Source organism: Microcebus murinus, chromosome X, assembly GCF_040939455.1.
Source record: "Microcebus murinus isolate Inina chromosome X, M.murinus_Inina_mat1.0, whole genome shotgun sequence".
Taxonomy (NCBI): domain Eukaryota; kingdom Metazoa; phylum Chordata; class Mammalia; order Primates; family Cheirogaleidae; genus Microcebus; species Microcebus murinus.
This window is the reverse complement of record NC_134136.1, coordinates 25,035,707-25,107,795: the sequence shown is the minus strand read 5'-3', so window position 1 is coordinate 25,107,795 and position 72,089 is coordinate 25,035,707. Positions and strand designations below refer to the sequence as shown.

Below are 72,089 nucleotides of genomic sequence, written 5' to 3'. Positions count from 1 at the left end.
CCATTGTGTTTCTTTGTCACCTTTGTTGATGATCAATTTACCATCAAGTATATTTTTAAAATGTCACTTTCCCCTAATTTTGTTATAGATTCCACATATTCCTAATAAAAATCTTAGCAAGCTTTTTAATGTAGATATTGATAAACTGATTCTAAAATTTATCTAAGAATTCAAAGGTACTATGGTAGTAAAGTTATTGTGAAAAATAAGAAAAAAGTTAGATTAGTCACTCCTTATCCAATTTTAAGGCTTACTATGAAGCTACAGTATTATAAAACTTTTATAGGAAAACATAAGAGAAAATCTCTATGACCTTTTATTTGGCAATAAGTCTTTAGACAGAACATCAAAAGCCTGATCCAAGAAGGAAAAAAATTGACACATTGGACTTCATCAAACCTAAAATCTTTTGGTTTGCAAAATATATTGTTATAAGAATGACCAGACAAGCCATAGACTAGGAGAAGATATTTTCAAATCACATATCTGATAAAAGCCAACAAAATTATAACCAGAATATATAAGGAACACTTAAAACTCAACAAAGGTGACATTCATTGGGTGTCAGGCAGGTGGGAAGTGGGAGGAGAGAATGGGTAAACTCATACCTAATGGGTGTCATGTGCACTCTCTGGGGGATGGACATGCTTGTAGCTCTGACTTGGGCAGTGCAAAGACAATATATGTAACCAAAGTGTCTATAGCCCCATAATATTCCTAAATTAAAAAAGATATACACTTCTAAATAACTATGTCTCAATAAAGAAATCAACTGAAAGCAAACAAACAAATAAATAAAACTCAACAATGAGGGGAAAAATTAAAGGAAACAATGAATAAAAGACCTAAATAAATACTTCAGCAAAAATACATTGATGGCATATAAGCATGTGAAAAGATGCTCAGTATCATGTATCATTAGGGAAATGCAAATTAAAAAATCAAACTGATAACACCAAATAGTTGCAAGTTTGTGAATTAACAGGAATTGTCATTCATGGATGGGAATGAAAACTGATACAGTCCCTTTAAAGACAGTTTGGTAGTTACTTATGAAGTAAAGAAAATATAGAACTATCAAAGGACCTATCAATCACACCTCTAGGCATTTACTCAAGTTAAGTGAAAACTTATATTCACATAAAAACCTGTGTGAGAATGTTTATAACACTTTTGTTTATGATCACCCCAAATTGGAAGCAATCAAGATGTTCTTCAATATGTAAATAGAAAACAAACTGCGATATAGCCATACAAGGGCATATTACTTAGTAGTTTAAAAGAATCAAGCATAATTCTTGCAACAACATGAATAAAACTTGAATGCATTTTGCTAAGTGAAAAAAATTAGGTCAAAATGACTCCATATTAAATGACTACATTCATATAACATTCTAGAAAAGGCAAAACATGTAGGGACAAAAACCAAATGTGGTTCTCCCCTTTCGGGGGTGTTGACGACAAAGGGATGCACACTGTAATGGTTAGGGTAATGTAACTATTCTATGTGACACTGGAGTGGTAAATATAATACATAATACTATGCATTTGTCAAAACACAGAACTGTACATCACAAAGAGTGAGCTTCAATGTATGCAAACTTAAGACAATCAACCAGTAGGATGGAACGCAGAAGGCAACTATATTACAGCAGTATGACCTCAATGAAGGGGTTGGAGGAAAAATTGTGATTTGACTGCAAACTTTAAGGCTAAAATAACCTGTCCAAAACACTGTTCGTTGGTAAAGGTGTTTTTTGCAGAGGTACAGGTTAGCATTTCTGTTACTGTTTTACATGAATACTTAGGTTGAACTAATAAATAAATGGAAAATAGATGATGGGAGCTGGGTTTCTCATGGCTGAAGACAGAAGTTCCAGATAAGAAAGGGGGAAGTTGAGAATAAACCATATGAAGCTGTAATGGAGGTAGAGATAATAGTATAAACACAGATACAGATACAAAGAGATCTAGAAATGAGTACAGATATGTGTGTGTACATAAATCAGTATACATACATATTTCGCTAATATGTGTCAAATGAGAAGAGTTGGAACCAATGGTTCCAGTAGCATTGATTACTCCAGTATCCATATCTAGGCTTCTAGGTATCATACGCAAATAAGAATAATCAAAAATCTTAGAAGAAATGGTTGATATTAGAGCTGGGGTCGAAAATATGCAAGATAAGTCTGAAACATCTTGCAGCATCAAAAAATAAGGTAGTTCTCAGAAAATAAAGAGGATATAGGCAAGTCAAAGGGGCGCAAGAGGCAATCTTGTGATTCTCCCAATAACCAAATTTGGAACGATTTGTGCAACACAGTAACTAATATTATAATGGATTATAACTCAAAGAATAAATGTTCATGAGTTCATATTGATACAGATACATGAAGGAATAAATAAATTAATGTGGAAGAATAGACAAAACTTCCTTACAGTAAAATTATAAATTTATGAAATAAATCCTTGTCCCGGAGGTGTGAATTAATCTCCCTCTTCCTATTGCATGTGGACTTGCTTCCAATGGATAGAGCATGAAAAGGGGGAAAATAACTTTTTAGTAGAGAAACCTGAAGAATAATACATGGGCTAGGGGATCGTGGTTAACATCATTAGTGATAAGTCATGTTGATATCATGTATCCCTGATATAATTTGATAAGAAGAGCACTGTACTTCTGTGGTATTCTTCCCAAAAATACATTGAAAAAAACATGAAAAACTCAAATTGAGGGACTTGTTATAAAAGAAATGATATACCCTATAACTGTCACAGTCATCAAAAACAAGGAAATTCTGAGAAACTCTCACAGCCAAAGAGAAGCCTAAGGAGACATGATGACCAAATGTAATGTGGTGTCCTGGATAAAATCTTGGAACAGAAAAAACATATTATATAAAAATTAAGGGCATCTGTACAAAGTATGGGCTTTGTATAATAATAGTTTATCAACAATGGTTCACTAGTTGTGACAAATCTACCATACTTATGTAAGATGCTAGCAATAGGAAAAATTGGGTCTGAGTTTTCACAAACCATCTGTAATATCTTCACAACTTTTCTGTACATCTAAAATTACTCATACATATTATTTTTGTATTTTGTATTTTGTATACAAAATATATCGAAAATTCTAGACTTCTGGTTTTTAGGCTAGCACGTAAGGAGCTTAGAAGTTGCCACTTCATCCTAACAAGAAGTAGAGAGCTGAACAAATTAAAACAAACAAACAAACAAAACACCTCTTCATAGATCTGTCAGAGAAGTGAGGTCACAGGGAAAACCACTGTCCCTAAAAATGGAGAGAAAATAAAGAGCGGAGGATACTGAGAATCATAACTTACTGGGGCAGAAACCCAGGGGCAGAAACCTCCAGGGAACCAGTGCTGGGGTAGGAATGTCTGAACAGTAATTGATGAATTTCTGGAAGTTCAGCATGAACATCTCTGAGTTAAAAACTCTATGGAGACCCAGTCAGGCAGGGAGTGTGTTACACTTTTTATGTGAATAGTACCTGCAGCAGCTCTACCAAGTCCTCACAGTGAATATCAGAGAAAAATCCCTTCGTGCTTCCAGCAGGAGAAGGACAAAATGAACCATTTTGAAATATGCCAGAGCATTCTGGTCTTAACAAATCCTGCCTGCCTTCAGGAAAATGTATTTTACTAGAGCCTGACCTGTTGTAGTTTTATCATAGCCTAACCAATATGAGGAAACAGAAATACTCAATTCCAACCAGCTCTAGCCTTCCACTTGAAGGAAGAAAATACACAACTCCAGTCCCCTCCAGCCATACAGTCCCCTGTAAGTGTGGGGACATGGGTGAAGTTCACACTTCAGGACAACAGGCCCACTCAAAGACTGAGACCTAACCCTTGGCATATAGCATGCATCCACTCCGCCTACACTTTACCATTGCATTACTAAAAGCTATTTATCACAGTTCCTTTTACCCAGTGTATCAGGTCTTGCTTTTAACAAAATATTACAAGGCATACTAAAGGGGGGGTGGGTTGAAGAGACTGAATAAGACTCATAGTAGTCAGATATTGTAGGAATGTTGGAATTATCAGATCAGGAATTTTTCTAAAAAGTATGATTAATATTCTAAGGGCTTTAACAGAAAAAGTAGAAAACATACAAGAAAAGATAGACAAAGAAAGCAAAGGTATAGAAATTTTAAGAAAGAATCAAAAAGATATGGTAGATATTAAAAAAAAGACCACTAACAGAAATGAAGAGTGCCTTTGATGGGTTCATTAGCAGACTGGACATGGCTAAAGAAAGAATATCTGAGTGTGCAGATATGAGGACACAAACTTCTAAAACCAAAAAGCTAAGAAAAAAATAGAACAGAATATCCAGGAATGGTGGAGCAATTACAAAAGATGTAACATAAACATAATGGAAATGCCAGAAGGATAAGAAGGAGAGAAAGGAAAAGAAGCCATATTAGAAGCAATCATAATTGAGAATTTCCCCAAATTAATGTGAGTTAACAAATTGAAGATCCAGGGAGATCAGAAAACACCAGTCAGCATAAATGCCCAAAACAAATACACCTAGGCAGAAAATCAAAAATAAAGAAAAAAGTTGGAATAAGCCAGAGGGAAAATAAACACCTTACTTATAGATGAGCAAAGATAAGAATTAAATCTGACTTCTCAGAAACAATGCAATAAGAAGAGAGTGGAGTGAAATATTTAGTCAGGAGAAAATAAGTGTTGAGAGAGGGAAAAACCCATCAACCTAGAATCTGTGTTCTGCAAAATTATCATTCGAAAGTAAATGAGAAATAAAGATATTTTTAGACAAAGAACACCTTAGGAAATTTATTGCCCGTGGACTTACTAGAAATTGTAAAAGAAGTTCTTCAGAGAGAAAGAAAATGATATAGGTCAGAAACTTAGATCTACTTAAAGAAAGGAAGAACATTGCAGAATACATAAATGATGTAAAATACTTTTAGTTTTCTTATTCTTAATTGATCTAACAGAGAGCAGTTTGTTCAAAATAATAACTACAATGTATTCAAATACATATGCATAGTTATATGTATTCTTTTATATATATACAGAAGCATATATATGTGCTTATTTATGCATATGTATAAATGAAATGAATGATGATAGTATTATAAGAAATGCAAGGGAAGATTAGGAATATTTTATTATAGAATACTTAAGCTACTCATGAAATTGTATAGGATTATTTAAAAATAGACTTAGATTAATTGTAAATGTATATTGCAGACTTTATGGTAAAGACAAAAAAAGTAAAAAAAAGAAGTTAATTGATATGCTAAGAAATGATAAAAAAATTGAATCATATACAATGCTCACTTAAAATTACAAAAGACAAAAAAGTGTGAAAGACAAAAATAGGAACAAAGAAAAAGAGTAACAAATATGGTACATAATAATCCAATTATAGCAATAATCACCTAAAATTTAATAATCTAATTGACTAATTAAAAGACAAATATTCTCAGAATGAATTAAAAAATAAGACCCAACTATATCTTGTCTACAAGAAACCCATTTTAAATAAAAAGACACATATAGATTAAAAAGTAAGGCATGGAAAAAGATATATCATGCTAACACTAATCAAAAGAAAGCTGGAATAGCTATATTAATTTCAGACAGAGCAGACTTAGAGGAAAGAAAGTTATAGAGGATAAAGGGGCATTAAATAATGATAAAAGAGTCAATTCTCCAATGAGACATAACAATTTTTAATGTCTATGCACTTAACAACATGTATTGTGATACATGAAGCAAAAACTGATAGAACTGCAAGAAGAAACAGAAGAGTCCACTATTATAGTTGGAAATTTTAACACTCCTCTAACAGAAATGGATGTATCTAATAGGCAGAAAATCAATAAGGACAAAGTTGAACTCAATGGCAGCATCAATCACCTGGATATAATTGCAATCTATAGACCACTTCATCTAAAACCAATAGATTAAATGTTTTACTCAAGCTCACATTGAATATTCATAAGGTAGACATAATCTGGGAGCATAAAACACACTTTTCACCAATTTAAAATAATAGAAATCATACAATGTCTATTCTCAGACTATAATGGGCTTAAACTAGATATCAATAACAGAAAGATAGCTGGAAAATCCCCAAATACTTAGAGATTAACAACACACTTCTAAGTAACACAGAGGTCAAAGAAGAAATCTTAAAAGAAATGAAAAAGCATTTTGAATTAAATGAAAATACATCTTATCAAAATTTATGGCATGCAGCAAAAACAGTGCTTGGAGGAAAATGTATAGCATTTAATGCATATATTAGAAAAGAATAAATATGTAAAGTCAATCCTTTAAGCTTCTACCCTAGAAAATTAGAAAAAGAAGATCAAATTAAATTCTAAGTAAGCAGCAAAAGGAAATAATAAATATTAGAGCAGAAAGCAATGAAATTGAAAATAGGAAATCAACTAAAAAAATTAAACCCCGAAGAAATTTCTTTGAAGAGATGTATGGAATTGATAAGCCACTAGCCAGGCTAACTAAGAAAAAAAGACGGAAACACAAATTATTAATATAAAAAATGAAAAAGGGGACATCGCTTATGATTCCATGCATGTTAAAAGGATAATCAAAAAACATTACAACCATCTCTGTGCCCGATGATATGACACTCTCAATAAAATGGACAATTTCCTAAAAGACACAATCTGCCACAGTTCCTACAAAAAGAAATAGACAACTGAATAGGCTTATGTCTATTAAATAAATTGAATCAATAATTATCAACCTTCCAAAACATTAGGCACTAAGCTAGATGGGTCCATTGGTGAATTCTACCAAACATTTAAGAAAGAAATTATACCAAATACTCTATAATCTCTTTCAGAAGGTAGAAGCAAAGATAATACTTCTTAACTCATTCTATGAGGTCAGCATTACCTTAATACTAAAAGTAGACAAATATATGATAAGAAAAAGAAAAACATAGACCAACATCTCTCATAAGCATAGATGCAAAAACCTCAACAAAATATTAGCAAATAGATATTGATTCCAACAATGTCTAAGAAGGATCACACATCACAACCAAGTGAAATTTATCTCAGATATGCAAGGCTGGTTCAAAATTCAAAAGTCAATTGAAGTAATTCATCAATTGACATGCTAAAGAAGAAAAATCACATGATCATATCAATAGAGCCAGTAAAAACACTGGACAAAATCTAATGCTCATTCATGATAAAAAAAAAATAAATCTCAGTAAACTAGAAATAGAAGAGGAGCTTCTTCAACTTGATAAAGGACATGTACAAAAAATCCACAGCTAGCAGCATACCTAATGGTGAAAAACTTGAAGCTTTCCTGCTAAGTTCAGCAACAAGACAAGAATGCCCCCTTTTGCCACACTTTTCAACACCATACTGGAAGACCTAGCTAATGTAATAAAACAAATAAACAAAAAATGAAATCATTTCCTCAATTTCACAATATATAATATATAATTAGAATAAACATACTTATCAACTGGCAGAATCCCCATGTTGGTTCCCTGATCTTTGGTGTGAGGACTAGTATGATGAGAATGGCCAAGTGGAAACTGTTAGAAATGCCTCTCCTTAGGAAAATAGAAAACAAAAGCAATGCCATATTCCTGGAGGGATTTCAGAGATTGTTAGTACCATTAAAATCTTGAAGGATGCAGCGGTGGTGATTCACACCACATCCCCATTCAATGTGCCTATTTGATCTGTGCAGAAAACAGATGGATCTTGGAGAAAGACGGTGGATTGTTCCTTAACTAGATGGTGACTCCACTTTCAGCTGCTATTCTCAATGTGATTTCATAGCTTGAAAACATTAACACATCCTGTGGCACCTACTATGCAGCTATTGATATGGAAAATGCTTTTGTCTTGACATCTGTTAATAAAGAACATGAGAAGCAGTTTGCTTTCAGCTTTCAAGGCCAGCAATACACCACCTCTTTCCTATCTCTGGAGTGTATCAACTCTCTAGCCCACGTAATAACTTAATCTGCAGAGACCTTGGTCACCTTTCCTTTTCATAAGACATCACACTAGTCCATTATATTGATGACATTGTGCTAATTGAACTTAATCAACAAGAAATAACAATATTCTAGCTTATTGTTAAAACATTTGGATGTCAGAAGGTGGGAAATGAATCTGACAAAAATTAAGAGGCCTTCCACTTTCGCGGAATTTCTAGTGTTCCAATGATGTGGAGCATGTCAATATAGCCCTACTAAGATTAAGGATGTGTTGTTGCATCTGGACCCTCCTAAAACTATTAATAAAAAAGAGACACAACATGTAATTGGCCTCTTTGGATTTTGAGGTAACATATTCCTAATTTGGGTATGTTATTCTAGTCCATTTACTAAGTGATCTGAAAACTGCTAGTTTTGAGTGGGTTCCAGAACAAGAGAAGGCTCTGCAACAGGTTCAAGCTTCCATGTAAATTGCTCTGCCACTTGGGACATATGATTGAACATATCCAGTAGCAATTGAGGTATCAATGGCAAATAGAGATGACACTTGAACCCTATGTCAGGTTTCCACAAGTGAATCACAGTGCAGAAGCTTAGGACTTTGAAGGAAAGCTTTGCCTACCATCCTCTGTGGATGACTACTTTACTGTTTAAGAACAGCCTTTGGCTTGCCCTTAAGCCTTAGTAGAGGCTGAATTCTTAACCATGAGTCACCAAGTTACCATGTGAACTAAATTGCCTATAAAGAACTGGGTAATTTTTGACTTGCTAAGCTATAAAGTTGAATGTGCATAACAACACTCAAATCATCAAATGGAAGTAGAATATGTGAGATCAGGTTTAAGCAGGACCTGAAAGTTCAAGGAAATTACATGAGGAAGTGACCCATATGTCCCTGGCTCTAACTCCTGCTATATTGCCATCTCTCCCCAAGCTCACACTTATGGCTTCATGGGGAATTTCCTATGAACAGTTGATGAAGAGAAAATTTGAGCCTGGTTTAAAGATCAGCATAATAAGACAGTACCATGCAAAAGTGGACAGCTGTAGCACTATAGCCCCTGTCTAGGACAACCCTGAAGGACAGTGGTGAAGGAAGTCTTCCCAGAGGGCAGAACTTCAGGCAGTGTACTTGGTTCATTTTTCTTGGAAGAAGAAATGACAAGAGATGTGGTTATATACTGATTCATGGATTGCAACCAATGCTTTTCTTGGATTATTAGGGAATAGGAAGGGACATAATTGGAAAACTGGTGGCAAGGAAGTATGGGGAAGGGTCTATGAATTGATCTCCCTGAATAGGGAAAAAAGGGTAAATATAAATTTGTCCAATGTGAATGCTTACCAAAGAGTGACCTCTGCAGAAGAAGGTTTTGATAATCAAGTGGATATCTCAATGACCACAGATACACTCTGTGAATAAGTCAGCCTCTTTTCCCAGCCACTCCTATAATTGTCCAATGGGCTCATGAACAAAGTGGCTGTGATGAGAGGTATGGAGGTTATGCATGGGCTCAGCAACATGGACTCCCACCCACCAAGGTTGACCTGGCTAAGGCCACTGCTGGATGCCCAATATGCCAGCAATAGAGATCAATACTGAGCCCCCAATATGGTACTTTTCCTGGGGGTGATCAGCCAGCTACATAGTGGCAAGTTAATTTCATTGAAACACTTTCATCACAGAAAACGCAGTATTTTGTCTTTACTGGAATAGACATTTATTTGAATATGGATTTGCCTTACCTGAATGCAATGCTTCTGCCAAAACTGCAGAAAAATTGTGAACTTACAGAATGCTTTATCCACCATAATGGCATTCCACAGAGCATTACTTCTGATTAAGGAACTCACTTCACTGAAAATGATGTTCAGTAATGGGCCCACGCTCATGGAATTCACTAGTTTTACCATTTCTGAAGCAGCTGGCTTGTAGAATGGTGGGATGTCCTTTCAAAGACTCAGTTATAGTGCCAGCTAGGTGGCAATACCATGCAGAGCTGGGGAAATGTTCTCCAGGAAGCCGTTCATGTTCTAAATCAACATCCTATAGGTGGTTCTGTTTCTCCTATAGTTAGGGTTTGCAGGTCCAAGAATCAAAGAATAGAAATGACAATGGCACCACTATTACCCTTAGTGATCTACTGTCAATTTTTTTATCAATACATTTTTTATTTCAAGGCTTATTCAAAAGGAAAAGATTTGGGAATGAAAGATATACATTTTGAGAGATAGTATTGGGAAATTTGCAAGTACAACTGTGATAAAGTGAGTGATAACTTATTTTTACATCAACATGTGTTAAGGGAGTACACACCCTCACATAGAGAGACACGAAAACTTCTGTTAACCCTAAAAATGGGAGTTGATATGGATTTCTCCATCTCTTTTTTGGTCCATTCCATTCCATTCTACATATAGTTGTTAAAATTATCTTGGAAGATATAACTTGGTCATGTCACTTTTCTGCTTAAAATCTTTCAATGACTTTATTGAGATAAATACCAAAGTCCCTTATGTGGTTTACAGAATTCTGCATGGTCTATCCCTTGCCTCCCTCTCCAGCTCCATTTCATGCTACCTTCGTCTTCACCCACAAAGCATCTTCCATGAGGGCATATTTACAGTTACTCCTGTTCACTCATTTAACAGATATTTCAGTGAGCTCCTATTCTGTATTGAGGCTATGGAAATGTGTAAAACAGATGAAAACTAATGAAGCTTACATTCTAGTGAGGGAATATAACAACTAAAATATATCATTTTATAATTAAATGTACATATATGCCATATGGATAAAATAAAGAAAAATGAAGTAGGAAAGGGAGAAAGCTAGAGGGGTTGCAAATTTGTTTTAAAGGTGACAAGTGACAATATCACTTATAAGAAAACATTTGAGCAGATACTTGAAGGATGCAAAGGAGCAAGTTATGGGAATATTTGGGGAAATAGAATTCTATCTATAGAGAACTCACAGTATAAAAATACCAAGGCTGGAGAATGTTTGGAACAGAGAGGGCAATAAAGAAAAATTCAGTTATATAATAAGGGTCCAGATTATATAGCTAGGACCTTGTGGGCCATTGAAATGACTGTGGCTTTGAATCTGAATGAGATGAGAAGACATTTGCAAATTCTGAGCAGAGCAGTAACATGGTCTCTCTTAATGATCACTCTGTTGAGAATTAAGGGCAGGAGCAGGGAGAGTAGTCAGTAAATGGTTGTACTAGTTCAATTTTTGTCTTCTGTCCCCATGATCTCATATTTTTCTGGCTTAGAAGTCTTAGATATAAAGGGAGAAATAATTCCACCAGGAAACACAACAATGATTTCATTGGAATGGAAGTTAAGACTGATACCCAGCCACTTTGGGCTCTTAATGCTTCTGAATCAACAAGCAAATAAGGGAGTTACTGTGTAGGCTGCAGTAGAACCTGATCACCAGGGAAAATTGGACTGCTACTACACAATAATAGTAAGTAAGAATATGTCTCGAATGCAGGTGATCCCTTACAGCTGAGGTCCCCAATTTTTTTGGCACCAGGGACTGGTTTCATGAAAGGCAATGTTTCCATGGGATGGGAAGAGGGGGCACAGAGCTCTAGTAGTGATGCAAGTGATGGGGAGCGGCTGTATTTACGCTTGCCTGTTGCTCACACCATCTGCTCTGTGCTCCCCCCACCCCCCGCACCAGCATCATTTCCTAAGTTTCATGGAAGATAATATTTCCATGGATGGAGGTGGGGGTTGCATAACTCTGCACTCTGGTCCCTAACAGGCCATGGACTGATACCTGTATGCAGCCTGCAGCCTGGGTTTTGGAGATTGCAGACTTAGAGAATGTCTTAGTACTACCATGCCCTGTGATTAAAGTTGATGGAAAACTGAAACAACCCAATCCAGGCAAGACTACTAATTGTTCAGACCCTTCAGGAATGGAGGTTTGTGGCACCCCACCATACAAAGAGCTATAACCAGCTGAGGTGGTTGATGAGGGAAAAGGGAATATGGAATAGGTAGTGAAAGAGAAGGTAGTTATAAATACCAACTATAATCACATGACCATTTGCAGAAATGAGTACTGTAATTGTTATGAGTATTTATTTTTTGTTTTGTTATTGATGATATTTCTCTGCAAATATCTCTGCCACCTCTTACCCCCCTTATCATATAACATAAGGTATATTAACAATATTTAGCTTTACATCGTAGTATTTAACTTACATGTAAGAAGAAGAATGACCATCATTCAAAGGCTTTGCATCCTTTTTTAGGTAGAGGGTTAGTGCCTCTTCTGTTGTACAGAGGATTATTGTATCAGGGTAGAGGGTAGTATGACTTTGTTATTGTATTTTTTGGAGATTATGTATTGTTTAGGGATATACATATAAATGCCAAACTGATAAGGAATAGTCCTGATGGTTAACATTCTGTGTCAACTTGGTTAGGCTAGCAGGGGTCCTCAAACTTTTTAAACAGGTGGCCAGTTCACTGTCCCTCAGACCTTTGGAGAGTGTGCACTGTGGGCCCAGGACAAGTTGGCTGCTAAGCAGGACAGGCAGCAGCGGCAAAAACACCCGGCAGGCTGGATAAATGTCCTCAGCGGGAAGCATGTGGCCCTCGGGCCGTAGTTTGAGGATGCCTGGGCTAGAATATCCAGTTATTTAATCAAACACTATTCTAGGTGTTGCCATGAAGGTATTTGGTAGATATAGTGAACATTCACAATCAGTTGACTTTAAGTAAATCAAAGTACTCTTAATAATTTGGGTGAGCCTCCTCCAATCACTTGAAGGCCTTAAGAACAAAAACTGAGGTTTCCTGGAGAAGAAGAAATTCTGCCTTAAGACTACTGTATCAACTTCTGGCTAAGTTCTGTTGGTTCCTAATGGTTGCTATTAGTTCTGTTTCCCTGGAGAACTGGAGAACCTTGACAGAGATTGAGACAGTATACAGACTGAGATAGTATGCTTCTATGACTAAGGAAATGAGAGCACTGACAACTCCAAAAGGCCATGTTTTCTGTTTGATCCAGAAATTGCTTCTAACATAAGAAGAAGGCAATGCAATTGTAAGAAACATTAATAGCAAAGGTACGCTATTGTATCCTTTTGTACTCACATTATTTCTCTGTATTAGACAACTGCTCTGAAGATAGTAACATAGAAGGAAAGGGAAAGATAGGGAAATTCATAGTTTCTTTTCCTTTTTGCTATCCTTACTCATCAATATGTCACAGGTAGGGTGTTTAGGGAAAGTGTGCATGACAATATATGAAATACACAAACAGTTGAATCTGTTTTGTGTAGCATTTCCTCTGTTCTAGTAAGAACAAAATACATACGCATGCACATGCTATGAAATATGAATTGTTTTAATTCAGTGATGTTGCAAATCATTTATAAACTCTTCAATTTGCATTTAAAATTGATATTGACCAATATAAAGATGAATAGTAAAATTTATGCTAATAATTTACCTTTTTCCGTTATTTATATATTTTTTCAGAATATTAAGGGGGTACAAATATTTAATTCTCAACTATAAATTTCCCTCTACACACTGCTTCAGATGCGTCTCATAAATTTTGGTATACAATGTTTTCATTTTTGTTCTTCCCAAGATATTTTCCAAATTCTTTTGTGTTTTTTTTTTCTTTGACTCATTGGACATTTAGGAGTATATTGTTTAAATTCCACCTATTTATGGCTTTTTCAAATTTTTCTCTGTAATTGATTTCAGTTCTTTTAAATTCATTGAGGCATGTTTTCTGACCTAACATATGGTCATTTGTACTTTAGAAGAATGCATATTCTGCTGTTGTTAGGTGCAGTGTTCTATAGATATTTTTCAGACCTAGTTGGTTTATAGTGTCATTCCAGTCTTCTATTTCCTTACTGACCTTCCACTTAATTGTTTTATACATTATTGAAAGTTAGGAAATAAAGTCGTCGACAATTATTGATACATTGCTTATTTCTCCCATTAATTCTGTTCATTTTTACTTCATCTATTTTGAGGCTGTGTTGTTAGGTAAAATATATGTTTATGGTTCTTATATTTTGTGGATGGATTGATCCTTTAATCATTATGAAATGTTCTCTTCATCTCTAGTATTAATTTTTTGTCATAAAGTCGATATTGTCTGATATTAGTATAATCTTTCTAGTTCTCTTATATTTGCTGTTTGCATGAAATATATTTTTTTACACTTTCAAAGTATTTGTATCTCGAAATCTAAAATATGTCTCCTCTAGATAATATATAGTTGCATATTGCCTTTTTATTTAATCCAATCTGATAATCTCTGCCTTTTGAATGGATTATTGTTATGTAAATGAACCAAAGATACTCTCTGTGTATTGGCACCCTACCTAGGTTGTTTATTTTTTTCTCTGCTGGCTGAGAGACATGTTAACTAAAAAGCCTGTCAGCACCAAACAAATTTTTACACATCCAAGTATTTTAAACATGGCCCAAATAAGCACATTTTTAGCACTTAGGAGCCTATCTACCTTGTGTAGCCCACAAAATTACACCTAGCATCTGCTAACAGAAGATAAAATAAGCCCTGGGACATAAAGACTCCAAAGAGGTTGCTGCTTTTCGGAACTCTCTGACACAGAGACTCTTACTATGCCATTGAGTTACCTCATCTAAATGCCTAAGTGCATCTTTGATCCCCTCTCCTCCAGGGAGTTCTTTGATTTTCTCCCCTTCTTAGTAGCTATCTCCACATTATAGCTTCTCAGAAGACTTATGCTATGAGTGACTTCCCCAACATAAAAACCTGGCAAAGCATTGCTCAGTAAAGCTTGCTGTGCTACTGCAACCTCCCAGTCATATCTTTTTCCATGATCAGTCCCCAAGTCCCTTGAATTTCCTACAATTATTTAATCCATTCACATTTAATGTTATTATTAATATAATTGGATTAATATCTATCATTTACCTCTATATATCCTCTTTTTAATCTTCTGTTCCTTCTTTACTAACTTTGTTGATATTAAGTATATTTTTTACTATAACATTTTATTTTAAAATTATTTCCTTTTTTTGTTGTTATTTTAAAATTATTTCCTACTGTCTAGAACTTACAATGTACACATTAACTAATCAAAGTCTACTTCAGATTAATGCTACTTAATTCTAGTGAAATAATAAAACTTTAACAGGATATAGTTCTATTCACTGCCCTTTTTGTGTTGCTATTGTTATATAGATATAATTATATATGTTACAAACCCCAAAATACCTTTTTATTATAACTTTACATAATTTCTTTATATGTCTTTTTAATAAGATTAGTGAAAAAAGGAGAACAAGTATATATATATATATATGTATATATATATATATATTTTATTATAGTAACCTTCTTAGTTAGCCTTCCTTATTCTCTTCGGTTCTTCTTGTGGATTGGAGTTACTGTCTTCTGTCATTTTCTCACTCCAATACAACTTTACTGTCACCTGCCTATTTTGTTATTTTATTGTCAAATATATTTCATTTCTATATATTTTCAGCTATTCAATAAAATTGAGTGCATATTATTATGCAATTATTTTTAAATAAGTTAAGATGGAAATAAATATGCAATTATTAATATAATATCTCATTTAATTACCTACATAATTATTTTTTGCTGGTGCTTTTAGTTTTTTCTTTGGATTTGAATAAATGGCTGGTGTCACTTGCATTAAACCTAAAAAAACTTCCCTTAGTATTGCTTTTAAGCTAGGTTTGCTGGCTACTAACTCTCTCATTTTTGTTTATCTGGGAATGTCTTTATTTGCTTTTGTTAATATTTTGGAAAGATAAATTTGCTGGATATATTATAATATTCTTGGTTGATAGTTATTTTTTTTCAGCACTTTTGAATATGTCATCCCACTGTCTCTGGTCTCTATTGTTTTTGAGGAGAGGCCAGCTTTTCGTCTTTTCAGGTAACTTTGCACATAATTAGTCATTTTGATCTTGTTCCTTTCATGGTTCTTTCTTTGTCTTTGATTTTCAAAATTTTGAGAATGATGTCTTTTCATTTTTATTCATTCTGGGTTTTTTTCTATTTTTGGATCTCAATTGATCTATTGAGGTCATTGATTCTTTCTTCCGTTTGCTTATATCTGCTGTTGCATCTCCCTGGTGAATTTTCCATTTCAGTTTTTCCACTGCACAGTTTCTATTTGATTGTTTTACATCATCTCTGTCTATTTATATTCTCTATTTTCTGAGAAATTGTTGTCATACTTCACTTCTTTAGATATTGTTTCCTGTAGTTTATTGAAACTATGTATGACAGCTGATAGCTGTCTTTGTCTGTTAAGCCCAACACCTAGTCCTCCTCAGGGGTAATTTCTATTAACTCCTTTTGTTCCTTGTGTATGGGCCATACTTTCCTGTTTCTTTTTTATGCCTAGTAATTTTTTTGTTGAATCCTGGATATTTTAGTTAACATATAGTAGCAACTTGAATACTTATCCCTCCTACCCCCAACTGAGGGCGATGTAATAATATTGTTTGGACATTTATTTATTTGTTTCATGACTTGGCTGAACTAATTTTGAGAAGTCTGTTTTCCTTACAATGTTTATCCTCTGACAATTATGTCCAAAATTTTTTTCTGTTTTCTTTTTCAGCCTAGCTACTTAAGGGTCACCCCTGTATCACCTTAAGTCACTTATGGGTCAAAAGTTTTGCTTAAGTTGCCTTAGCTGGTTATATTTTTGCCCTTACCATTGGATCTCTGAGTGGTTTGGGGACTTCTATTCAGGGAGTTTCTGTTTTCTTACTCCATGTTTAGTCATAGCCCAGTTATATTAATATTTTCCTGAAAGTGTGCAGCCTTGGGCATGTACACAGTTTTCCAAACAGCCAGATATGTATCTGATTTTATGTTTATATTTGGCTTTGTTGGGGTTGCTCCCGTATTCATGCAGCTTATCATTCAGGCAGTGTTTGATCAAAGTTGTGGGTTAAGACCCTAGAGCCAGCAAGGTTTTCAAGATTTGTTGGTTGATCTATATATGACTTGGGAAATATTTTCAAGTCTGCTCCACATACTTCTTTTATTGGTCTTGAGTGGCTGCAGCTTAGCTAAAACTTGTGCACAGCCTTCCCGACTCTCAGGCTTGACTGTGGTCCCTGGAAGTCTCTTCTTGGCTGTCTCTTTCCATGATTCTCTTTTTTACACATCTAGTTGATCTGATATTTGGCTTGTTGCTACTAGTATCATGGAGATAGGATTGCTCTTATAATTGCTTTCCAACAAGGTCTACGCTTTTGACACTACCCTTAGTCATGAAATTCTCCTTGCTCTGTTCCAAATAAAACCAGTCTTCTCAGGCAAAGATGCAGAATTCTTTGTCCTTATGGCCTGCCTTTCTTCCTAGGAAGAATCTCTGCTCCACTGAAAAAGAGTTGTAAGTGAAGGTAACAGCCGGCTTTTCCTAAGGTATCACCCTTGCTCTATGGTCAGATGCTGGGGTTGTGGTAATCCTTGGTCTTCTTGTCTTTACCCTCCCAGCATATAACATTTACCCTGTCAAAAAGCTCTGGTTAGAGTGATTAAAGCCCAGTATTCTCAGTCAACTGTGCCTCAGAGCAGAGCTTCTCCAAGTAAAGCCTGGTGACAGAAGGGAATTCTAGACCTCTTGTTTGGCTTACTGAAACAGAGTTTCTGCAACATGAAACCAGGGAGTGGGAAATACCAACAACCTACTCCTACCTTGGAGAAACCATAGCCCTAGACCTGGACTAGTTAGAGAGTAGACTCATCTTCTTGGCAACAAAAGCCTGGGGTACAGTTTCTATAACATGGAGCTAGGGGTTGGGGCAATGGATTTTACATGGCTGAAATGTACAGAATCCTGATATTTTACCAAGATTTCGTAGATTTTCTTGAATGAATGTTTCTCATTTGTTGTATGCTCTTAGGAAAATTTCCAAAGGTATTACATAATTTAAAAAATCATTTTCTCCAGTTACATTGTTTTTTGTTGGGAAAACAGTTTGCTGCATTTCCTATTCCACCAATCAGACAGTTGATCACAATTGATTTTGTGTTCTGCACCCTTACTAAATTAACTCATTATTTCTAGTAGCTTTTTAATTTTTGTAGATTTCACCAGATTTTCTGCAGAGATATTGATATCGTCTTCAAATAAAGAAAATTTTGCTTCTTCCTTTTCAATATTGTGTCAATTTTATTTCTTTTTCTTGACTTATTTTCCTGGTTAGAATCCCCAGGATAATATTATATAGAAGTGACACAAGAAGGAATTCTTGTCTCACTCCTGGTCTTAGGGGGAAGCATTTAGTCTTTTACCATTAAGTATACTGTTAGCTGCAAATTTTTTGTAAATGCCCTTTTTATCATGTTTAAGAAATACCTTTTTATTCTCAATTGGATAAGTGTTGTTTTTTTTTAAATCAGTAATGTTTAGTGGATATTTTCAAATGCTTTTTCTGACTTATTGAAGAGACAATTTTTTTTTCTTTTAGTATGGTAATATAGTGAGTTACAATATTGTTTTTCTAGTGTTAAACCAACCTTACAGTATTTGGGTAAACTCCACTTGGTCATGTAATATTTGAGATTTATCAATTTTATTAATCTTATTAATAAAAATTTTTTCTATTTATTTCTGTTTTCTATTTTGTTGGTTCCTGCTTTGATCATTATTATTTCCTTTTTATTTTATTTTGGGCTTAATTTGCGCTTGTTTTTCTAGGTTCCTAAAGTGGAAGCTGAAGTCTTTAATTTGTAACCTTTCTACTATTCTAAAAAGTAGTTAGTTATCAATTTCCATCTAAGCTTTAGTTCAGTTTGAATTGGATTTTCTGACATTTGAAAATATGCAAAGTGATAAATAAATGTTTCAATTTTCTTGTGCTCAGCAAATCATTTCCCACAAATAGCACAACCTAAGAAAGAGAGTATGTTTGTAGGCTGACTTAATTTTTTCTCAGAATGGTTATAGCTTGTCTTCATCTATTCTTGGGGATAAAATTTTAAAACCTTTGTCTATAGTCAGAATAGAAGGATACTATGTAAAGGTTCTGTCCCCATAGCTCTCTTCTATGGCACTCAGTTCGATACTCTGCCTTTTCGAAATTCTACTTCTATAGAAAGTCTTCCTTTTGCTCTATGACCAGATGTTGGGGGTTGTGATAATCCTTGGTCTTCTTGTCATGACCCTTCCAGCATATAACATTCACCCTGTCGGAAAGCTGGGGTTTGGGTGATTAAAGTCCAGTATTTTTAGTCTGCTGTGTGTCAGGGAAGAGCTTCTCACCCTCCAATTGAAGCCTGGGTAGAAGAAGGGAGCCCTAGACTTTCTTGCCAAGTAAATGAATCTCAGTGGCTCAAATTATCTTAGGGTGCCACACTACCTACTTCAAACTCTTCTTTTTTAAACTCCTTTATTCTAGCTGTCAAGCCTTGCTTAGCTTTCAGCTAACATCTGCTCTATTAGAAATCTAAATTCAATTTTTTTTAAGATTTTCACTTCATTTTATTCTTGTATATAAGAAAAACAGGAACAATAAGATAATTGGATAGATTTCCTATGCTCTAAATAAGAGAAACAAAATATTATTCCTCCTCCCTGTCAGAAATCCTGAGGCTTTTATTGAACCCTTAAATAGATCTCCTATTTTAGTCTCAGGAGTTTCTCTTGGTCATGGGTATTATAATTATCAAGGCACATTCAAATTGACTATATTTAAAACATAGTTCCTCTAATTCCATTTCCCCCATCATTGACTTCATTGTTTATTAGATTGAACCTCATTTATTATCAGTTTTCTTACTTGTCAATCATAGTTTATACTCCTTGCTAGATTTTATAAAACCATCCTTCTTCTCAGACAAAATGGACCAAGAAACTCATCACTCTACCAGACACTATCACACTTCACATCACACCACCATAAGTGAATATATATAATAATTGAAGAGCCTCATAAGAAAATAAAACTGATACATCTTTTCTGCCTACATTTTACAATGACTAGATAGCCATATTGGAATTTTGTGGCATGGAAAAGCAGATAAAAGTTACTGATAATTTAGTTTTTGGCAAATGTGTGGAATTTGAGAAATCATTTACTCCATATACACAGTTGCACATTGAATTAACTAGTAAAGTAAGCGTAAATGAGACATTCTGAGTTTATGTGACATCGGAGGTAAGTCCCTGAATAAAGAACATGTATGTATACCACTATCTGGCTCTTAATCTCCTTTCATATTTAGTAAAAGACGAGTCACATCTTGTTTGGAAAATAGTTTTGCCAAACCATCTAGCAATATAGTAACAGAATTAGGCAAGACAGAGAGTCAGGTATATAATGATTTAAAAGCACAAGATATCCACCCTTCCACCTTATCTGATTTACCTCTTAAATGAAACCCAACTAAATATCTATTAGAGGCCACCATAGGTATGGGAATACCAATTTCTTCACTTCCTGAATTTGAGACTTGTCATAGGACAAAGAGATTAAAACATAAAATATGTATTTATTTCTCTTTATTACAAGAACACCTTGAAACATGCTGTTACCACTGTTCTTATCATAAAACATAGGCAAGTTTTAATATGATAGTGTCACAAAGACATGCAATGAAATGCTGAAATGTTCCATGGTGCAGTAATGTTCATTTTCAGACACAATAAACCATTTAGAACTAAATTTTAACAGTTGCTGTCATTAAGAAAAATGTGCAGCTCCCTTCTCCATTTGAGAATCACAGCAGCCAATGAATGGTTATTGATCTGACATAACTAAAAGGGTAAAATGCAGGGATTGAAATTTGGATTCGCTTCTTTCTATTGGGCTCTACTTTAACATTTCCCAAAGCAGAGGTCACAGTGATAGCATCGATCCGTTGTAAAGCAGATGACATTTAGGTGATCTTGTTTGGCCAACTGCAGCAATGAGCTTGATTGTCCCTTCTGCATCTGGAAACAAAGCATTGTCTGAGGGCAGAGGTGATATTATTCATTTCCAACTCCTCTCTGGTATTTCTCCAGAGCTCCCAAAGCCTAATGACATTTTGGTGAGAATTCCTGTCAGCCCAAGCACTTATTTATATGTACATTATGTGACAACTGGCTCCTGAGGACTGCTGCTATTCCTTTATGGAAGTGTGCAAACCCCTCTTTCCCTTACTTTCTCAACATTATAGCAATCTCATCACTCATGTTTGATATTTCATCACAAATAGCTACTCCTGATCTAAATTTACCCAACCCTCTTACTGCTATCACTAGTTCCTCCTTTTACCTCATTGCTAGCTAGCTGGGAAGGTAGTGCTCATAGAACAATAATATTTATGAAGGTACTACTGAGCAACTGCTCTAGCCTAATATCTTAGCCCTCTCAGTGATCCTTATAATTTAGAATAAGGTCCTCAGAGAGATAAATGTCCTAAGAGTAAATGTTATGCTCTGATGCCAACCATGTTAAAGAAGCACTTTCATTGTTTATAGGGAGTAGGATTTATTGTGGATTACCATACAAAGATAATCATTTACTTGTGCAAAAAACCTGGAATGGTAAATTCTTACTATTAACAAAATCATTCAAGGTAAACAAGTTGCTTATATTAAAATCTCTGGAAATCTTCTGCATTTACAATAGGCCAGAACTATCTGGCTAACAGATGCAGAGTTTGTACTGGTATTCAAGGTTGTGTGAATCCAAAAATCTATAATATACTCAGTTGGAAGGTCCAGTTATCACAAATGAAGTAGTATTCATTCAAATATTTTTCCCCATTGATTTCTAGGTTGAGACAATGACTATTCTGACTTTTCACTTAATTTTTATAATCTGTCTTATATTTCTCAAAGAACAAGCTGATTCAGCCTTTACATGAAATGAAATTGTTTTAATAAAAATAAATAACCTTTGTTGCTCAATGATACTCTTATGAGAAAATTTTAACTTTCCATTACTGAAAGCCCTAACTACATAGGCAAAAATATTATTTTCAATTTTTTGGTCTCTACAATGAAAACTAATTATGCTCTCCAAGACTGTGGTACCATTAATTCTAAGAAAATGGGAAATTCATTGTTGAATTCTTGTAATGTACCATAATGCCAATGTAAGATCCCAAGATTTATGAAGGTGAAGAATAAAAAGTCTAATAAATGAATACTTAAATTATCTTCACAGAAACAGAACACTCTGAATGTTGCCTTATCTTTTCTGTTATTCAATCTTTCCAAGAATAATCTAAGCACAATCAACTTTTACAGTGTAATCAAGGAATTACAGAATAAGATGTAGTAAAATATTTAAAATCTTTATTTTTCTCCTATAGAATCAGAGCAAACAATCAATTAATGATTTTTTTTTTTTTTTTACCTTTTGGCATTTTAAGATTTGCAAACTGTTTTAAAAACTAAAGAAAAAAATCCTGCAATCATTGAACAGAGAAACAAGATCAGGTTAGCTTTAGCAAATTATTTGCGTGAGAAAGTCTTAAACATATTGAATGCAGATAGTATATCTGATTAAGTAGCATCCAAAGAATGAATTGATTCTCATGATTTATGATATTTATCTTGATCTGTGAAATACTTCTAAATAAGTTTTTAAAGGCCAAATCTATATGAGTATAGTCCAGTAGCAATTTACTCTCCGGCTTTGCTGAAACCAAGGATCAGCTATAATTTGGCCTCTTTTGTTTGATATTAATAGAAAAAAATGTTATTTAAAGTTGAAGGAGATAATCTTTATAATGAGTAACAAATGGATGGTTTAAATTTAATGATATCCACTTTTTCTGTTTGACATTGAAGAAGTGTGCTATTAGAAAGCACTCAGGGTATTAGAAAGTGTCAAGGTTTATAGTACCGTGGTCTTCAAACTTTAGCATGTTATCAGAATTATCAAGAGTGCTTGATAAAACAAAAATTGACCTCCCTCCAAACGTTGCTAATTGGATAAGTCTAGGTTAGGTCCTGAGAATTGTGTTAATGCAGTTCCAAGGTGCTGATGATGCTGCTTGCCCAAGAATCACACTTGGGAACCACTGGAATAGCAAAAAAGAAGAAAGGATCAAAAGTAAAGAAATCTGAGTAATCATCTATCCCAGTCAATGAGCACATGTGCATCCTTCGGCAGGTGATTTACTTTCTCCTTGTATCTGCATAAAATAAGTGAACAGTTATTGAATCCTTGTTTTTGGGATATATGTACCAAACTCCTGACATTCATTCATGCGATAAATATTTGAGTACCTTCTATGCGCTAAACCATGGTGGTCAGGGAATGATGATACAAAAACAAGTCCCTTTCTTTATGGAGCTTACATACTAGTGGGAGAACATAAAATGAACAAATAATAAAGTATGCAATATAATGATGAATGATAAATTTTGTGATGAAAAAAATGAAGCCAGCTTGAGGGGATAGAAGGTGATAGGGAAGAAAGTGAAGGATTAAAATGTAAATACTTCATTTTATCATAAAAACAACCTCCCTGTGAGATAGGCATTTGTAGTCTTATATTGTTGCTGAGGATACTGCCCCTCAGAGAAGCTGAATAATCTTCCCAATATTACACAGTTAGCAGGTGTTAGAATTAAGAACTGAAATCAGTCATACAACTAATATAATTATCATTATCATTGTTTTCATAACTGAATATATTTTTCACATAACAATCCTGTTTCACAAATAAACAAACAGGATCTCAGAAAGATTAAATGTTTTGCCAATATTCACCCAGTTAGTAAGCATTAACTATGAAATATGAATTCTTACCTAACTGATAATGCACACTTTTTCTACTATGATAATCTGCCTTCTTTCCATAAAATGATAACAATAGTGTAATTACATAGGAAAATCCACATAGTGCTTGAGGAACAGCTTTGAAAAAATATTTGGAATGGCATATGTATGTAAACTGTATATTTATGATTATCATTTCCTTTTGCACTAATAATGTTTAATACCTGTGTACTGGAGAATCCAGAATACACCAAAGAAAGAAGCATTTCCTATGTGATTTTGTTAGAATCATTAAAGGATTCATCTCAGCTTTTTAGCCTCACTTAATTATAGAGTCTTCTGGATATGTATTATTTTAGTAAAAATATTCCTTTGCTGAGCATCATGAGGGAAGCAACGAGCACATAAACATAATTTTTTTCTAGTCATTCCTAAGTGAAATGCAGGCAAGGGCTCCATATCAGAGTGCTTGTTTTACTAAAGATCATGCTCAATATTTTGCAAGAGTCAAGGAAACTTATTTGGCAGTAGTACTCATCAAGGTGGTACTTCAAAAGAGCCAGGAAGCTTGTATTACAGACTGGGGAAATTCAAAGTACTCTAGTCATCCTATTCTTGGTTGTTAGCCAGCCTTTGGAAGTGCTTATTGCCAATTTCAGATGGAAGGTAAAAGACTTCACTCTTGGTATTGATCAATTTCCCCTTTTCATTATATAGGAGTCATCAATTTCATTGAAGAATTAAAATCTATCTAATCCGCTGGGAAATATTGTATTCAAGGTAAACCTAAAGGCCATCTTTCAATTGTCTTTCATTTGCAATGACTATAGTTAGAAAATAATTAAACCAAAATATATGCATTTGGAAGCATTTGGAATTCGAATTACTATTCTAAAGATTTTTACTTATAGCATTAGCAAAACTGGACTGTGGAAAACAGACACTAGGGGTTATTTTCTTAATTTCGTCATTTCTTCAACTGGAAAGCACTAAACAAAAAACTTTATTTGGTTAGTATTTTGCTGGCAACTCAAGATATCTAAGGGAAAATATAATAATGTGAAATGCTTATAGAGCATAGAGTATGTGGAATAAAAAATTGAATTTCAAACTCCATACACATTCATATTTGATTGTACTATTGAGCTATTTTCCAGTGGGTTTTATTAGGTGTTCTTGGTTCTCCAATTATAATTTATGATTAGCTTGCTTACATAGAAGTAAGAGAGGATCCTTTTCAAAAATAAATGGAAACTTTAAAGGAATTCTCTAATATCACTATTTTCAAAAAAATTTAGTCCTCCCTAGGAAAGCAACATAAAGTTTGAACTTAAAAAATAGTACTTTCCCATTCTCTCTTATCTTGATGTGATTTAAGCTTTCATCAGTAAAGAACTTGACATGCTATTTCAAATAAAAAGAAAACACCAAAACTTCATCTTGAAAAATAAGTTCTATGCATTGAAAAGTAATTGAGCTTTTCATTTGAATCACTAAACCTTTCTCATTTTCAACAACTGTTTTGAATCTCCCTGTGTTTCCAATTCAGAAGTTGAGTATTACCCCAAACAGTTTTCATTTTTGCTTTTCAGAGATTTATTGAGCCAAATATTTGACAAAGACAGTGCCTGTAAGTGCTGAGATGCAGGTGTGCATGGCTGGGCTTGGCACCCAGCAGTGGTCATTGATGCCAAACCCAAGTCCATTGTACTTATATTGCTGCAGGCACAACAGATGTAGGTGCAACTTGTTTTGGAAATTGCTCCTATTTTCTATAAATCCAGTTAGTGCTTCAACAACATTCTCCAATTATGGAACTAAGCCAATTTAAAAAGTCACCACTGGTAAAATATATAAAATTGTAAAATATGAGCCTCATCACACCAGAGTGATCATTTATTCATTACTCATCTAGATAAGTTCATGTCTCAGATTACTCGCTTGGAAATGAATGTCAAACCAGCAAGCCTTCATAATTGTTCTCATGCCTTTGTTAGATAGCAAGTGACCACATGCTGGTCTTTAAGTAATGAGCTTGGCCTGAAAAATTGCTCATCTGTGCCTTGATGAAGATCTTAGGACAGGAGTTAACATAGATGGTGTTTTATTTCAATTGATCTTTATTCATAATCAATGGGGCCAGTTGCAATGAGCCCTATGATTTGGATGTCCTTTTGAGCCCTCCTAACTGTGTAAATCTTCATTCTCTTTACATGGATTTCCATTTGAATGTATACAAGAGAATTGCAAGAGTTAAAATGGCACACTTAACACCCTGCAGGAAATGAAGGCAAAGCACTCTTTCATAACCCCATTATAATGTTTTTAGAGTTTACAATTGGGTTAACTTAGTGACCTTTATTTAGGAGAGGGCTGAGGTAGAGAAGGATCATTTTATGCTCTTTGGTTTGCCACTATACAAATGCAATTGTATATGCTGCTTAGATTGTACATGCATCTTGCTACCGGTACAATCTTTATGATTTGAAGAAAATTTTATCAGACATGGATAAAAGTCTCTCTGTTGTACTCTCATATGCTACAGGCAACTGACACTGTTATCCCTGACACTGAATTCTTAAGACAGGCAACAAAAGGTAGCTTGATATCTGAGCTTATTTACTAGGGTAAATAGATGCCTTGGTATGTAAAGGCTATCAAAAAAGTTGGCTTCCTGCAAAGCACACTTTAATGTGTAAGATCATATTGTATGCTGATGAAAAGAAGGATGTTAGTTCAAGGTCACTTTGGAATCACTGGGATGCTATTTGAATAAACCAGGACTTGGATTTCTTATAGATTATATCAGTTGCTTTATTAGGCTCATATATGTTCAGATGATTGTTACTTTTATAGCTCTGGTAGATTTTCATGGGAGTCTCTTTACCTTCAGAACAAATACACTTCTTAAGACAATGGATTTTTTAATTTCCATCAATGTGTATATACCACCTGCTGCATATTTGAAGCCCAATAAATAGCTGTCAAATGGATGATATTATTGAATTACTTTTGAGGCAGCAAGAGATGTGGACCTTTCTTTTAAAGTTGAGTTATAGTAATTGTGATAATGATCTTATTTGAATGAATGTAGAGGAAAAAGTAGAGTGATTATGGATATGATTATAATTAAAATTGGCATTGACTTTCAATACCTTATAGTCACCAATAAAATTATATTGATGTTATGAAATCTATTAAGATGCTTCTGTCATTATATAATAACACTAAAATCCAAGACAATTTTACATATATCTTTTAAAACAGAGTGGTCCTTTAAAATAAGGCTTAGATATCTCTTCCAGAGGTAGATGTATCATCATAACTTGATCATGTCTCTTACTTTTGACTATTATGTACTGTGCCAAAACCTAATTTTCAGCTTCATAATGTGAATTATTGACACAAACTTATGTTTGATTTAGGTGTGTATTATATTTTATCTTGTTATATATTGATAGATTGTAATGTCAGAACATATTAGTCATTTGTTCATATTGTTATCATATATCCCCAAAGACTAACCTGGTACCTTTAATCAGATCATTAAAGTTTTTGAATAACAGTTCAAAAATTGACTTGACTTCATTAAAGTATTTTACATCAATACAGCTGTTCCACATACCCATGAATTTCCTGTTCTGTAGTAAAGATTCAAGCAAATATCTTACTAAAAGCAATGCCTATATTTCTAATACTCAAGAAACAGAATTATAATCATGTTTATATTATTTGATATAGAAATTATTTGATTGTATTATGCAAAATTTGTATGGGGGATAACATTTTAAGGCATATGAATTGCTAAGATTCATTATTTCAAAACCAGAAAACAGATGTTTAATGATAAGAATTAAACTAATCTTTTATTGAAGGTGTCAGTACTTAAATAAACTCCTTGTAATTTTTTAAGGCATTGAGACTAGTTGGTTATAACTCACTTTAACTACATTGATAAAGAGAAAAATTAAGAAATTTCTACTTGAAATAGCACATTTACTGAATTTCCATTCACTGGACTATATATATTTTCAGAGTTTTACAAGTTGCTTGTGGTATTTTCTAATGAAATATCAACACTCAGAGTAACTATGGAGGTAAAGTGCTACAATATTGTTTTAGAATATAAACATTTTAGACAGGCTACTGCATCGCTGAATAAATCTCACAGCAGTAGGAACTCAAACCTGGCAGTGCAGTCTATTACATAGGGCAGCGACTTTTGGGACTTTTTCTCCTTTTTTTAGTTTATGTTAAGCATAAGACTAACATGGGATCATTGTAACCAGTGAAACAATGCAAAGATACATAAAAACTATGTCAGTAGTCTTTCTCATCTCTCTCCAAGCATTTCTCCATGTTCATACAGGCAATATTTAAATACATCTGTATGAGATTTTGTGTTTGGCTATTTTTAAAAACATAATCATAATGTATACAATATTCTGTAACTTGCTTTTATAACTCTACAATATGTTACAAACATCCCTCCAGAAAACCAAATTTAGATCTAAGAAATTAATTTCACTAATATGGATGTTCCATAGTTGAATAACTCCCTTACTAATGGAAACTTAAATTAATTTCCTTTTCCTTTGGCATTAGATGCACTGCTAAATTAAACATTTTGTACACACATATTTACACGTTTGTGTTCTCACTTCTGTGGGGTCTAATAGTATATGCATTTGGGGTGCTATTACTGGTATCTTTTTCAAAAATATTATAGTAATTGATATGTCCCAAAAGCAATATGTTAAGTATAACTATTTCTCCATATCCATGCCAGAATAAATGCTATTGATTTCTTAATTTTGCCAATGTGATGAATAAAATACGGTTCTTATGGTTGTTTAAATTTGTACTTACCTATTAGTGAGTTACTCTATATTTTCATACATATATGAAGCAGTTATATATATAATATATTGATCAGTTATATTTTTCTTTGATGAATGTGTAGTCTTATGCTTTTTATATTTGGTCTTTATTTTTCTTAATAATATGTAGGAACTTTATACAATAGCGAAAATCCTTTTTTGGAAAGTCTCCTCTACCCTAAGATTATGAAAATATTTACTAAAATTTTATTTTGTCACACACACACACACATGCTCATAAAATTCTTCTGGAATTTTTAAAAAATTATATTACAGAGGGATCTATCTTTGTTTATTCAAAATATTTGGTCAATCATGCTAATTCAACCTAAGTGGCCATCAAGTGGTGAGTGCATAAAAAATGTGGTATATATACACAATGGGATATTATTCTGTCATAAAAAATAAAATCTTGCCATTTGCCACAACACAGATGGAACTAGAGGACATTAGGTTAAGTAATTATAAGCCAAACACAGAAAGACAAATGTCACATATTCCTACATGTGGGAGCTAAAAAAATTAATCTCACGAAGGTAGTGAATAGAATGGTGATTTCTATTAACTAAATATATGAAGCAGTCCTTTTCTACTGAATTGTAATAGTACTGCTTCAAAATTTAATTTCTCATAAAAACTTACATCTATTTTAGGTAAATCTATCCTCTTCCAATGATCTATTGATCTACTTGTCTAGTGACTCTAGTCAGATGTCAGTACTATACTTCTTCAATTACAAATGTTTTGTGTATGTGTATATATGATATATATCTATAAGCTATGTATGTAAAATATATCTGGCATATATTTACACATGAATATATATAAAATATATCACATATATTTACACAAAAATATTTATATAATATATAAATATACATACATACTCTTCTTGATTATTCCAATTTATTCTTTCACAGGAACTTACATCACTTCAATTTAGTTTTTATAAACAAAACAAAAAGTAACCACTGGGATTTCAGTTGGAATAACAACATAAATTTTTAAAGGTCTGATATTTTATGCTAAAAAATCTTTCCATCTATAAACATATGTCTCCCTACATTTTATGTCTTATTTTATATTTTAAACTTTTAAGTAGATTTTCAATGTACTCTTTATCTCCTGTGAAAGACATTCCTATATATATTATAGTTTTAATCATACTTATAAATGGCATAACCAACATAAATTTAGTTGATTATTTATAACATGGAGAAAAGCTATTGATTTTTATGTGATCATTTTTGTCCATTAATCTACCACATTATCTTGTTAATTTCAACAGCTATTTTCCTAGAGTTACTCTTTTGTTAAAGTATACAACCACATAATTTGAAAAGAAGATATTTTTCTTATTTTTTTGTTATTTATCAAGGGTTATTTTTTATCTTATTACATTAACTAGAACTTCTAAAATAGTATTGAATAATAGTGATAACACATATCCCTGTCTTGTTCTTAATTTTAATGAAAATAACTTTAGAATTTCATCATTTAATATAATGTTTATAGTGGGTCCTGTGATGTGTCACCCAGTTCTACCTCTTCAGTCTATTTAGTAGTTTAAGTGCCCCAGATTTCTTCTTTCTCTAGATGGTCTTGGCTATTCTTGGCCATTTGTATTTCCATATGAATGTTAGAATCAGCTTGTCATTTTACATAAAAATAGATGCTATGATTTTGAAGGAATTTCACTAAATGTATAGATCAATTTAAGAAGAACTGGCATATTTTAAATATTGAGTATTCTAATCCATAAATGTGAAAAATCCCTTTATATCCTTAGGTTCTCTTTGTTTCAGTTTCAGTTATTTTCTTACAGTTTACTATGTACAGTTTTTTAATTTCTTATTTTCCATATTTTTCTAGTTTTCTTTTTTTATAGACACTGCAAAGATATTGTCATCAAATTTGATTTTGTAGTTTTGGCTTGCTAAGAATGGAAAAACAATTAATCCACAAGTGCCAAAATTACTAGTTTTAACGCTATCTGTAACCTCTTATGGATTTTTTCCTAAGCAATCATGTTGACTGTGAATAAAGACAATTTTATACAGGTTGAGTATCCTAAATCCAAAACACTCCAAAATCTGAAACTTTTTGAACACTGACTGACATGACACTCAAAGGAAAAGCACAGGCACGATGCTAAAAAAAAGATGATCATTGGAACAGTTCACATTTAAAATTTTTGGATTAGAGCTGCTCAATTGGTGAACATGATGCAAATATTCTAAAATCCAAGTAAATCTAAAATTTACAACACTTCTGCTCTCAAGTGTTTTGGATAAAGGATACTAAACATGTATCAGCCTTTCCAATTCATATGCTGGCTAGAATCTCCAGTATGATATTAACTAGATATGATCATGTCAGATTGCCACTGCCCAACCAGGTTCATTTGCCCACTGCTCAAGAAGCAGCTAATATGCTGAGTCAGCAGGTTTTATGGCAGAGGAAGAGTCTTTATTCTGCATAGTACTAAGCAGGGAGATGGGAGAAATTTCTCAAATCGGCCTCCCCCAAAACTTGGGAGACAGGGTTTCTAAGGATAGTTTGATAGGCAATTAGGTTTGTTAATTGGGGCAAAATTGTAGGGATGTAGAAATCATCTCGTGTTGCTCCATTCCCTGGGGTCATAATTCCAATTGAATCAGTTTCTTGCTAACTGCCTCTAGTCTGGGTGGGCCAATCGATCCACTGGAATTCAGGGCCTGGAAGGTATCTTAAAAACTACAGAAACTTTTCAAAAGAAGACAAAATAATGGCCAAAAAACATATGAAAAAATGATCAACATCTCTAATCATTAGGGAAATGCAAATCAGAACCACAATGAGATATCACTTATCTCCAGTGAGAATGGCCTTTATCAAAAAGTCCCAAAACAATAAATGTTGGCATGGATGCGGAGAGATAAGAACACTCCTACACTGTTGGTAGGACTGTAAGCTAGTGCAACCTCTCTGGAAAACAATATGGAGATACATTAAAGCGATACAAGTGGATCTACCATTTGACCCAGCAATCCCATTACTGGGCATCTACCCAAAAGAACAAAAGACACTCTTTAAAAAGAAATGTGTGCTCGAACATTTATAGCAGCACAATTCACAGTTGCAAAGATGTGGAAACAACCCAAGTGCCTATCAATACATGAATGGATTAATAAAATGTGGTATATGTATACCATGGAGTACTATTCAGCTATAAGAAACAATGGTGATTTAGCACCCCTTGTATTTTCCTGGATAGAGCTGGAACCCATTCTACTAAGTGAAGTATCTCAAGAATGGAAAAATAAGCACCACATGTACTCACCAGCAAGTTGATATTAACTGATCAACACTTAAGTGGACACATAAGAATAACATTTACTGGGTGTCGGCCGATGCGGGGGGGGAGGGGATGGATATGTACATACATAATGAGTGCAATGCGCACTGTCTGGGGGATAAACACGCTTGAAGCTCTGACTCTGGCAGGGAAGGGGGGAAAAGGCAACACACGTAACCTAAACATTTGTACACCCACAGTATGCTGAAAAAAAATCAACAATGAGATATCACTTTTCTACAGTGAGAATGGCCTTTATCAGAAAGTCTCAAAACAATAAATGTTGGCATGGATGCGGAGAGATAAGAACACTCCTACACTGTTGGTGGGACTGTAAACTAGTGCAATCTCTGTGGAAAGCAATATGTAGATATCTCAAAGAGATACAAGTAGAACTACCATTTGATCTAGCAATCCCATTACTGGGCACATACCCAAAAGAACAAAAGACATTCTATAAAAAGACATCTGCACTATAATGTGTATAGCAGCACAATTCACATTTGCAAAGATGTGGAAACAACCCAAGTCCCCATCAATACATGAGTGGATTAATAAAATGTGATATATGTCTACCATGGAGTTCTACTGAGTCACAAAAAACAATGGTGATATAGCACCTCTTGTATTATCCTAGGTAGAGATGGAACCCATTCTACTAAGTGAATTATCCCAAGAATGGAAAAATAAGCACCACATGTACTCACCATCAAATTGGTTTTAACTGATCGATACTTAAGTGCACATATAGTAGTAACATTCATCGGGTGTCAGGCAGATGGAAGGAGGGGATGGGTATATTCGCACCTAATGGGTGCGATGTGCACCGTCTGTGGGATGGACAAGCTTGAAGCTCTGACTGAGGTGGGGCCAGGGCAATATGCATAACCTAAACATTTGTACTCCCATAATATGCTGAAATAAAAAAGAAATAAAATAAAATAATTATCATCTCACCTCTGTTAAAATGGCTTTTATCAAAAAGACAAGCAATAATGGACACTGGAAAAGATTTGTAGAAAGGGAACCCTCATATACTGTTGGTGGAAATATAAATTATTACAGCCACTATGGAGAACAGAATGGAGTTTCCTCAAAAAACTTAAAGTAGAACTACCATATGATCCAACAATCCCACTGCTCGGTATATATATATATAGAAGAAAGGAAATCAGTATATTAAGGAGATATCTGCACTCCCATGTTTATTACAGCACTATTCACAATAACCAAGATATGGAATCAACCTCAGTGTCCATCAGCTATGAATAGATAAAGAAAATTTGGTACATATACACAATAGAATATTTTTCAGCCGTAAAAAACAATGAAATCTTGCCATTTACAACAACATGGATGAAACTGGAGGACATTATGTTAAGTGAAATGAGCCAGGCACAGAAAGACAAATATCACATGTTCTCACTCATATGTGGGAGCTATAAAAGTGGAACTCATAAATGTAGAGAGTAAAAGGTTGGTTATCAGAGGCTGGAAGGTAAAGCGGGTGGAAGGATGAAGAGAAATTAATTAGTACAAAAACTACAGTCAGATGGAAGGAATACATTCTAGTATTTGATAGCACAGTATGAAAATTATAGTTAACAATAATTTATGGTATATTTCAAAATAGCTAGAAGAGAATAAATGTAATGTTCCCTTAAATAAAAGTTACATGTTTAAGGTGATGGTATACATGAGTGGATTAATAAAATGTGGTATATCTTTACCATGGAGTTCTACTCAGCCACAAAAAACAATGGTGTTATAGCACCTCTTATATTATCCTGGGTAGAGATGGAACCCATTCCACTAAGTGAATTATCCCAAGAAGGGAAAAATAAGCACCACATGTACTCACCATCAAATTGGTATTAAGTGATCCATACTTAATTGCACATATAGTAATAACATTCATCAGGTGTCGGGCAGATGGAATCAGGGAGGAGGAGATGGGTATACACACCTAATGGGTGGGGTGTGCACCGTCTGTGGGATGGATATGCTTGAAGCTCTGACTCAGGTGGGGCAAGGGAAATATACAAAACCTAAACATTTGTAGGTTATTACCCTGGCTTAGTCATTACACATTGCTTACATATATCAAAATATCACATGTTCAACTATGTACCACTATGATATAGCAATAAAAAAATTAAGAACTTCTACTCTTGGAAGGACAATGTCAAGAGAATGAAAATACAAGCAATACATTGGGCTAAAAAATTTACAAAAGATACATCTGATAAAGGGCTGTTATCCAAAATATACAAAAGACAGATTCTTAAAATTCAAAAATAAGAAAATTAGCAACAGTAAAAAAATGGGCAAAAATCCTGAACAGACAACTCACCAGAGAAGATATACAGATGACAAGTAAGCACATGAAATGATGTTCAACATCATATGTCATTAAGGAATTGCACATTAAAACAAAAATGAGATACCACTACACACTATTAGAATGGTCAAAATCCAAACCACTGACAACACCAAAAACTGGTGAGGATGTGGAGCAACAGGAATTTATCATTCATTGCTGGTAGGAATGCAAAATGGTACTGTCACTTTGGAAGATAATTTGGCAGCTTCTTACAAAACTAAACATACACTTATCATATTATCCAGCAATCCTTGGTATTTACCCAAAGGCAGTGAAAACTTATGTCTACACAAAAACCTACACATGAATGTTTATAGCAGCTTTATTCATAATTGCCAAAACTTAGAAGCAACCAAGATGTCCTTCAGCAGGTAAATAAATAAAATGTGGTACATCCAGATAATGGAAATGAGCTATCAAGCCATGAAAAGACATGGAGGAAACTTGAATGCATATTACTAAGTGAAAGAAGCCAATATGAAAGGGCTACATATTGTATGATTCCAACTATATAATATTCTGTAAAGGCAAAATAATGGAGACAGTAAAAAGATTAGTGGTTTCCAGGGGTTAGGAAGATGGGAGAGATGACTAGGGAGAGCACAGGGGAATTTTACGACAGTGAGACTAATTTGTATGATGCTACTATGGTGTGAGAGGTTGTACATGTGTGGGAACAGGGGTACATGCAAACCTAAAACTACTCTAAAAAATAAAATTTACCAATTAGAAAAAAAACAAAATAAATAGCACATGAGAATAAGAAAAAAACTATTAGGAAAATCTTAATATCATAAAATTTTAAGCTATGACAATTTAAAAATGCCTTGGCAATTCTTTTTATTAAATTCTTTATTTGGATATACAGCCACATGCCCCATAATGACATTTTGGTTAATGATGGACCACATATACAAATGGTGGTCCCATAAGATTAAAATACCATATTTTCACAGTATCCTTTCTATGCTTAGATATGTTTAGGTACACAAATACTTACCATTGTGTTACAACTGCCTATGGCATTCAGTACAGTAACACAGTATATAGGCTTGCAGCTTAGGAGCAATGGGCTAATAACATACAGACTATGTGTGTAGTAGATGGTACCATTCAGGTTTAAGTATACTTCATGATGTTTGCACAATGACAAAATCACCTAACAACACATTTCTCAGAACATATCCTCATTTTTAAATGACACATGACTGTATACTCAGAAGTGGGATTGCTGGATCATATGGTAGTTCTGGATTTAATTATTTAGGAACTTCCACACTTTTTTCATATGGCTGTACCAATTTACATTTTCATGAACAGTGCCCAAGAGTTCCCTTTCCTCCACAGCCTCACCAACACTTGTTATATTTCCTATTTCTGACGATAGACATTTTAATAGGTGTGAGGTCATATGTCATTGTGATTCTCTGATAATTAGTGATATTGAGTACCTTTTATATGCCTGTAGCCCATTTGTATGTCTTCTGTGGAGAAATATCTATTGCGGTCCTTTGCTCATTTTTAAATCAGGTTATTTGTTTTGTTGCTATTAAGTTTCCCTTATCAGATATATGGAGTGCAAATATTTTCTCCCATTCTGTAGGATGCTTTTTCACTTTATTGATTGTTTCCATTGCTGTGCAGAAGCTTTTTAGTTTGATCCAATACCATTTGTCTTGTTTTGCATTTGTTATCTGTGCTTTTTACGGTCATATCAAAAAATTATGGTCCACAGCAATGTCAAGAAAATTCTTCCTAATGTTTTCTCTACTACTTTTATAGTTTTAAATCCTGCATTTAAGTCTTTAATCCATTTTGAGTTGATTTTTTTGTATATGGTATGAGATAAAGGTTTAATTTTATTGTCTGCATATGGATATCCAGTTTTACCAGCACCATTTATTGAAGAGACTATCATTTCCCTGTTGTTTGTTCATGGTACCCTTGTCAAACATCACATTACTGTATATCTGTGGATTTATTTCTGGACTCCTATTCGGTTCCAATGGTCTATATACTTACTAGTATTTTCATGACAGTACTATATTATTTTGATTACTGTAGATTTGTAATATATTTTGAAATCAGAATGTGTGGTGCCTTCAGATATCTTCTTTAAGATTTCTTCAACTATTTGGGATCTTTTCTGGTTCCATATGAATTATAAGATCGTTTTTTTCTATTTCCGTGAAAAATGACATTGGAATTTTTATAGTGACTGCATTGAATCTGTAGATCACTTTGGGTAGTACAGAAATTTTAACAATATTAATTCTTCCAATCTATGAACATGGGATATCTTTCCATTTATTTTTGTCTTCAACTTTTTCATCAATGTTTTATAGTTGTCAGTGTGTAGATTGTTAACCACTTGGTTAAATTTATGTCTAAGTAGTTTATTCTTTTTGATGCTATAGTAATTGGGATTGTTTTCTTTTTTTTCAGATAGTTCATTGTTAGTATATAGAAATATAATTAATTTTTGTATGTTGATTTTGTATGCTGTAACTTTACTGAATTCATTTATTAGTTCTAATGGTGTTTTGGAAAGATATATATGTCCTATAACATTTCTTATAAATTCTTATTTATATTTTTATTTATATAAATATATTAATATATATTTTGCTTGACTTTTAAAGTAAAGATTTGGCTTTTTTGAGTAATTTAATAATGTTATTCTCATACTCAAAATCTTCCAGTAGTTTTTCATTGCATTTACAATAAAATTAAAAATCTAGATATTAGTCTACAATGTTCAACTTGACTCAGCCCATTACACCTTTTGCTTCATAATCTTCACCACTCTACATCTTGCTTACTTGCTCTTTCTAGTGTACATTAATCATGCTCCTAGGCTTTTGTACTTTCTATTCTCTGTGCCTGGAACACTAATATCAGCTATTCTCATTGCTACTTCATTTTGTTCACATTTCTACTAATACTTCCTCAGAGGAGTCATTCCTGAGATCCTTTGTGTAAAATAGCCCCCAGTTATTCTATATCCTTTTATCCTTCTCCATATTTCCATAGCACTTATCATCACCTGACACAAATACACACAGAGACTCACACACGTACCTAACACTCAATCAATCTATCTTCTTATCTATAGTTGAGGACATCATTATCTATAGTTCCAGGTCCTTAAGGGCCTGGAAAATGTTTGGTATATAGTAGGCACTAAGTAAAAACTTGGAGAATGAACGTATAATTGAATAAGTGAATGAATCTTTATTTTCCCTAATATCATTTACTGAAGAATAAAGTTGATGATTTAAGTACCTGGTCAGAGATATATACACCTAATTCATTAACATTTAAGAGGCTTTACTAAATAATTCAACTCTGTTTTAGTAATGTTTATACCTCAGGCTTCTTATTTCCCTGTCGGTATTTCCCTATACAATTTAAAATTTAGATGTATCATGGTCATTGTTCATGTACTCCTGCTGAAGTCATTTATATTAGAAACTTTTTATAGATATAAGAAAAATTTTTCTTCAAAGGTTAAATGAAATATCATTATGTTTAAAAATATTTTCATTTTAGTGAGTTATAAACTAAATCACTAGAGAATTAGAAATGATAAAATACTTTGTTTAGGTTCTATATAGCAACTCCCTGGGGCTTTGAAATATCTAAATAAAGTTCATTTATGCAGTACCTCTTAAAGTTAATGCATAGTTTAGTAGCTCTCAGTGATCTTTAATATGCAATTATTTTAGCTTATGTGCTTAGCAATTTAATATTCTAATTTGTAGTGAGGACATTTTTAGAGTTAGAAAGTTTCATGAAGACATATATTCAACAGTAATATAGTGGTATCTACTCTTTACTATTTTTGGTTGTGCTTTTTGAAATCTGTGGTTTGGGATTGATTTTAAAGTTTTGTACATTATGCACTTATTTTTTCACATTGTAGGTCTCTTTAAAATAGCAAAAAACATGTGCTGTCATTTTCTTTTTGTTTGTTTTGGCAAAATATATAGCATTTAACATACTAGTTATAATTATTTATATTTAAAATATATTAATTATAATTATTTAATATACTAGTTAGATTGTTTCTTTCATCCCTTGCTTTTATTTATCTTTTTCAGTGACTTTGAATATGGAAAATGAGCCAAGAACCTTGCTCTTGTGAGTATTACAACTTGAATAATAACAATGGATAATGCAGTGATGCCAGAAGCAACAAATGAGGATTAGAAAAACATGCAAAGAAAATCAACTAGGTTTTATGTCAGAATCCAGTATTTAATAGCTATGTGACCATGGATAAATTATCTAACCTTCCTGAATCTTTTTTAAACTATAAAACAAGAATGAGTACCCTTTCTTGCTTAACTCATAGGGTTTTTATAAGAATTAAATGTGTCAAAATAAGTGAAGGATTAATAATATTGTTTAAGACAATGAAAATGAGAAATGCCACTTGACATACACACTTACAGAAAAAGGAACACTCTAATTTATATAAGGTTTTGAAAATAAGTAAATTAGTTGTCTTGCTAAGCATTTTTAATGCTTTATTGGTTGGTAGTCACTGTGCAGGAGTCAGACTTAGCCCTTCTCTGAAGGAGATCACAAGCTTTCAACTCAATGGAGGCATTCAACTAAACAGAAAATAATAAAACAGTATGAAATCCCTTGAGTTAGAGGCCCCTCCCCAGTGGCATGATATTGTTTGCATATATCTATGTCTGAACTAATCTTTCAGGACTACAAGAAGAAGAGGAGTTTATAACAAAAGAAGGAAAGTAGTGGTTGGAGAAATATTAAAAGAATTAGGTGAGTTTAGGTCTCACAGAAATCCAGGAAGAATAACAATTAATAAAGAAATCATCAATGTAAAGTACAGGAGAAAGTACCATAAGGATAAATACTAGAAAATGCCTATTGGATTTGGCAATTAGGAGGTTATTGGTGAGTTCGTCTAGACCAGTTTCAAAAGAATGGTGAAAGCAGAAAAAAAATTACAGTAGACCAGGAAGCAAGGAAAGTGTAAGTAAGTATAGGAATTGTATGCACATTATTCATTCAAAAAGCTTAGCTGTGAAGGGCAATCAAGGTTGTGTAGTCGCCCAAGAGGAGGTAAAAGACCAAGGGATGTTTGCCAATCTTTTGACATTTATTTAAGGCAATTTTTAATGGTAGATGGCTAGATCTTGGACAGAAGTAGAGAAAGCTTCTTTGAGTTAGGAAGAAATGTATATTAATTGGTATTTTTAATATGGGTAAGTTTGTAGAAAAGAGCAGGAGCTTGAGGAAATCATGATTTAACACCTCATTCTTCTTAGTGAAATAAAAATAAATCTTCTGTTCTTAGAGTCAGCATAGAAGTTGAAGAGAATATTATATATTTGAAATTTTCTCTGAGAAGAATGAGTAAAAGTGAAAAGGTATAGGAAAGAAAACATGGATAGGTAAAGTAGTATTTGTCATAATTAAACATTTATAATTTGTGGTTAGAAAGTCAATATTCAAACCCAACATTTATCACTTATGAGCTATCTGACCTCTCTATGACTCAATTCCTTCACCTGTAAAAAAGGGTAATAATAGTACCTATCCCATAGATAGGGTTTGGATTTCTATGAGGATTAAATAAGATAATGTATATAAAGTACTTAGGTCAGTGTCTGCCACATAGTGAGTCCTCAATAAATACAGTGTAAACTGGGAAAAAATAAAGAGATCAAGGAAGCATAAGGCTAAAAGTCATGTGTAAATGGAATGAATGCATGGAAACTATGGAAGGATAGGTGGTTACGGTTAGTGAGTGGCCTATTAAGATTTAAGATTAGTTTTGGCTAAATGGAATTTTTAAGTATTGGTCATGGGAGATATGTTGCTCAAGTAGGATGGATAAGGAATTTACTGGTGTTGTGAAGACCCAAGCACTTCAAAGTTGGGCTGTTGGAGGAGCATTCTAAATGGATTTTGAAATCTCTTAAGATTGTGGCAAGAGCTAAGTTACAGAGCAAGACATTGAGTCAATAACAAAAATCTTCAATGAATAACAGTTAGGAGGGAAACTTCCAAAAGCATTTTTTTGTCTATGTCCTCTGTAAACTTTTTGCTAAGGAGAAGGTTGTGCCTCTTCTTCAGAATGTCTTTTCCCTTATTTATGAAGTTGATTAGCCAGCAAGTAGAAGTGTTTTAGAACAAGAAAATGTCAGTAAAGTGGGAAAGAATAATTTGATCCTTCAATAAGTATGTGCTATGATCTGAATATTTGCATCCCCTCAAAATTTCTATGTTGAAATCCTAATCCCAGAGGTGATGGTTTAGGACTTGGGGTCTTAGGAAAATGAGTAGGTCATGGGGACAGAGCCCTCATGAATAGGATTAGTGTCCTTATAAAAGAGGTGACAGAATGCTAGCTTGCCCCTACCACCATGTGTAGACACAGTGAAAAGGCACTGTCTTTTAACCAAAACAATAGGTTCTCAACAGACTTGGAGTCTGCCTCCACTTTGATCTTGGATTTCCTGGCCTCCAAAACTATGAGAAATAAATTTCTGTTGCTTACAAACTATGCATTTTATGATATTTTGTTATAGCCACCTGAATGGACTAAATATGTGAACTTATGTACTTTATACACAGTTAATAAAACTAGTTTCAATTTGGCTACTGAAATCATAAATGAGAAGGTCATTCTTCTTATGAAAGCTTATCTTGTACTTTAAACACTTAAGGAAGGCACATAGTATTTCTGGACATGTATAAGTCTCTAAAGTTGCATTTCATTTTTTTTTTTCATTTTTAACTTCTTCATCTTCTGGATATTGAGAAAAAATATGATATTTTTTGTTAGTTTCTATATATGTTATCAAATGGGGATTAGTACAAAATCATCACAAAATGCACTCGCATTTTAGTAATTAGATCCTCTTTTATTACACATTTAATGATAATAAAATTTCATTAGAAAGTTAGGAAAATTATTATCAATTTTATGTGTCTGTGTTTTGAATATAATCCCATTCCGACAAAACATACTGTCATATTATATAAATAATTTATGAATACTTCCTCCAAGTCTACTTGCTATCCTAAATGGATTTAGTATTCCACTGAAAAAATAAGTCCTGGAAAACATAATATTTCAGATATCCAATTATTTATTAATTTAGATTTGTGACATTGTAAGATTCTTTCTTTCTTAGATTTCCCAACTGAATTAGTTTGGAATGTGGAAAATAAAATTAATAATAAATCATAATTATTACTATTCAGTGAATCTGGAGTATTTCATTTATAAGTATCAGATAAGTCACAATAATATGTTGATATAAAAAAAAAGATATGTCACTAATGACATAAATGCCACTTGAAAATGAATTTATCAAAATGTTTTTGGCCTGGAAAACACAACATTTATAGTAGTGATTCTGACAGTTAATCAGGAACTGGAGGGCAGATTAGCTAAGCATCTGATATGGAGAACTCCTCTCTCATTCCAATATGAGGATATCTTTGGAGGCCATGGTTGATCCCACAGAGATGAGGCAGAAAGATTGAGTTAAACCCAAGAAAACTTTAGAAATTCCACCCTAGCTCGAGAGATTCAATTATGCTTGTCTAAAGGCCCCAATAATCATATGTGTCTGGGATCACTTCTTGGCCTTTTGGCTAAGATCAACTGCATATGTTTCTGCAGTGTTTGGATTTCCTTTGACAATTGTTGTAGTGTGGACAGAAGTCTTACCTTCATGGTGAGTCTATGCATTCTAGAGCACCCTAACCTGTAGGAAAAAGGGAATGTGTATCTTTACAGGTACTGGGCATAATTCAGTAGCAATTATCAGGTGTAATAATGAATCAACATCTGAGACAGTACCTCCAAGAAGCACATTTTAAAGACTTTCTATACTTAAGTACTGTGTTTTTCTCCAGGGCTTAAAGAAATTGTATTGACCATGACACATCTTTAAAAATATAAACTTTTTCACCCACTTAGCCATTTGTGTCTGTTCTAAATGAGAATAACTGATTTTAACTCTCTGTGAAAAATAAATTGATTTTTAAAAATATGAATCAATGGTTTAAGAGCCTGATCTTCAGATTGCATTTATTTTAGATGGAGGAGGTTCTCTGCATTTAAAAAGGTTTCAAGTGATTAGATTGGACCCACCTAGATAATGCAGGCTAAATTCCCTATTTAAGGCCCATAACCTTTATTACATCTGCAAAATCCCTTTCATCGTACAAGGTAACATTGGATTAGATGTGGACATCTTTGCCAGATCATTTTGCATAGCACACCTGGCTGAATGAGGGAGTAACGTTCTATACCAATAACAGCTTTGTTCTAGTTTATCATCCCTATAGTTAAAATTTATTAAGATACCCAGTCACAGAATTATTCTTAGTTACTGAGAACATCCAATCCAGACCACAGCCCCACTTTCTTAAGCACCCAATTTAACCTCATAATATGTAATAGGAGCCTAAATTCTTTAGTAAGTCTTCTCTACATGCTCCTATTGAGACTAATATTGCCAAATAAAATACAGGATGTTCACTTAAATTTGAAATTCAGATAAACAAATAACTTTTTAGTAAGAGGTACGTTCCAATTATTGCATGGAGCATAAATTGTTTATATGAGATTCAAATTTAAATGTGTATTCTGTATTATTAGGTTTTTGTTTTGTTTTGTTTTGTTTTGTTTTGTTTTTGGTAAACCCAGCAAATCTGAGATACCCCATGGTTCCAGTGGGTGTGTTTTCACACTTGCTGCAATAAGGATAAACTCAACTCGTTCTATATTTATGTGTTCCTGGTGATTTTTGGCATTGAAATATCCAACAGGCTATGTTGTCCCTATGTGCCAATGTGCAAGGAGGCTTATGGAGAATAAAAATTATTTTCATTCATTTAGTGTCTGATTTAGAATAAAGCTCTTAAGATGCAGCATTGGAGGTTTTGTTTCTGGCTAAAATGGAGTAACAGGGATCATATTTATATATTTACATGCACAAGTCTGTGTGTGTAATGATGGTTTTCAATACACTGGAACTCAGGCAATAAAGGACAGTGATCCATGAGAGACAAAAAATAAATTAAGTAAGTCCTATAACTACCTGTTTACTGCTTTGAATTTTTTTCTGGGGTACAGTAGAAGCAGACTGGATTCCATGTGAAACCTAGTGGAATCCCTGTGTGAATAAACATGTATTTGAGAGGTTGTGGAGGCCAGGATGCCTAAAACTCACAGGACAGAGTACAAGAAATGAGTTATCTTGACAGTAAGAGAACACTGAAGATCTATGGAGAGTCCCGCTTGGTAACTCAGCAGACTACTGATCACAATAGGTGTGTGAAGATACTATTTGAGGCTGGGTAAAGATTAATACAGAAAGTACTGAGCATTTATACTGGACCAGACCAGAAGTAGCTCCTATTCCCACAAGCCATCCTGGAAAACCTTGTAATGCATATAGCATTGAGTAGAATACTCAGAAGCATATTGCTTCAGTGTAGAGGGGAATGATTATCAATAGACCAAATGCTGCTCTGATCCAGCCTATCAAATGTTAAAAACAATATCCCAAAGGATCAAGCTGTTTCCAAGTAATTTAACTCCACCTCAGAACAAAGCTTAAGGATAGGCCAGGCACGGTGGCTCACACCTGTAATCTTAGCACTCTAGGAAGCCGAGGTGGTAGGATCATTTGAGCTCCAGAGTTTGAGACCAGCCTGAGCAAGAGCAAGATCCCATCTCTACTACTAAAAATAGAAAAAATTAGCCAGGCATGATGGCACCCACCTGTAGTCCCAGCTACTCATAAGGCTGAGGCAAGAAAATCTCTTGAGCCCAGGAGTTTGAGGTTGCTGTGAATTACAGTGATGCCACAGCACTCACAGAGTGAGACTCTGTCTCAAAAATAAGAAATAAAAAATACTTAAGGATTTATTGAGGAATGCAAATATATCCAGCAATGAACAAGATAAAATTCACAACATAATGCATACAATCAGTGGTTACCAGTAATGGAAAGAAGTAGGAAAATGGAACCCATAATGAAGAGAATAATGAATTAATTTAAAATAACCCAGAACTGACACAGAACATATCAGCAAACAAAGTCATTAAAATAGTTATTATAACTTTTTTGCATATGTCAAAAACATAGAGACATGAAAGATATATAAGAGACAAAAAAAAGAACTTTACAAATGAAAATGACAATTTCTGATATAAGCAATGCACTAGATTGGATTAATGCTATATTAAACAGAGCATAAGAAAAAATTAGGAAACTTGAGCACCTAGCAATAAAAACCACCACCAGGGGGCGGAGCAAGATGGCGGACGAATAACACCGCCAGACAGAGGGTCTCTGCAAAAAAGACAGATTCTAGCAGAAACTAGAGGAAAGAAGCAAGAAGACGAGCATACAGCGGACAAGGGCCGGAAGGAGGGGTACCTGAGACCCCGGGAGACTCCACGGGAGGAGGCTGCGGAGGAGAACTGGAGGCTGAGACCACCGGAGCAGCCCGGAGACCAGCGGCAAGGGTAGGTGGATCTGCTGTTTCCCCTCCCCTGCATTCGGGACTGCTGGTGGGCTCCCCAGCGGGTGGAGAGACCTGCTGACACCAGCCCAGAGACTGCCGCCGCCTGCCAACGGTGAGCCTGTAGCAGACGTGGCACCAGGTTCCCAACTTCCTCCGGGCACCTCCGTGTGCACAGACCCGAGCCGCGCGGCAGGCGCCATATTGCCTCCTCCTCCCCTCCGCCGACCCTACCCGCGGCTGCCCAGAGAGACAATACAGCCACCAGCCAGAGGCACCTCCAGGGAACGGGACCTTCCCGTTTGGGACCCCGCCCGCCCTCCCAGGTGCTGCTGGCACCGTGTTCCCAGGAAAACGGTGCCGACTCAGAGGCTGAGAGACATAGACCCAGCTTGAGCTCCCTGTGGGTGAATTAGGACCGGAAATCCTCTCCCTGGTGGGAATACAGTTTGAACTCTGGGACGCAGAGGTCGGACCTGCAGACCAGATCCCCTGCACCGAGGGCTAGCATTGCCCGGGGCACAGAAGGGTTATACATGAACAGCCTACTGAGGTCTGTGTGCCTCCAGGGGCGGATCGGCGTCCTAGAGGGCAACCCTCCTCACAGGAGGAGGCCGTGCGCCCAACCCAGGTGGCATTCCTGTGCAGGGAACCTCCCCGCCGGCATCACAGTCCAGGGAGGCCTGGTGGCTTGTGGTCTGGCCTGCTGGCAGAGGCCCAGGAGTAGCTGCGGAGTTGGGGAGGGTGGAAAGAAGCGAGGCCTGCTGCAGACTGCCGGTCTCAGACAGCCCCACCCCCACACCCAGACTTTCTGGCTGAGCGGGACCATTCCAGCCCCGCCCTGACAGCTTTCCCTGGAAGCAGAGCACAGAACTTTGACCCCTGCTAACGGCCTGAGGGCACGCTTACCCAACCCAGCTCCGCCCAGAACAGAGCTGATAACAGGACTCAAAATCAACACCATAGCCTGTTCCTCCAAGCAAACGCCACCTACTGACAGGGACGGCATCTTGCACAGCCTTTCCACGGCACCCACTGACTCAATATACAGGGAGTGGTCCAATTTCACCCACAGGCACCACCTAACGCCTCAGAAACTAAACAAGGTGTGTGAATACCCAAACAATAACCTAAGGAAAGAAACAACAACTGATCAACATGGGAAGAAATCAGCGAAAGAACTCAGGAAATATGAAGAACCAAACGGAAAACACACCCCCAAAGAGGAGCACCAGCCCCCTAGAAACGGACACCGACCAAAACCAGGCAACCAATGTGACAGAAGAGGAATTTCGTATGTGGAACATAAGAACACTCACCCAGCTGCAACAACAACTCAACAACCAGCACCAAGAAACCACAAAAAATCTCCAGGATATGAGAAAAGAAATAGACACATTGAAGAAAAGTGTAACCGAACTCCTGGAAATGAAGAATCAATTCAAGGAACTACAAAATACAGTGGAAAGTCTCAAGAACAGGGTAGATGAAGCAGAAGAAAGAATCTCAGAGCTTGAAGATAACACCCTCCAATTAAATAAATCAGTCACAGAAATAGAGCAGAGAAACAAGAGAAAAGAGCAAAGCCTACAAGAGCTGTGGGATTATGTGAAGAAACCTAATGTGAGGGTCATAGGGTTACAGGAAGGGGAAGAAGACAACACTCAAGGGTTGGACAAGCTGTTTGAAGATATAATAGAGGAAAATTTCCCAGGCCTTGCTCAAAATCTTGATATACAAGTTCAAGAAGCTCAGAGGACCCCTGGGAGATTCAACGCAAACAGGAAGACGTCACGACATGCAGTCATCAGACTAACCAAAGTATCAACTAAAGAGGCCCTTCTAAGAGCTGTAAGACAAAAGAAGCAAGTAACATACAAGGGAAAGCCAATTCGAATAACATCAGACTTCTCTAATGAGACTTTACAAGCAAGGAGAGACTGGGGCCCCATTCTCACTCTTTTGAAACAAAACAATGCCCAGCCTAGAATATTATTCCCTGCAAAACTAAGCTTCGTATATGAAGGAGAAATAAAAACATTCTCAGACAAGCAAAGGCTCAGAGAATTCACCAAGACAAGACCAGCCCTACAAGAAGTACTTAAAACAGCGTTATGCACGGAACATCATAAAAATAACCCACGAATATAAAAACAACCAAAACCCAAAGATATTAAAGGCCAGATATTACAATGGCTCAAGACAGAAATCATAGCAACAACATCCAACCCAACAGAATGATCAGTAATCTACCTTACCTATCAGTTCTCTCAATAAATGTGAATGGCTTAAACTCTCCACTCAAGAGACATGGGCTGGCTGAATGGATAAGAAAATATAGGCCAAGTATATGCTGTCTTCAGGAAACACATCTAACCTGCAAGGATGCATATAGACTAAAAATAAAAGGGTGGAGATCAATATTCCAAGCAAATAGAAGCCAAAAGAAGGCTGGTGTGGCAGTTCTAATTTCAGACGATTTAGTTTTTAAACCAACAAAAGTAGTAAAAGACAAAGAGGGTCATTATATAATGGTGAAGGGCACAGTCCAACAAGAAGAGATAACATTTTTAAATATATATGCACCCAACTTAGGTGCACCCAGATTCATAAAGCAAACCTTACTGGAGCTAAGCAAATGGATTAATAGCAACTCCATAATCGCCGGAGATTTCAACACCCCACTGACGGCACGAGACAGATCCTCCAAACAGAAAATTAATAAAGAAATATTGGACTTAAACAAAACTCTAGAACAATTGGGTCTGACAGACATCTACAAAACATTCTACCCAAAATCCACTGAATATACGTTCTTCTCATCAGCTCACGGGACATTCTCTAAGATTGACCATATCCTAGGACACAAAGAAAATCTCAAGAAATTTAAAAAAATAGAAATCATACCATGTACCTTCTCAGATCACAGTGGAATAAAACTAGAAATCAACCCTAACAGAAACTCACATTTCTACACAAAAACGTGGAAATTAAACAACCTCCTACTAAATGATTACTTCGTAAATGAAGAAATCAAGACAGAAATAAAAAACTTCTATGAAGAAAACGACAATGGAGAGACAAGTTATCAACTCCTCTGGGACACAGCTAAAGCAGTTCTGAGAGGAAAGTTTATCTCCATAAATGCCTATAACCAAAAGACAAGAAGATCACAAATAGACAATTTAATGAAACGACTCAAAGAGCTGGAAAAAGAAGAACAGACCAACCCCAAACCCAGCAGAAGAAGTGAAATCAACAAGATCAAATCAGAACTAAACGAAATTGAAAACAGGAAAGCTATTCAGGAGATTAATAAAACAAAAAGTTGGTTCTTTGAAAAAATAAACAAAATTGACACACCATTGGCTAAGCTAACGAAAAGCAGAAAAGAGAAATCTCTAATAAGCTCCATCAGGAATAAAAAAGGAGATATCACAACTGATCCCAAAGAGATACAAGATACAATTTATGAATACTACAAAAATCTTTATGCACACAAACTGGAAAATGTGGAGGAAATGGACAAATTTCTAGAAACACACAGCCTCCCTAGGCTCAACCAGGAAGAAATAGATTCCCTGAACAGACCAATCTCAACAGCTGAAATAGAAACAGCAATTAAAAATCTCCCTAAAAAGAAAAGTCCCGGTCCAGATGGCTTCACACCTGAATTTTACCATACTTACAAAGAAGAACTAGTACCTATCTTGCAGAAACTATTCCACAACATCGAGAAGAACGGAAACCTCCCCGACACCTTTTATGAAGCGAATATTACTCTGATACCAAAACCAGGAAAGGATGCAACAAAAAAAGAAAACTACAGACCAATATCCCTAATGAATATAGATGCAAAAATTTTCAACAAAATCTTAGCTAACCGAATCCAGAGACTTATCAAAAAAATAATCCACCACGACCAAGTGGGCTTCATCCCAGGAATGCAGGGATGGTTCAACATACGTAAATCTATAAATGCAATTCACCACATAAACAGAAGCAAAAACAAAGACCACATGATTCTTTCAATAGATGCAGAAAAAGCTTTTGACAAAATTCAACACCCTTTCATGATACGAACACTTAAGAAAATAGGCATAGAAGGGACATACCTAAAAATGATACAAGCCATATATGACAGACCCATAGCCAACATCATACTGAATGGGGAAAGATTGAAATCATTCCCACTTAGAACTGGAACCAGACAAGGCTGCCCACTATCTCCACTTCTGTTCAACATAGTGCTGGAAGTCTTGGCTACAGCAATCAGACAGGAAAATGGAATCAAAGGTATCCAAATAGGGGCAGAAGAGATCAAACTTTCACTGTTTGCTGATGATATGATATTGTATCTAGAAAACCCCAAGGATTCAACCAAGAAACTCCTGGAACTGATCAATGAATTTAGTCAAGTCTCAGGATACAAAATCAATACACAGAAATCAGAGGCATTCATATACGCCAACAACAATCTAATTGAGAACCAAATCAAAGACTCAATTCCCTTCACAATAGCAACAAAGAAATTAAAGTACCTAGGAATATATTTAACCAAAGAGGTAAAAGACCTCTACAGGGAGAACTATGAAACACTGAGGAAGGAAATAGCAGAGGATGTAAACAGATGGAAATCCATACCATGCTCGTGGATCGGCAGACTCAATATCATCAAAATGTCTATACTACCCAAACTGATCTACAGATTCAATGCAATACCTATTAAAATCCCATCAGCATTCTTCACAGATATAGAAAAAATAATTTTACGCTTCGTATGGAACCAAAGAAGACCCCGAATATCAAGAGCAATTCTAGGCAACAAAAACAAAATGGGTGGCATTAATATGCCAGATATCAAACTATACTACAAAGCTGTAGTAATTAAAACAATATGGTATTGGCACAAAAACAGGAATATGGACCAGTGGAACAGATGTGAGAATCCTGATATAAAACCATCCTCATATAGCCATCTCATCTTTGACAAAGCAGACAAAAACATACGCTGGGGAAAAGAATCTCTCTTCAATAAATGGTGCTGGGAAAACTGGATAGCCACCTGTAGAAGGCTAAAACAGGACCCACACCTTTCACCTCTCACAAAAACCAACTCACGCTGGATAACAGACTTAAACCTAAGATATGAAACTATTAGAACTCTAGAGGAAAAAGTTGGAAACACTCTCCTAGACATCGGCCTGGGCAAAGAGTTTATGAAGAAGTCCCCAAAGGCAATCACAGCAGCAACAAAAATAAATAAATGGGACATGATCAAGCTACAAAGCTTCTGCACAGCCAAAGAAATAGTCATGAAAGTAAACAGACAACCTACAGAATGGGAGAAAATTTTTGCATCCTATGCATCCGATAAGGGACTGATAACTAGAATATACTTAGAATTCACGAAAATTAGGAAGAAAAAATCCAATAACCCCATTAAAAAGTGGGCAAAGGACTTGAACAGAAATTTTTCTAAAGAAGACAGAAGAATGGCCAACAAACATATGAAGAAATGCTCAACATCTCTAATCATCAGGGAAATGCAAATCAAAACCACAATGAGATATCACTTAACCCCAATGAGAATGGCCTTTATCAAAAAATCTCCAAACAATAAATGCTGGCGTGGTTGCGGAGAGAGAGGAACACTCCTACACTGCTGGTGGGACTGCAAACTAGTTCAACCTCTGTGGAAAGCAATATGGAGATACCTTAAAGCGATACAAGTGAACCTACCATTTGATCCAGCAATCCCATTGCTGGGCATCTACCCAAATGATCCAGTGACACTCTACAAAAAAGACACCTGCACTCGAATGTTTATAGCAGCACAATTCCTAATTGCAAGGCTGTGGAAACAGCCCAAGTGCCCATCAATCCAAGAATGGATTAATAAAATGTGGTATATGTATACCATGGAGTACTATTCAGCTCTAAGAAACAATGGTGATATAGCACATCTTATATTTTCCTGGTTAGAGCTGGAACCCATACTACTAAGTGAAGTATCCCAAGAATGGAAAAACAAGCACCAGATATATTCTCCAGAAAACTGGTATTAACTGACTAGCACCTAAGTGGACACATAGGTACTACAGTAATAGGGTATTGGGCAGGTGGGAGGGGGGAGGGGGGAGGGGGGTGGGTATATACATACATAATGAGTGAGATGTGCACCATCTGGGGGATGGTCATGATGGAGACTCAGACTTTTGGGGGGAGGGGGGGAAATGGGCATTTATTGAAACCTTAAAATCTGTACCCCCATAATATGCCAAAATAAAAAAAAATGTTAAAAAAAAAAACCATACAGAAAAATAAGCACAAAATAAAATAAATACAGCATGAGTGACCTGTGCTACAACTTCGAACAGCTTAATATACATAAAATTGGAATCCTCAGATGACAGGAAAGAAAAATGAAGACATTAAAAAATGATTAAATAATGGCTGTAAGTCCCTCATTTATTAAAAGTATAAACCTACATATCTCAGAATTTCAACAACAAAAAAATAAACAAGAAACATAAATAAAACTACAACAAGGCATATCATAGTCAAAATTATCAAAACCAATGGTAAAGTGAAAATCTTAAAGGCGCTGTATAAAATGACATGTTAAATTCTGTGTAACAAAGGCAAGAATAGCACCATATTTCTTTTTGGAAACAATGCTAGCAAGAAGACAGTGTAGCAGCCTCTTTGAATACTAACATCAAGAAACAAAACTGTTAACTTCTTTAAATACCTTATTAAAATGAAGTTGAAATACTTTTGAATGTGTGTTTGTATGAATTTGATAAACTGATTTAAAATGAACAAAAGGGACACATGCTACCAAAATCTTTAGAATACAGCAAAAGAAGTGCTAAAATGAAGTTTTATAGTACTAAACGCCTACATTGAAAAGATAGAAAGATCATAAATTAACAACATAATGTCACATCTCAAAGAACTACCAAAAGAAGAACAAAGCAAATCCAAATCTAGCAGAAGAAAAGAATTAACAGAAATCATAGCAGAACTAAACAAAATTGAAACAAAAAATAGAATACAAAGGATTGATAAAGCAAAAAGTTGGTTCTTTGAAAAGATAAAATTGTTAGACCACTAGCTAGACTAACCAGGAATAGAAGAGGAAGAATTCCAATAAGCTCAATAAGAAATGAAAAAGGACATGTTACAACTAATATCAAAGAAATACAAAAGATCATCTGTGACAACTATGAAAACCTCTACATACACAGACTAGAAAATCTAGAGAAAAATGGATAAATTTTTGGAAACACACAACCACTCAACCTTTGATCAGGAAGAAATAGAAATCTTGAACAGACCAATAATGAGTAGCAAGATTGAATCAGTAATAAAAAAATTCCCAATAAAACAAAAGCCCAGAATCAGATGGATTCATGGCTGAATTCTACCACACCTACAAAGAATAGGCACTTATCCTACTGAAACTGTTACAAATATTGAGAAGGAAGGAATCCTTCCTAACTCATTCTACAAAGATGTTATCACCCTGATACCAAAGCCAGGAAAGAACACAACAAAAATAAAATGTCCAGGAATATGATTAACCAAGGAAATGGAAGATCTATACAAGAACGCCAAAACACTGATGAAAATAATCATAGATGACACAAACAAATGGAAAAACATCTATTCTAAATAGTTGGAAGAATCAATATTGCTAAAATGTCCACACTGCTCAAGGTAATTTACATATTTAGTGCAATACCTATAAAAACGTCAAAGTCATTTTTCACAGATCTAGAAAAAAGAATTCTAAGCTTCATTTGTGACCAAAAAAGAACACAAATAATAAAAGCAATCTTAAGCAATAAGAACAAATCTGGAGGTATCACATTACCCAACTTGAAGTTATACTGCAAGTGTATAGTAACCAAAGCTGCACAGTACTGATGTACAGGTAGATATATACATCAACAGAACAAGAAAGAGAACCAAGAAATAAAACCATATATCTTCAGGCAGATGATTTTCAATAAAGCCCACAAAAATATGCACTGGGGAAAGGACGCCCTATTCAATAAGTGATGCTAGGAAAATTGGATAGCCACATGTAGAAGAACGGGACTGGATCCCTATCTCACACCACATGCAAAAATTAACTCAAGATGGATTAAAGACTCAAATGTAAGAGCTGAAACAATAAAAATTCTGAAGAAAACTTTAGAAAAACTAATCTTGAAATTGGCCCAAACAAAGAATTTATGACTGGGACCTCAAAAGAAAATATAGTAGCAACAAAAAGAAATAAATGAGACTTAATTAAACTAAAAATTTTCGGCACTACAAAGGAAATAATCAGCAGAGTAAATAGAAAACTCACAGAATGGAAGAAAATATTTATGTACTAAACATCTGATAGAAGATTAATGTCCAGAGTCTAAAAATAATTCAAATAAATCAGCAAGAAAAAAACAACCCCATCAAAAAGTGGGGAAAAGACATGAACAGAATTCTTTCCTAAAGAAGGTATACAAATGGCCAAAATTTGTGTGAAAGATGCTAAACTATCAGGGTAATACGAATTAAAAACACAATGGGATACTTCTTTATCTCTTCATTATTAATAAGTCAAAATACAATAAATGTTGGCATGGATGTAGTGAAAGGGAAAGCTTATACACTGTTGCTGTGAATGTAAACTAGTACAATTTCTATGGAAATCAGTATGGAGATGCCTCAGAAAACTAAAAATAAACCTACCATTTGATCCAGCAATCCCACTACTAGAGGTCTACCTAAAGGAAAGTAAATCATTGCATCAAAAAAACACCTGTACTTGTATGTTTATTGCAGTACAATTCATAATTGCAAGGATAGGAAACCAACCTAAGTCCCCACCAATATATAAGTGGCTAAAGAAAATATGGCGCGCGCGCACACGCACACACACACACACACACACACACACACATACACACACACACACACCATAGGGTACTACTCGGTTGTAAAAAGAAATGAAATAATATCTTTTGCAACAACTTATATAGAAGTGGAGACCATTATTTTAAGTCATGTATCTCAGGAATAGAAAAACAAATACCACATGTTCCCACTATAAGTGGGAGCTAAACAATGGATATATATAGTCATAAAGGGCATAATGGACATTGGAAACTAAGAAGGGGAAGGGAGAGAAGTAATGGATAAAAAATTACCTATTGGGTACAATATACACTATTCTGGTGATGGGAGCATTAAAATCACTGATGTCAGCATTATACAATTCATCCATGTATCAAAAAACAGTGTGGAGGGGAAGGATATACCTCTAATTTTTGCTAAGTAAAGGCAAAATTATAAATTCTAACCAATATGCTATACAAAAACAAAAAACTCTTATACCTTCTAAATCTATTGAAATACAAAAATATGGAAATACACAGTACCTGAAATAGTCAAAGAACTTTCAGAAGAGAGTACAAGTTGGAGGGACAATACTACCTGTTTTGAAGATTTATTTAAAAGCTATATTAATCAAACCTCTACGTATTGCTGTAACAGCAAAAAGTATATTAATGGAAAATAACAAAGAGTCCATAAATAGGCCTGCAGTATACCTTAAAAACTGACTTTTGACAAAGGCTCAAAGATAATTTTGTGAAGGTATTTCAGAACAATTTCATATCATATGCAAAATAAATGAACTTCAATTTCTAACTCAAACCATAGGCCAAAATAGACTCAAATGGATCCCAGACCAAAATATGAAACCTAAAACTATAAAACTTATTGAAAAATCATACAAGAAATTCTTGTGTCTTGCATTATGCAAATATTTTGTATATAAAACACCCAAGCATGATCTATATTAAAAATTTATAAATTGGATTAATGTTAAAAACTTCTCATCTCTGAAAGATGCCTTCAAAAGAATGAAGGGAAAAGCCACAGATTAAGGAGAAATTATTTACAAAGCATACAACAGATGAAGGGTCTATGTCCAGAATATGCAAAGAACTTTAAGGATATAATTAATAATAAGGGGAAAAACAAAAAAAAAGTACAAAAATTTGATCAGCTTTTTCATCAAAGAAGATATAAGCTATGAAAAGATGCATTACTCATTATGGATATGCAAATTAAGAACACTATGAGATATCATTACATAGCCATTTACAGTGACTAAAATTAAAATGTCTGACATGACTAGTATGGTGATATTGTGATTTAACATATGTTTTCCTAAACTGCATTGATGAATTTTTATATGTTGACCCCCTTGTATTCCTGGAATACATTCTACTTGGTCATGGTGCATAATCCTTTTCATATGCTTCTGGGATGAATTTACAAGTATATTATTATAATTTTGCATCTATATCCATAAAGAATATCGGTCTTATTCTTCTTGTGGCGTCTTTGTATAGCACAGTATCAGTATAATTCTAGCCTCTTAGAATGAGCTAAAAAGTGTTTGCTCCTCTTCTATTGCTTAGAAATGTTTGAGAAAAATGAGTTCTAATTCTTCTTTAAAGGTTTGGTAGAATTCACCTGTGAAACCACCTGGGCCTGGGCTTTTCTTTTTGGGGAGGTTTTTAATTACTGATTCAATCTCTTTATTTGTTATCAGTCTGTTCAGATTTTCTATTTCTTCATGATTAATTCTTGTCCAGTATTGTGTTTCCTGTAATTTATTGAAAATTTTTGTCTAGGTTATTGAATGTGTTGGCCTACAATTGTTTACAGTACTATCTTATAATCTTTTTTATTTCTGTAAAATTAATAATAATGTTCCCATTCCCATTTTTGGTTTTAATAATTTGAGGCTCTTTTCTTTTTTTTCAGTCAATCTACTTAAAGGTTTTTCAAAAAACCAACTTTTGGTTTCTTTGATTCTCCCTATTGTTTTTGTATTATCTAATTTATCTTTGCTTTAATATTTACTGTTTTCTTCATTATGTTTGCTCTAGATACAGTTTAGCCTTACTTTTTGCAGTTTCTTTAGATGAGAGGTTAGATTATTCAATTAATATCTTTTCTTCTTTCTTAACAGACATTTTTTTTTACTATGTAACTTACTTTTTATTGAAAGTATCTTGCATTCATGATGGATATTTTCTGAATTTTGCCACATATTTTAATGTTAAAGCTTATCTTTTTCCATGCAGTAGTGTGAGTTTTCCCCACATAGGAACAATGATAAAATGATGACATACTACATGGGTTAAGTGTCTTTTTTAATTGAAAAGCTAACAAACTGTCCAGTTACATTTCTCCAAAAGAAAACCATGAACTGGGTAGTAACTATGTCTCTAGTCTAGGCAATATATTCAAAGCTAAGAGAATTAAAAATAAATTTAAAAAGTCCTCAGATCCAATTAAGGGAGCCCTGCTACATACAGGCTAATCAATACCAGTGTTACTCCTTGACTGTAGGAGGCTAGAAGGCATCTTAATAACCCTACTTAGAACATTTACTTCAACTAGCCTTTCTCCCATTTCCAACTCATTCATTAAGATAGTATTTTCTTAATTTTATTTCAGAAAATTCTTTGTAAGTTGTTTTATGTACAATGCCAACTTATAAAAGATCACTAAAGTTAACTGGACAATAAAATAGGCAGAAATCACTTTCCAAAAAAGAGGGAAAGCCCCAAATGCCACTTTCTATATAGAAAACCCACAGTGCAGTTTTATTCAGAGCAAAGAAAAAAGAAACTTCCGATCATACTAGAAGAAAGTCAACCATAGGTTTGGAATCTGTACTCAAACTACACATGTGATGAGGATAATATTCTGCTAATACAATGGATTTGCTGCTGCATTTGTCTACTGTTTGTCTAATATTAACAATTATAAACAGAGCAGTGCAACTAGTATTTGAAACAATCCTTACAGTGTTACAGTGTCAGGCACAACATTTTACTTCTCTTCACACCACTAGTTCTCTTTGCATACCTGGGCTTTCTCCTCTTCAGTAAAGTCATTTTTGATATTGAAGGTCTTGCAAATCTCCTCAGGAGATTTCCCCTTGATCATATTAGCAACAGCCTTGCACGTAACATCAAACAAACCTTTGATGTCTAAGTACTTTGCAGCCAGAGTAAGTACAAAAAGTGTTCCTTGGTCAACTTGCAGGAATTCTTGGTCCCAAACAGGGATATCATCTGTTCGCTTTTCTTTGTTTTTATTATCCTCAGGATGAGGAGGGTCATCCCTGTGGTGGGTGCACCACTGAATGACCTTTTTTAATATTGCTGCATTAACATTTGGTAGAGGAACTGGGTCATCATCTCCTTCATCATCCATTCCCAAATCTTCCAACATGGTCTTGATAGTCACAGACTGTTTGACAATTTCCACATCAACTTCAAATATCTCTCCATCTGAACTCTGCAACTTAATTAAAGGCATGGTGCTAGGTTTTAAAGGACTGATAGCCAGAGGCTGATGAGAGCTGGGTGGCGTCTGCACAATAAGAAAAAGGTGGAGGACAAGGCCACTACCTCTTTCTTAACATAGGCATTTAATAAACTTCCCTCTCAGCATTGCTTTAGATAACTGCATTCAATTTTGTTATGTTGTGTTTTCATTTTCATTCTTCTAAAATTATTTTGTGATTTACATTCTGATTTCTTCTTTAACCTATTGGTTATTTAGGATTTTTTTTCTCAATTTCCACATATTTGTGAATTTTGTAAATTTATTTCTGATATTGATTTCTAATTTCACTTCATTGTGTTACAGAGTGTAATTTGTATCATTCTTATACTTTTACATTCTTATACTTTTGAGGTTTGTTTTATGACTTAGAATATAGTCTATGCTCTAGAATTATCCATGTCCACTTGAAAATAATGTGTATTCTATTGTTGAATGGAATGTTCTATAAATGTCTGTTTGATCTGTTGGATTTTAGTATTGTTCAAGTCTTCTGTTTTCTTGTTGATCTCTGCTGAGTTTTCTATCCATTATTGAAAGCTGGGTATTGAAGTCTCCAACTATTTTTGTTGAATAGTCTATTTCAATCTTCATTTCTGTCAATGTTTGGTTTATATATTCCGGTACTCCATAATTAGGTGTATGTAAATTTATAATTATTATATCCTCTTGCTAGATTGACCTTTTATCATTATGAAATGGCATTCTTTATATCTAGTAACCTCTTTTGTTTTAAAGTCTATTTCATTTGATATAGTATAGCCATCCCAGGTATCTTTGATTGCTATTTTCATAGAATAGTGTTATCCATCTTTTTACTTTCAACCTATTTGTGTCTCTAGGCTTAAGTTAGTCCCTTGTAGGCAGCATATATTTCAGTAATGTTTTTAATTCATTCTGCTAATCTCCACCTTTACTTGGAGAGTTTAATTCATTTAAAATTAATTTAATTCCTAATAAGAAAGGACTTGTTTTAGTCAGCTTTCTATTGTTTCATATATGTCATATCTTTTTAGTTCTCATTTTCTCCATTATCACCATCTTTTGTGTTTAGTTGATTTTTGTAGTGCACTATTTGATTCCCTTTTCCCTTCCTTTTCCATATATTTTAATTATATTCTTAGTGATTATCCTGGGGATTACAATTAATATATTAAATTTATAATAATATAGTTTGAATTAATACCAACTTAGTTGCAATAGTATACAAAATCTCTGCTCCCATGCAAATCTGTCTCCCTGTTTATATTTTTATTGTCAAAGATTACATATTTATACATTTTATTCCCATTAACAGATTTTAATTGTTGTTTTATGCATTTGTCTTTTAAATAACATTGAAAAAAGTATTCCTAGAAACCAAAAACACAGTAAAAATACTAGCGTTTACATTTGCTGATGTACTTATATTTACTATGTTCAATATTTCTACATATGACTTTGAGTTACTGTCTAATGAAATATCATTTCAGCCTGATGACATCCATGTAACAATTGTGGTAGGGTAGGTCTACTAAGAAAAATTCCCTTAGCTCTAGTTTATCTCAGAATATATTTTTATTTCATTTCTGAATAATCATTTTACTGAATATAGAATTCTTGGTTTACAGTGCTTTTCTTTCAGCACTTAAAAAATGTCATCCAACTGCCTTCTCACCTCCATGGTTTCTACTGAGAACTTAAGTATCCCTTGTACATGATAAGTCACTTCTCTCCTGACTTTTTTTCAGAATCAATCTTTATCTTTGGCTTTCAATAGTTTTATTATAAGATTGTCTTGGTGTGGAACTCCTTATCTTTATCCTTCTCTGAGATCATTGGGCTTCTTTGGTGTGTAGATTCATATCTTTCATCAAATTTGAAAAGATTTTGACCATTAATTCTTCAAATAGTTTTCCTGGCCCTTTCTTACTATTCTTTCCTTGGAGACAATCATGGTTAATCTATCTCTCTAATGCTTGGCATAACTTGGATGTGGTGATTCTTTCATGGGTGTGTACACATATCAGAACTTAAGAAATTGTACCATTTATTTTATGTTAATAATACCTCAATAAAATGGTCCAAAATGCAGTCTTTGCAAATTTTCCTTACAATGAAAATATCCTTATTTACATAGAGAAGGAATATAAACCAACTGATTGTATAGAACAAAGCTTTTAATACTCTAGAAATCACATAGATAATGAAAATACCCAACAAAACTTTGTGGAGCTAAAAAGTGAAATTTTTATATGCGTTATACATTTCCCAGACTTAAAATAATCCTTGCTATGCTATATTTACACTAACTTTCCCACAGGACACATCATAACCTCAAAGATTTTATCTTTCATGACATTTTCAATGTCTAGACAAAGAACATATTTTACCCCAATTTTGGGTACTCTGTTTTGAAGCAGGTAGGGTCAGAGTATCATAGAAATATAAACATTCTGTTTATTAAGATAGAGACTTATAATAAGGAGACTCTCATAGATGCAGTTTTATTTCATTCACTCAGACTTTTGCTGTGGTGTAGAGATATGGATAGAACTAACATTTTAATGCAATAAATCTTAGTTGCCAATATAACCATTTATATCAAGATTTGAGTATACAGCTCATACTCCCAATCTCTGCAGGGATACCTGTTTATGTATTTGTAAGTATAGGTACTTTTCTCAAGAATCCTTAAAGAAACAACATTGTCAATAATATTTTTCTTCTAATTGTATAATATATGTCTACCAGTGTGACCACAATACCTAATAAACAATATAAGTTTGCTATAAATTTAATATATTCAGTTTCTATATTATAACTACTACATTAATAATAAAAAGCTAATTTTTAAAAAAACTTTCAGCTCCTATTCTTTACTTCTTTCATAAGTACCTCCTTATTATAGACTTAGATTTGGTTATTCAAAATCAATCCAATTTTTTATCTAATGTAAAGAAGTGATCAAGTTATAGTCAATTTCTTGAAGGGGATGGGGAAAGGTAAACTTCATTAAAAATAGTTTGCTTCTATTTCCTGAAAATGAGGAATCAAGTTGTACTTAAGTATTTACAAGTTAGATTTGCATATTTTCTGCCCAACTATCTAAATATTATATCTTAGTATTTCCCATCAGTAACCCTATTATTTCTTAAAGTAACCCATTTGTAAGTAAATTAAACATAATGGTGGGGACAGAATATGGATAAGTTAATTCCTGCATTGTTATAAAGGTATGGTGTCTTCTAACCACCTCATACTTCTTGACTGCCCTTTATAACTGAGCAAAAAGAACAAGTTATTCTTTATTTTTGCTACTATTTGAATAACATGTATTTACTATATAATAGAACACATAGAATTGAACACTACAAAGTTCTTTAAAATAAGTGAACTCGCTAGCCTTTGTTAAATTCTTTGAATGCTCAAAATTGAAGTCTGTGGAGTTTACTGATGGTGTTCAAAATCTTGAAAATGTCTATCTTAGATGATATTTTTATCTGTATAGATTTCTTATACTTGAAAGAGGCATTAATTTGATCTACTCTCCTAAGAAATACGAAAGACTGAGAATGGGATACAAATTTTCAACTTTAGAGAACTTTTATATTCATTTACAAGTGCAAACCACAACATCCCTGAGTCTGTTGCTACTACCAAGAAGAAATTCCAATGATTTTTTATGAGGTCATTGCAATATTGAGATTATGAAGACGATCTGTGTTTAGTTAGAAGAGAAAAGGTCAAATTGCTTGGAATAGCATTAAGAAGATGATTTCCCTGAAAGTAGAAGAAAGCTAATGAAACAAAGAAGTTGATCATTAAAATTATTTTCTGTGATAAAAAGGAAAAAAGTAATAATATAACAAAAATTAATGACCATAAGATATAACTATAATATAATAAAAATTATAATAATGTATCTCATATATATTTATTATAATATATAATAAAGGAGAAACTGTAATGGACCCTGGACCTAATCCTTTCCCATCTTTAGAAAGAAATAATACCAGTTGATTAATGGCTGATTTTCAAATATGAGTAAGAAAGAAGTGCTTTTGTTACTTATAATTTTATATACCTTTAGATACATACACACATATATACCTACATCTCTCTATATATTACACATCTGATATAATGAAGTTAGAAATTTTAATATTTCAATTATAGATATATATAAAATATTATATTTTGGCTAAAGGGAAGAGTTAGGGTCTTAGCTCTGGGAAATACTTTAAAATAAATGTGAAAAGAGTATTATAGATCACTGATTAGCAAGTTCAGTTTATTACTTTAAATAGTAATAAACTATAGTATATAATAAACAGTAGTATACAATATTAACATAAGGTAAACTAATGGTAAATACTTCAACATTATCACCATACATAATAGGATATGATAAGCATATATATTCTATTATATACCATATATTTCTAATTTTTGAATATTAAAGTGAATACCATGCTTTACCAGCCACACTATTCGAATTATTATGTTTTAAAGATTATTGTTTTATTATGATGGTAGGTATGTCCATGTATATTCCTAGGCATGAATGTCAACAAGAAGCTCAGTAACTTTGGTAATTCCTGGACTGAACATTCCTCATTATGATTTTTCAGCATTAGAACTTTTTGTACATGTCAGCTGCACACAATTCCAATAAAAGAGACTGTTAAAGAGGCAGTTCAATTTTCAAAGTTGCTAATTTACTATGGTAATAATTTTCTTCTCAAAAGATTATTGTTTTAAATTATATATGTTAGTATATTGCATTCAAGTAAGGAATCAAATAAACTTTTCTACTAAGTTCTTAAAATTTCCTCCTATCTCAACTCAGATATTCTCCATGGGAAAGATAACTGGCAGATGATGCTATATTTTCTGGCTAGAATACGAAATGAAAAAATGAAATTAAGGTGAAAGAAACATGAAAAAAAAGCACAGCTTCCCTCCCCCTTTTATAATTATATTTGGTTTAGTATTGCATAGATGGTCTTTGAATCTGTGAAGGTAATTGTGAGGGTCTAAACCATTGCAATTTCTGTTTTCCCCTGTAGACACAGACTATATTCATTGATCATTGGTTTCTTGGTAGGAAAAGCAAGTAGCAAAAACAATTTGGTGCTGTGAAAAAAATTGAGTTTCTAATCTAAATTTCACTTAGATTCAGCCAAATCATTTACTATCTTATTGCCTTAGTTTCTCAATATATAAGATAGATGTAATAATCTGTTTGCCTCAGTGGGATGTGTGAGTAGCAAATAAAATACTAGATAGAAACATTTCCTGGAGGAGAGTGAAAGCACTACATAATTCCAAGGAATAATAATTGATGTTTAAAGTGTCCATTGGTAATAATGATATTTTAAATTAAAGAATTTGTTCATTAATTCTGTACTATATATTTCAACAGAATAGATTAGCTGCGAAAGGCTTCATTTCATCATCATGGATGTTGGCCTCATCTTAATAATCAGAAAATAAGCAATAGTTAAGTAATTTATTTTTCATTATATCTATATCACTCCCAGGTTGTTAGAATTCTCAGGGATCCAATATATCACACACTGATATTAATTAGGAAAATTGACATTTTCAGACATCTTAAATAATTTTAAAGCAATCATTGTATGGGAAAATAAATGGTCTTCCTTAACTTTTAACATAGCATATTATTAGGTGGGTAACTTGTATGACATACTATTTTCATAATCCCTTTTAAATGAATAGGAAAACATAAAATAAATAAGAAAGATATGGGTCTAAATGGTTTTATAAATTTTTGATCCTCTGTGTTGCACTTGTACATAGTATGCCCATAGCAGATGTCATGAAAAATTTGTTTATAGTGCTATTAAACAATAGGCTCTGAGACTTTTAAGTAATGTATAAGATATTAATTGAGCAAAAATGGAACTTTTAGAGTAAAACCAAGAGATTTTCACTCTAAATTTCATCCATTTTAGTGCCACATGCTTTGTTTTATATAGAAACTATATTCTACCTTATTAAATAATAAAAACATTGATAGTCATTATTACTTGATTTCAGTGAATGTGGATTGAAAGTATTAAAGAAAAATGCAGGCAGTGTATAATTTTCATGGCACTGTAAGACACAAAATACTACAAATGTTTGTCAGAAGTATAGAAATTGCAGTGAAGGAAATTCCACATTGATGTAAAAATTCTATTAGAATGTTAATATTTCTTCCAATGAGGGACATACTTAAATGTATAGAAGTATTTCTGAAAATGTAAAAAGAACCAAGGATGGTAGGAAAAACTTCTTGGTGGGTGAAACATTCTTGTCTCAAATGTCAGGCCAACATTGGTCAAACAAGCTGTTCAGCAACCAACTAATTGAATTGTTTAAAATTTAATGAGTTGTTTCAGTGTTTCGGTGGACATAGCTCAAGTGTTAATTGACAAAATCACATTATTAGGAGGTATGTTGTAGAGGAAAGTGTTCAGGATTTGAAGTATTAAAGACCAGGAATTGAATCCCACCCAACTCCACTACTTAATACTCGGTGATATCAAGTAAATTACTTCATTTCTCTGAGCTTCAGTTTCCTTAACAGTATAATACATCTGAAAGCACTTTGCTAAGACCTCTCTAATGCCTTATTAACTAAAGTACATGCTTTTTAATTTGTTTGGTCATATACACATATTGTATTTGTGTTAGATAAATTGATAATCATTTGGAATAAAAATGTCATGTAGCAGAACACAGCAGGCTAAAAATCGAATTTCCCAATTCTTCTAATAACTATGCTATATTAAGCAAGTTTTTTTTTTTCCCATTCTAGACCTGGGTTTCTCCATTCTATAAAATGAGGAGTGAGAACTAGATAGTCTTAAAATTCATTCTCTGTTCTTATAGAAAGTACTCAAAGTAACTAACTATATATTTATGGCTCTGTGCAATGATAGCTGACTAGTGAATGAACATCTCCTCTTTCACCATAATTATTAAATGTTTTATATATATTACCTCACTTTTTAAGGGCTTCAATTAATTTCTAAAAGTTTTATCAAAGTGTTACATCCATGCACAATTATGTGCAAATAACCAACATATAATTTAATGAATTTTTACAAAGTTTATTTATTTGTATAATCAGCATCCAAATTTAAAAAAAAAGAACATTGGAATTGCCTTCCAAAAACCCTTGAGTTACATCATGTTTTTATTTATTCTAATGTAATCATTTGAAAAAAAAAAAAGAATACTGAAAAGAAATGATGTTCACTCAGGTAACAAAGTCGAGAAAGTCATTTTTGAAATTCCCCCTTTTAAGCTGCAATCATTAAGCAGTAGACAAATTGATTATGTTGTTAGGGAAGTAGTGATCCATAACAAATATTTCACATACTCAACTCTCTGATGGCTTTCTGCCAAGTTGTGTTACCTTCAGAAAATTCTGACAGAGCAAACCCTGAGAATGGAATACTGATAGTCATAATATTGCTTAATCAAATTTCAATGGTCTCAGTTTATTTCTTTAAATATCAAACTTCTCTCAATTCAAACATATATGATTCTGGGCACAAATTGTCTATTTTTGTTATTGTTTTTCTCACCATCCTATTTTGTAGAAATAACTTGGAAAAATATATAACAGCCAATTCAGAGGCTCAAGGTAAACCTATGCTTATTGAATATTTTCCTGAGATGTCTTTCCAATTTAATAATGTGGGGCTTTGCTCAGTGTTCATTTGAAGAAATGATTCTTGGCTCATGCATTCATTTAAAGAAAAGACTATGCCTCTTGTAGCTATGTAACAAAAACCACTGAATGTTATGTTTCAATGATACCAAATATCCATATATTTTGAAATGTTTTAATTAGTTGAGCATTTCAGATTCATCTAGATATTCAACACTGTATAGACAATCTTATACTTACCTATTAATTCTCCTCTCTTTTCTTTTGACTATGGCCAAGTGACAGTAAATTATATCACCATGTAGGTTTTTGTTTGTTTTGCTGTGTTTTATGAGATGGGGCCTTACTCCGTTGCCCACACTGAAGTGCAGTATTATGATCGCAGCTCACTGCAACCTTGAACTCCTGGGCTCAAGTGATAATCCCATCTTAGCCTCCAGAGTACCTGGGACTACAGGTACATGACACTGCGCACAGCTTCCTGTAGATTTTTATGGATGTGTGTTTGGAATTGATGATGAAATTGGAAGTCAAATAGATGTGAGACTAGAAGGGGTGCTAATAAAATAGGGATGTGCTGCTTTAAATTGGATAAAATAAAAAAATTGTTTGAAAATTCTTTTCCAGTTAGGTTGATAGTTTTTCTCTCTGTACTTTACAACTCTCTGAAGCTCATTATCTCAGCTTTCCCAGGGAAATTTGTGATTAAAACCCAATGTAAACTGCACGGCTCCCCTAACTCTTTCACAATGGTCTAATTCTGACTCAAGATTATGCATTGCAGAGAACACCAGTTGTACCTATTTATTTACTTCATTGATTCCCTTGAGGACACAGTCCTGTATATTCATAAAATTAAAATACAATTGATTTTCAATGACTTGTTAAATGATATCTGAACAGATAAAAGACTACTTTGGGACCTATTCCAAATTTTCCAGTTTATTTTATTAGCTTTATTTTTTATTATTATTTTTTAATTTTATGTTTTTGCTTCCATCTCTTCCAGATATTCCTCATATTCCAAACATTGCTGCTCTTTGGAAGGGGACGGCTGTGTTCTCCTCAAAGCAACTGGGTAAGAGAAATAAGTCTGTTAGGACTTGTTGAAAATTAAGTGTTTGTATGAAAAAAATTTTCCTATGCCAAAACGCATCTTGTGTAATGTTTGGGGAATCAAAGACATTAGGGATGGATCCTCCAGGACAAGACACATAAAATGTTTTGAGGAGAATAAGTATCCTTTTCCCTAGCTAAGAGATTGTATTTGTATTATATTTGATGTCTTTACTTTAAACTGCATCTAAACTGCCAGAATAAAACAGAATTTGAAAAAGCATCTGTTTTGTTGCTGTTTTATCTGAAATTATTCAAACTATGTTGACAAAAAGGTGAAGAAACTTTTTGAAAAGAATTAAAACTATATATATGCGCTCCAGCTGGGGGTCTTAATGACTCAGAAAAATATGCCTCTGATAAGATGACCTATTACTTTGGGAAGCTGTTTTGTTTTATTGCATAAAAGGCTATCTGTATCTGGCTGGTTGATCAGTGCTTAACACAACATCAAAAACACTATATGCCTAAGTTTTGAAACTGCTCTGCTTGCTGTTAGATTTCAGTAATTTATTAGTAATTTTAAGTGTTTAGTTTTCCTGTGCTTGTTTCATCATTTCTCCCTGACTTCGTTCTTACTTTCCCATGAATTTTCTTATTTCAGTATCTCTCAGTGCAAAACTAGGTGGTTTTATTTTAGGAATTTTGATAGCTTCGATAAAATTCAATTCATCATTTTGTTTGCCACTGTACTGAAAATATAACTATTTAAGTTTTGAATCCAATAGCTCATCAGATCTTACATCGTGGCACACAACTTCTATTTTAAAAATGCTTGGTGGAATAAAATTTATTTACCTGGTTCATTTTGCCACTTAATATTTCTTTAAACCACATCTTTGCTTGGGAGAATTAGGAATGCTCATACACCACTGGTGGGGCTGCAAACTAGCACAAACTCTATAGAAAGTAATATAGAGATACCGCAAAGAACTAAAAGCTGAACTACCATTTGATCTAGCAATCCCACTACTGGGTATCTACCCAAAGGCAAAAAGACATTCTATGAAAAAGACATCTGTACTAGAATGTTTATAGCAGCACAATTCACAATTGCAGAGATGTGGAAACAACCCAAGTGCCCATTAATACATGAGTGGATTAATAAAATGTGGTATATGTATACCATGGAGTACCACTTAGCCATAAAAATGGTGAAGTATGTATTGTATTATCATGGATGGAGCTGGAGCCCATTCTTCTAAATGAAGTATCACAAGAATGGAAAAACAAACACCACATATACGCACCTTAAATTTTTACTAATCAATCAACATTAATGTGCACACATATGAAGTAACATTTATAGGATGTTGGGCAGGTGAGAAGGGAGGAGGAGATGGGTAAATTCACACCTAATGGTGAATGTGTTGTGCACTGCCTGGGGGATGGGCACATTTATAGCTCTGACTCAAGCAATGCAAAAGCAATTTATGTAACCAAAGGCTTTGCACACCCATGATACTCTGAAATAAAAAATAAATAAATAAATGTTAAGAAAAACTAAAAAATAGAAAATTACAGGCATGGATGGTGTGTGAGATATAATCCCATTTCTTAAATGTTGCTATAAAACTCCTCTAAGCCATTAAAGAATGCTCCTAAAATTAGAGAAATTTTCACCATCATCTAAAAGTTTGGCCATTAATAAAGAAGTTGAATCTTTAAGGGAATTGGGATAAATAAAATTAGAGCATAATGAGGAAGACATGAAAATTAAGATCGTGAGTGTAGATATATCAATCAAGTCATGTTAAAGAGAATAAGAAATTAGTTATATGAGAGAGCAAGTGAAAACATGTTTAGAGACGGGAGAATATCAGCAGTACCTGGCTAAGGTAATCAGATTATTACTACCATTGATGCTAACTTTGTTGGCAATTTTTGCTGAAATATAATGTTTTATATTTTATATAATATAAAATATAAATATAATTATATTTTGCTGAAATATAATGAAATATATGTAGCTTTAACATCCACAATTTAGGGAAGAAATAGTATGGGCAACACAACCCTAATTATAGTACCATAACAAAGTAGCTGATGTAACATTTTCAGCAGTTATAGAGAAACAACAACCAATTTCTAAAGAAAAATAATGAAATTCAGAATCCATAGAAAACACGTAAATTCTGCTTTAAAAGTTAATTATGTATATTTCAAAATATATTACATGTATATATATTGGATACATGTACATGCACATATGCATACAAATATATTTCAAAATATTAGATCTTTGAAAGTCTGTTTTATTGGAAATAAAAAAGCAAAGAATCAGATAAGGAATGTCTGAATCTTTCCTCAACTTTCTAGTTTCTTTAAGAATAAGCCTGCCTTATCGTCAAATAATGGCAGTTAATGAATAGGAAAAAGATTCATTAATTCAACAATTGTTTATAGAATATCTAAGAATGATGCTGCTGAAAACATTAGGCCTTTGGGGCTTTTAAAATCCAATTCTTAAAAAATGTCATCCTTTGATGACCCTCTAACACTATCAAGTCAGCTCCATTCTTAGTTTTTGCATTATTTGAATACAGAAGAATCATTGAAAAGTGAGGTAGGGGAAGAGAAAGGGCACTTAATTTCTGGACTTTATTAAAAGTCCCTGCCATGCCTTCAGAAGTCCCCTGACAGGCTGTTATTATGTAATTCCATTGGAAGACATGCTCCACGCTAATTGCCAGGCACTATTGCCTAATAACTGTGCAATTAACCTATGTCAACAGTGTAACTATTGTGATCCCTGGGCCATGCCAGGAATAGTTGTTTCATCTAACCTTTTGAAAATAGAAAATAACTATATAATGGGATATATTTCTCTTTGAGTATTTGTCACTTATAAATGCATATTATTTAATTTTCTGAAACATTTCTATTTTGATATATTTACTTAGAAAAATAGAATATTGACCCTTTCTTCCCTCCAATATACATGTATTAAGTGCTTACTATCAAGTCACCATCAATAAAATGCTGAATCAGAAATAGATCCTGACTTCAAGATGCTTAATGTCTGGTAGGGAAGACAAAAAGTAGAAAATTATAATGCAATATAAGTATAAATGTAGAAGTATGAATGGAGCATTATGGGCTCTCCAGGCAGTGATTTTAAATGGTGGAGGGGCAGGATACTAGAGCAAGCTTACAGGTAGAAGAACTACCAAAGCTCAAACTAGAAGGTTGAACAGGAGTTGGCCAGTCGGGGAAAGATTAGAGGAAATGAAATTTTAGGTAAAGGAAGAATTCCCTGTGTGCTCAGTGATCTTCTCCATCTTGGTGTCAAAATTATTATGAATATTATCAGTGTCTATGGAGAAGACATGTAAAACTCTACCCTTATAGTTCATCGATTTCTGAAATTCTGACAAACTTTACCTACCTTCCACAACAGTGCAGATTGGTGCCATTTCAAATTTGTGGCTTTCAAACTCAACTTGGATATCATCACTGGAATTATCTCAAATGTTCACTTCTTTCTATAGACACATAACGTTTCCCTTCCTTTCTAATTTTTGGAAATTATCTTTCCTTATATTTTGTGATAAAACTGAAATTTTTGAATAGAAATACTTTAGTTTTCACATTAATTATCTACATGTAATTTTGATCTGTGTTTATCTTCTCTTCATTTCTTGCTGTGTCCCCTGCCAATCTTTGCTGTACTATCCATATCCTATTCGTTTTGGAGGTGCAGTAGAGAGGAAAAGATTAAAGAGCTAGAAATTATGTGGAATACTGTGAATTCAATTTCACATGCAATGATTGAGTTATATGCAGAAAATATATTTGAAAATATATTCCATGTTTTGAGAACTTCAGAAATTAAAGGAAGGAGAGAAAGTAAATAGAAACCCTAGGACAAAAAAAAGTGAAGGAAAATATTTGACGAATAGATATTATTATTTTCTGAGCATTAATTTTCTAATGTTAAATAGCTACATACAAGCATAAATACAGTTTAGAAAAATTAGTGGCCTAATTAATGTTATAAAATTATTTAAACATTTTTGTACAAGAATAATCTCAATATTAGTTCTAAAATATAGCCCAGATCTGTCCAGTTCTGCTTATTTCTTTTTCTATACCCTATTTCAAGTCACCATCATCGCTCCACCCAAGAAAATGCAATCACATGTCTCTGATACAGTTTTCGCTATTGTTCCACTAAATTTCAATATTAACAGCAGTCTGAAGCATATGTTTGAAATATAAATCAGATAATCCTTACTTTTGTAACTTCCATTTCATACAAAATAAATGCCAAACACTTTGAACTAGTTACCACGTAGAGGACATGTTACATGTTACTTGCTCTTCCTGAAATAACTTCTCTACTTATGTTTTTAAAACATAAAGTATTTTAGGTAAGTAACTGTTTAAGAATTATCTGTGAAATAATAAAAAGGCCTTTCAAATGGTTATACTTCCATATATTCTCATTTTAGTCAATTACGCTTTTTTATTTTATTTTATTTTTATTTCAGCATATAATGGGAGTACAAATGTTTAGGTTACATGTGCTGCCTTTCCCTCCCTTCCTCCCATAGTCAGAGCTTCAAGAGTGCCCATCCGTGAGATGGTGTGCATTGCCCTCATTATGTATGTATATACCCATCCCTTCCTTCCCTCTCCAATCTGCCCAATTCCCAATAAATTCTATTCTTATATGTCCACTTAGGTGTTGATCAGTTAATACCAATTTTTTGGTGAGTACGTGTGGTGCTTATTTTTCCATTCTTGGGATACTTCACTTAGTAAAATGAGTTCCAGCTCTATTCAGGAAAATACAAGAGGTGCTATATCACCATTGTTTCTTATAGCTGAATAGTACTCCATGGTATACATATACCACATTTTATTAATCCACTCATATATTGATGGGCACTTGGGTTGTTTCTACATCTTTGAAATTGTGAATTGTGCTGCTGTAAACATTCTAGTACAGATGTCTTTTTTATAGAACGTCTTTTGTTCCTTTGGGTAGATGCCCAATAATGAGATTGTTGGATCAAATGGTAGTTCTACTTGTAGCTCTTTGAGGTATCTCCATATTACTTTCCACAGATGTTGTACTAGTTTGCAGTCCCACCAGCAGGGTATGAGTGTTCCAATCTCTCCACATCTACACCAACATTTATTGTTTTGGGGCTTTTTGATAAAAGCCATTCTCACTGGAGTTCAGTGATATCTCACTCTAGTTTTGATTTACATTACCCTGATGATTAGAGATGTTGAGCATTTTTCCCTATGTTTTTTGGCCATTAGTCTGTCTTTTTTTGAAAAGTTTCTGTTCATGTCTTTTGTCCACTTTTTAATGGGGTTGTTTGATTTCCTTGTTGATTTTCTTGAGTTCTATATAGATTCTAGTTATCATCCCTTTATCAGATGTGTAGCATGTGAATATTTTCTCCCATTCTGTAGGTTGTCTGTAGGCTCTCATGATAGTTTCCTTTGCTGTGCAGAAGCCTTTTAATTTGATCAGGTCTCACAAAAATCAATTCAAGGTGAGTAACAGACTTAAGTCTAAGGCATGAAGGTATAATAATTTTGGAAGAAAATGCTGGAAAAACTCTTATAGACATTGGCCTACGGAAACAATTTATGAAGAAGACCCCTAAGGCAATCACAGCAACAATAGAAATAAATAAATGGGAACTGGTCTTTGTTTTTATTTATGTTTATGTGGTAAATCACATTTATTGATTTGTGTATGTTGAACCATCCATATATCCCTAGGATGAAACCCACTTGGTCATGGTGAATTATCTATTTCATGTGCTGTTGAATTCAATTTGCCAGTATTTAGCTGAGGATTTTTAACCCAGGAAGTGGAAGATTTCCTACAAGGACAACTACAAAACGAGATGAAAGAAATCATAGATGACATAAACAACGGAAAAACATTTCATGCTCATGGATTGGTAGAATCAACATCATTAAAATGTTCATACTGTACAAAGTGATTTACTG

At 33.9% G+C, this 72,089-nt stretch overlaps 1 pseudogene; it reads right to left on the bottom strand.

Annotated features, from left to right (window-relative positions):
- Nucleotides 1-56,599: 56,599 nt before the first annotated feature.
- Nucleotides 56,600-57,309, bottom strand: LOC105856726 (S-phase kinase-associated protein 1 pseudogene; annotated as a pseudogene).
- Nucleotides 57,310-72,089: the final 14,780 nt, after the last annotated feature.